This window comes from Leptodactylus fuscus, chromosome 5, assembly GCF_031893055.1.
Source record: "Leptodactylus fuscus isolate aLepFus1 chromosome 5, aLepFus1.hap2, whole genome shotgun sequence".
Lineage (NCBI taxonomy): Eukaryota > Metazoa > Chordata > Amphibia > Anura > Leptodactylidae > Leptodactylus > Leptodactylus fuscus.
In genome coordinates, this window is record NC_134269.1 from 167963277 (window position 1) to 168035365 (window position 72089).

The 72089-nt window shown below is 41.6% G+C and overlaps 2 protein-coding genes across 2 annotated transcripts; both read left to right on the forward strand.

The window, feature by feature from the left end:
* Positions 1 to 5481: 5481 nt before the first annotated feature.
* Positions 5482 to 40082, forward strand: CREBRF (CREB3 regulatory factor). Its single transcript, XM_075274721.1, has 10 exons — positions 5482 to 5625; positions 17430 to 17615; positions 18475 to 18600; positions 18900 to 19983; positions 23462 to 23656; positions 25744 to 25933; positions 30565 to 30638; positions 30765 to 30887; positions 34645 to 36886; positions 37050 to 40082. The coding sequence occupies exons 2-9, from the start codon at positions 17505 to 17507 to the stop codon at positions 34758 to 34760; spliced, it is 2019 nt and encodes a 672-aa protein (XP_075130822.1). The 5' UTR covers positions 5482 to 5625; positions 17430 to 17504; the 3' UTR covers positions 34761 to 36886; positions 37050 to 40082.
* Positions 40083 to 51790: 11708 nt separating this feature from the next.
* Positions 51791 to 59755, forward strand: BNIP1 (BCL2 interacting protein 1). The gene is made up of 6 exons (XM_075276363.1): positions 51791 to 51888; positions 53185 to 53277; positions 55477 to 55568; positions 55705 to 55806; positions 56154 to 56272; positions 57242 to 59755. The coding sequence occupies exons 1-6, from the start codon at positions 51805 to 51807 to the stop codon at positions 57433 to 57435; spliced, it is 684 nt and encodes a 227-aa protein (XP_075132464.1). The 5' UTR covers positions 51791 to 51804; the 3' UTR covers positions 57436 to 59755.
* The last annotated feature ends 12334 nt before the right edge of the window (positions 59756 to 72089 follow it).

Below are 72089 nucleotides of genomic sequence, written 5' to 3' on the forward strand. Positions count from 1 at the left end.
ATATGAGTCTAAAGCTGGGAGTGGTACCTCAACTGTGGAAAACATCTTGCCTGGTACCAGTCCCAAAGAAACACAACCCGATGGGCTACAATGACTACCGACCTGTAGCACTGACATCCCACCTGATGAAGATCCTATAGAGACTGGTCCTGACACACCTACGCCACCTAGTGAGCTCCGCTCTGGACCCCCTCCAGTTTGCCTATCGGCCAAGCATTGGGGTGGATGACGCCATCATCCACCTTCTTCATAGAGCTCTCTCTCACCTAGAGAAACCCGGGAACACTGTGAGAATAATGTTCTTTGATTTCTCCAGTGCGTTCAACACCATTCAGCCAGGGCTACTGAGGGAGAAGCTGAACCTTGGTGGTGTGGACCATCACCTGTCCAACTGGATACTAGACTACCTGACAAACCGCCCTCAGTATGTGAGAGCCCAAGACGGTGTGTCTGACACTGTGATCTGTAGTACGGGGGCACCACAAGGTACAGTTCTTGCCCCATTTCTCTTCACACTGTACACTGCTGACTTTAGGCACAACTCATCCAGCTGTTACTTACAGAAGTACTCCAATGACTCTGCTATAGTAGGTCTTATCACTGATGGCGACGATAGGGAATACAGAGACTTAAACCGGAATTTTGTTGAATGGTGCCAGCAGAACCAGCTCAGCATTAATGCTGGGAAGACCAAGGAGATGGTGGTGGACTTTAGCAAACGGAGAGGTGCTCCGACCCCAGTGGAGATCCAAGGAACATGTATTGAGATAGTCAGGACCTATAAGTATCTAGGCGTGATCCTCAACAATAAACTATACTGGGCTGATCACCTGGAGGCGCTGCACAGAAAGGGCCACAGCAGACTCTACCTGCTCAGGAGGCTGAGGGCCTTCGGAGTTCAGGGGACACTTCTTAGGGCCTTCTTCAACTCTGTGGTTGCCTCAGCCATCTTTTTCGGTGTGGCCTGCTGGGGGAGCAGTATATCAACCAGGGACAGAAATAGACTCGACAGACTGATCAGAAGGGCCAGCTCTGTCCTGGGGAGCCCCTTGGACCCAGTACAGGTGGTGGGTGACAGAAGGATACTGTCTGTGGTGACCTCCATGCGGGAGAACAAATCCCACCCCATGTATGGGACCCTGAAGGGACTTGGCAGCACTGTAAGTGACCGTCTGCTTCACCCCAAGTGTGAGAAGGAGCGCTATCGCAGGTCCTTCCTTCCAACCGCGACCAGGCTGTATAATCTACATCAGAACAAGCGAAGATCACTCCGCACAGATAACTAATGATTATGACGATGACCATGAGGTCTTCCTCTTTCTCTTCCGTTTTTTTCCTTAGCTGCTATGGACTCCTAGTATATCTTCTCTTCTCAGCTTATGTGTGTCTACGTCTGTAATATATTACTGTGTATTATCCTGTATCTGTATTACTATGCTGCTGTAACATGCTGAAATTTCCCCAATGTGGGACTATTAAAAGATTATCTTATCTTATCTTTATTACTTAAACATATATTCTTACATTATGGCATCTTCCGACAAGTTTCATAGTTCACAGAGAAGGTTCTAGGAAAAACTGGCATAGCATTACATCCCCCAGATGAAAAACACACAGTAAAAGCATCAGGGAGAGGACATCCTATCCTATCCTACTAATATTTATATTTATTTATTTATTTATATATATATTATTATTATAAATGTGAAAGTTTGTGTGTTTGTTACTCGATCACACAAAAATGGCTGAACGGATTTGGATGAAATTTGACACAAATAGTTTGTAGAGATGAGCGAACAGTAAAATGTTCGAGGTTCGATATTCGTTTCGAGTAGCCCCTCAATATTCGACTACTCGAATCGAATATCGAACCCTATTATTAGTCTATGGGGGGAAAATGCTCGTTTCAGGGGTAGGCAACATTCGATCAAATTATACTTACCAAGTCCACGAGTGAGGGTCGGGCTGGATCCTCCGAGAAGTCTTCTCCTTGCAGCGTCCCCACGGCATCTTCCGGCTCTGAATTCACTCTGCCAGGCATCGGGCCTGGGCAGAGCCGACTGCGCATGCCCGCACTACAAGCGGACATGTGCAGTCAGCTCTGCCCAGATCCGATGCCTGGCAGAGTGAATGAAGAGCCGGAAGACGCTGCGGGGATGATGCTGCACAGAGAAGACTTCTAAAGGTAGGAGAAGAACCAGCGTTGATTGGTCGACTGTATAGCATTCGGCCAATCAATGCTGGATCTGCATCAAACTTTTACATTTGAATAGCGAGTGGTACTCGATCGAGTACAAGTATTTCGAATACCGTAGTATTCGATCGAATACCTACTCAATCGAGTACTACTCGCTCATCTCTAATAGTTTGTAATCTCGACTAACACATAGGCTACTTTTTATCCCGGTAAAAGACATGGCTTCTCAATTGTTATGAATTTATGTTCATATACTATATTAGGGTGCATTCACACTACGGAACGCCAGCGTATATCACATCCGTACATGCTGGCGATTGGCTGTGCTGTGAAGAAGGACGTCTCTGGCTAAGTGTTAGAAACGCCCTTCTGACCATAGAAGAGCTATGGTACCGGGACCTTAAGCTCTTCACACCGGGCACAGATCGGGAAAGCCGACAGTGCGCTGAACTCAGCACACTGTCAGCTTTCCGGCAGTATATAGAACTGCCTGTGTGCAAAATGGTGAAAGGTCTTCTTTAAAGAGGCTATTATTTTTAAGGGGGAACTATTAATTGTAAGAGGAGTATTATTGTTAAGAGGGCTATAATTTATAATGTGGACTATTATTTATAAGGGGAACTATTATTTATGAGAGGGCTATTATTAACTAGCTTCTGCCCGCGACTTCGTCTGCAGGTTGTTGTTGGCAATGAGCCGCTTATAATTAGCCAAATGTGGTTGGCGGTGATCCACCTGCGTCCGCGTGTCGGCTCTGCTACACCTGTGCATATGCGCAGCAGCCCCAGCTGTATGCACATCTGTATGGAGAGCAGAGCAAGCTGAGGTACCGCGCTGCCTCAGCTTGGCTACATCAGGCAATTTGGATCACAGGGGTTATGCTGTCATAGTGTCCTAGCAGCGTCTGTGTAAACAGTGTATACAGTAGTATATAGTGGTATATAGAGTACATAGAGTGTATACAGTAGTAGATAGTGGTATATAGTAGTATATAGAGTACATACAGTGTATACAGCAGCATATCGTGGTATATAGAGTACATACAGTGTATACAGTAGTATATAGTGGTAAAGTACATACAGTGCATACAGTAGTATATAGTAGTATATAGAGTACATACAGTGTAAACAGCATCATATAGTGGTTTATAGAGTACATACAGTGTACACAGTAGTGTATAATGGTACATAGAGTATATACAGTGTATACAGTGGTATATAGAGTGCATAGAGTGTATACAGTAGTACATAGTGGTATATAGAGTACATAGTGTATACAGTAATACATAGTGGTATATAGAGTACATAGTGTATACAGTAGTATATAGTGGTATATAAAGTACATACAGAGTATACAGTAGTATATAGTGGTATATAGAGTACATACAGTGTATACAGTAGTGTATAGTGGTATATAGAGTACATACAGTGTATACAGTAGTATATAGTGGTATATAGAGTACATAGAGTGTATATAGTGGTATATAGAGTACATACAGTGTATATAGTAGTATATAGCGGTATACAGAGTACACACAGTGTATATAGTAGTATATAATGGTGTAGAATATAGACATATTACTTATTTTCTCTGTAATCGTATATTTATGCAATATTCAGCGATACTATTTATTCATTGTACTGTGGTATTATTTATGGACAGTATAGTGGTATTATTTATCTACTACCAATATTATCTATCTGCTCTATAATGGTATTATTTATGCTCAGTATAGTGTATAGTGGTATTATTTATCTACTACCAATATTATCTATCGGCTCTATAATGGTATTATTTATGCTCAGTATAGTGTATAGTGGTATTATTTATGCAGGCCTGTGATCGATATGCAATGTCCCTTTAAGAGTTATTATTGAAGTACTGTGTAGCAGTGCTAAGGGGTTAACCTAGCCTCTTTGATGCCTGAGATGAACTATAGAAAGGTGCCGCTGCCCCCACCCAAAAAAAAAATAAAAAAATTTAATTTACATAACAATACATAAAGTTATAAAACTGTTTTTAAGATTTCTTCTTACTGTATTACTTCAGTGTCAGATCAACAACACGGCATTAACAATGAAAATAACTTAACACATCTTCTACTTGGTGGATGTGATAGCTGAGTACTGGACTTCAACTATCTTTGGCACTCCCATCGAAGTGAATGAGAGCGCAGGTTCATCCATCCACCAAGCGACACGCCTATATTCAGCCTGGCTGCAGAAGTGACAGGGAAGTAACGTGGAAGGTACACTGGATGTAACATAGTAGGAAGTTACACTGGTAAACAAATGCAGAAGATACCATAGACACTCAAAACACTGCGAAAAGTATACGGGTGCACTTTTAACCCATTAATAACACTAACAGACCTTTTTAAAAAAAAAAAAAAAAAAAAATTGCCCAGAAAACCTTTAATATAAGAATGCACTTGGGAATATTATTCATTATGGAGCGGTTATATCATATATGTTTAATTGGGATAGCGGCATGCAGCGCTTTTCTCTCCGTATTTTTCACCCTTTTCGAGCATAAACCCTGCAGACCACATTATAGTCTAGGGGGTCTGCAGGTTTCCGCAGGTAACATCTATTTTAAGCAGATTACGTGTCCGTTCGGGAGGGGGGTCCCCAAGAATGGAAACCCTAATGCAGGTGTGAACCTAGCGTAAGAAGAATTCTTTAAAACTGTTTTGTAACTTTGTGTATGCGTTGTGTAACAATTGCAGCATGTGAACTCAATTTATTGTTAAGGGGGGGGCACCTTTCTATAGTCCGCCTGAGGCAGAAGAGACGCTAGGTTCACCCCTGTCTATAGCCTATGTCGATGAGAACGGCCACTACCTCGGCTGTCATCATATAATCCTAGCGCTTCTAGAGAAATCTTCCATTACCCAGAATGCAGCCCCCTCCTCGCTATGTAAATGAATGAATGGAGACCCCACCCATCGAGGGATTCCCCTCCACACACAGCCATAACACGAATGTCAATGCCACCATGCTGCAGATGACACCTCGCACATGACATGTTCTGTTTCACAAGAGCAGGGCACAGCGCCCCAGCCCCGAGCGCAGGCTGACACAGGACTTAGTGCACTGCTTGGTATCGGACGGGGCAGGGCTGCTACCCCGGGGGTCTCTGCTGCCCTCTCTTCCTGCTCAGGACTTAGCTTCACTTGCCCCCCACCATATTTCCACCCCTGACAGTTAGGTCGCTGATTGGCCAGACTCAGGTACCAGGCGGCGTTGATTGGCTCGCTCTATGGTCACGTGGGTGAGGAGTCACGCGCTTTCCGGGAACCCGTCAGGAAGGAAATAAACAAAACAAAGCAGAAAGCATGGACACCGTCCGAAGGGAAGAGCGGCGACGGCAGCAGAGAGGCAGCTGACAAGGCGCACCGAGCACGGCGTGACCACCTCTGGTGAAGGGTGAGGCTGTTGGGGTGCATGTGAAGGAGGTGGTAGCTACCTCCAGGGTACTAGGACAGGGACACACTTGTCAGTGTGCAGTGCAGGTAGTGGCAGTAGCAGGGCTGTATGTGGGCACACACTGGGCAGGAGTAGGAGTGAGATGGAGGGGGCGTGGTACCCCATTCACAGAGAACAGTAGCCCTGGCAGTGTGTGGGGACAGAGGTGCCTGTGTCCTCCCTGCATTCATTGCTGGCACTGCCTGGGCTGGTGACCTCTACACACTGGCTGTGTGCTGCTGAGTGTGGGACCTGACTCCTTTTGGAGCTGAGTGCAGAGCTCTCACACTTTACATGTAGAGGTAGCCTGGCAGGCTGCTCTGTGTCCCCAGGTGAGGACTCCTCCAGGCAGGCATGTTGTTGTGGCCGCCCGGCCTGTTGTTTACATGCAGTGATGGCTGTGCAGGGGGTGTGTTGCTGGGTAGAGGGCTCTGCATGTCCAGGGGGTGTGAGCTCCGGGGGGAGGAGCCTGGCGTTTTACATAACCATCCTCCGTTGCTAGCTCCTGTTCCTGGCCCCTTCTTAGCTATGATGCTGCGGGGGGGGAGGAGGCGGCAGGAGCAGCAGCAGCGGCTCTCCCTTCTCCCCTCTCCCTCCCGCCCCTTACATTGAATGGAGCAGGAGATTGTTTATGTGCAGCCTCACAGCAGCTTTGCTGTCAGGAAGAGGGCGGGAGCTTGGAGCTGAGTGACATCGAATACTGACCAATCAGAGCCCTTAGTGCAAATCTGGCGTCCAATCAGCTTCAGCATTGGCTATGACGCTTGGTTAGGCTGCGTCTTAGCTGGAGCTGTGGCCATGTTGGCTGTGTACACCAGAAAGGGGTGTGTATGCAGGCTTCTTGTTATGTGTGTGTCTCTGGGTCCAGGACAGCATTGCTGGCCTCCCTCTTGTCATTTACACTTCTTCTTTAACCCCCAGTCTGCTGGCTTACCCTTTCCTTGTGTATTATGTGTATAGTCTGCAATGGCAAACTTCTCATGTGGGTCCTGTCCTCCTGCAAGTGCTGCTGAGCCTATAGGGTATGTGCTGTGCTGTGTGCTGCGGGCCATTGTCACGGTAAAGGCAGGCTTACTTCTATAGGAAACATTGTAACTTCTCAGTGTTTATATGCTGGATGTTTTTCTATACTTTATTTGTTTCCTGCCAGTGTTTATGAGAACTAGAAGCCTATGTGTAATAAATATTGCTTTTTACATTTCTTCACATTTTTGCATGGTATTGTGTTGGAAAATATGCACAAATAAAGTATCCATAATAACAAGGTAAGACTACTTATAGCTATTATAGCCGTACTGTATGTATTAGGGCTAGGTAATTTTCTGCATGCCAGTTGTTGTAGAACTACAAGTCCCAGTGTATCACATTGCTCTGCTCTTCTCTGAGCTACCCGTAGAAAAGAGTGAAGCAAGCTGGGAGTTGTAGTTTTACAGCAGCCGGGTCCTGAAGGTCGCTGGTGTATAGCATTTTTTTGCCTGTGGTAAGCAGAAGTTGAATTATATTTGTAGGTAAAGGCCCATGCACCTGTACATACAGGCTCCTTGTACACAGGCAAATACTGTCCTGAAAAATCCAGATGTATATTGGCTGAATATCTCAGGTTTAATGTGGTCTGGAGACTGGGACTACTAGCGTCATAGTCATCTGAGATGCTAGGAGTCGCTGCTTCCTCAAGGCACCACTATCCCATAGCCTATAAAGTATGGGAACCAAGACTGTAGTCGGTATGCCCAACCACCAACTCCGCTACTTTTCTACAGTCTGACTTCTGCTCTTGACGCCTTCCTAAATAACTGATAGCTTTAGTCAGTCAGTAGCAGTAAAGATCCTCTAATTCATTAAAAGTCCAGTGACAGTAAGTATGCATCTAATTATACAATATTAATCATTGCATATTATAATTACGGTAATCATTTTATTCTAAAACTGGAGTCGATAGCTTTTTTTTTTTTCCAACTCTGACTCCACAACTCTGCATGGGACAGTGAAGTTTGGAGGTCACTGACACAAGAAGTCTCTGACTGGGTTCAGGACAGGAACTTCTGTGACTATAAAGACTGGATTTTTTGGCCTGTATTCACCAGTGCGCAGGAGGCCTTAAACTACTGACCCTTCTGTGGGGAATTTGTGTCTTCCCATAGATGTAATAGGGAAAATACCTGTGCAGTACCGCATGCATACAACATAGCATATTCTTCCCTCTATCTATTTATTTTCAATCCGTGAGAAAAACCTGTGATTCTCTCTATAAAGTTGAAGTAAGAATAAGATATGGTAACTCCAGTGGCCCCAAGCATTGGCACTGAAGCCACCTCTGTATTGGCACTTGCTACAATTTGCTATCAAGGGCAGCAATACTACAGGGATAGTCAGTATAATGAGTAATACTCGTGTGTCAAATTTCCAACTGAAATAATCATCTGCAGAATGAAACTTCTTGACTTTGTGTTTGTCTGTTTTGTAATGTGATCACTCTTTTGACTAATATTTGCTTCTCGACCATCTTGAGAAGTTGAGTGTGGCTTATTACATGTAAAACATTAAATCTCTGCTATAAGCCAAGAGCAAGGGTCATACTACGGGGATCTTTACAACCTAGATCCATAATGTGACAGTGTATGTGGGTCCTTGTTTTGTTTATTTTAATCAATCAAGCTGCAGGCGAAGCTTTTTTTTTAATTTTTTTTATAAAGTTTATTGTGGATTGAATGAATATAAAATGGTGTACATTACTATTAGCAAGTGTTCTCCATGCAGGGGGCTACTGGACAAAAAATCCTACTGATTTGTATGTCTTCATATTAAATGTAGTTTTAAGAATTTTTGAAATTTTAGAGAAATGTACCTAAAAAAACAAACAAAAACAAACACCCCCAAAAACCATGCCACAGAATGCACTTAAAAACAGCGGAGAAAAGAAATCCTACAAGGAGGACCTTTCTGTCCGCTGTTTCAGTATTTGTTAGAAATCTGGCAGACCTCATTATAGTCTATGGGGTCCAGGGGTTTCTGCTGGTAGCAGCTTTTTAAGCAGTCGGTATCTCTATCGGAAAGACGGAGACCCAAACACTAGTGTGAACATGGCTTCAGCCTGACATCTGCCCATTTTGTTAGTGTTTTCTTTGCAGCAATTATCGCCTTTAAATCCCATACAGGATTACAATAGAAGATAACACCTTCATAGATAACATAACTAAGCCATCATTGCTTCCACAACTGACATCTACTCCATCCCTGAACCGTGCATGTCAAGAAAACTCCTGCTTATGGTCAGCTATACTTCCAGAAGGAATACTTCTACATTGCAGTGTTCTTAATCTAGGCATGAATGTATCAGTGTAGACTCTGAGCACAAGCCATTATGAAAGGTTGTTACTTTTCAATAAGATATGCCACCATTTGATTAGTATCAGTATGATTTTGACTTCTGGGAGTTTGAAGGGGCTGCAGAGCTGTGTTCCCCTCAATGGTTTCAGTACAAGTAACAGAAGATGTAGAGTACTGGGAAACATGGTTGACATTGACCTTGGCATTTTCATAATGCCTTCAGAAACACATGTTCTGACTCATTCCATTTTTGTCCAGCACACCTTTGATCCAATAAAAACAGAGCGTTTATATGAGGTGATAAAAACAATGTACACACAGAAACAGTGATACATTTCGGGCAGATACTGCCCTTAGTATAGCATCATTGTTTCACTTTCTGCCGCCACTTCCTTGCACACCGAGCTCATCCTGCTTGGTTAAGACAACTGCTGCACATGGTGAGCTGGATAGGATTGGAGGCTCTATAGGTATTATAATCCAACAGTATGCATTTTTAAAGTTGTCCTTTGCTGTAAGCTATTTTTAGGTCTTAAAGAGGACCTTTCACCATTTTGCCCACAGGCAGTTCTATATACTGCCGGAAAGCTGACAGTGCGCTGAGTTCAGCGCACTGTCAGCTTTCCCGATCTGGGCCCGGTGTGAAGTGCTGACGGTCCCGGTACCGTAGCTCTTCTATGGTCAGAAGGGCGTTTCTGACAGTTAGCCAGAGACGTCCTTCTTCACAGCACAGCCAATCGCACTGTGCTGTGAGAGCCGGGAGGAACGCCCCCTCCCTCTGCTCGCAGTACTCGTCCATAGACGAGTATTATCAGGGAGGGAGGGGGGAGTTCCTCCCGGCTCTCACAGCACAGCGCGATTGGCTGTGCTGTGAAGAAGGACGTCTCTGGCTAACTGTCAGAAACGCCCTTCTGACCATAGAAGAGCTACGGTACCGGATCGTAAGCTCTTCACACTGGGCCCACATCGGGAAAGCCGACAGTGCGCTGAACTCAGCGCACTGTCAGCTTTCCGGCAGTATATAGAACTGCCTGTGTGCAAAATGGTGAAAAGTCCTCTTTAAAGAAGACTTTTCAGAACCTCAAATAAGCTCTTTACATCAACCACTAGACACTTGTGCACTAATTCTGGTACGGTTGGAATTTTTTCTCTAGCCCCCACCATTCCCAAATAATCAATGCTGTTAGTTTTTGTGCCTGTTATGCTATTTAGGCTCTGTAGTGTTAGTAGGGTGACAGGGGCAGGCAAGGAGTGTAGAACTGCCCCTGCTTGTTTTTTGGGAACACTGGGGGCTAGAGAAACAATTCCAACTGCACTGGAATCAACGGAGCTGCGCCTATTTACAGATGATAAGAACTTAATATCTTAATATCTTATGGTAGAGTTGGAAGGGACCTCAAGGGCCATCGGGTCCAACCCCCTGCGAGTGCAGGTTTTCCTAAATCATCCCAGCTATATGTTTATCCAGATTCCGCTTGAAGTTTTCAATTGATGGAGCGCCCACCACCTCCCGTGGCAGCCTATTCCACTCTCTCACTACCCTCACTGTCAGAAAGTTTTTCCTAATTTCTAATCTGTATCTCTTTCCCTTTAGTTTCATCCCATTGCTTCTTGTACTTCCTTGTGCTAATGAGAATAGGGTAGATCCCTCTGCACTGTGACTACCTTTCAGATATTTGTAGACTGCTATTAAATCTCCCCTCAGCCTTCTCTTCTGCAAACTAAACAATCCCAGTTCTTTTAGCCGCTCCTCATAGGACATGGTTTGCAGACCTTCCACCATTTTGGTTGCTCTTCTCTGGACTTGCTCCAATATATCGATGTTTTTCTTGAATTGAGGCGCCCAGAACTGTACACAGTATTCCAGGTGTGGTCTGACCAGGGAAGAGTACAGCGGAATAATGACCTCTCTTGATCTAGATTCAATGCTTGTCTTACTACATCCCAGAATTTTATTAGCCTTTTTTGCAGCAGCACCGCACTGTTGGCTCATGTTGAATTTGTGATCTACTATTATGCCCAAGTCCTTTTCCCCTATGCTATCACTTAGTTCTATTCCTCCCATACTATATATGTTTTTTACATTTCTGTTACCCAGATGTAGAACTTTGCATTTGTCCCTGTTAAATACCATTTTGTTCGCCTCAGCCCATTGTTCCAGTGTGTCTAAGTCCTTTTGAATACACTCTCTCTCCTCTCTAGTGTTGGCTATTCCTCCTATCTTCGTATCATCTGCAAATTTTATGAGTTCCCCAATAATTCCATCGTCCAGATCATTTATAAAGATATTAAAAAGTACTGGGCCCAGAACAGAGCCCTGCGGCACCCCGCTTTTGACTTTCTTCCAGTTCGATGTGTAGCCATTTAGTATTACTCGTTGTGCCCGATCATTAAGCCAGTTGTGAATCCACCTAACTGATTTTTTGTCAAAGCCATACTTAATCATTTTTTCAATAAGAAGGTTATGTGATACTTTATCAAATGCCTTACTGAAGTCAAGATATACTATGTCCACGGCATTCCCTTGGTCCAACCATTCAGTGATTTTGTTGTAGAAGGAAATCAGGTTAGTCTGACAAGATTTATTGGTCATAAAGCCGTGCTGGCTCTGGTTAATGCCTTCCCATCCAGGTACCGAAGTAAATGTTCCTTGACAATTTGCTCAAAGATTTTTCCTGCTATCGAGGTCAGACTTACCGGCCTGTAATTTCCTGGATCGTCCCTTGTCCCCTTTTTGTAGATGGGGACATTTACCCTTTTCCAATCTAAAGGGACCACACCTGTTTCCCATGACTTACCGAAGATTATAGCAAGGGGTTCTGTTATTTCCTCTGCTATCTCTTTCAGGACTCTAGGGTGTAAATCATCTGGTCCTGGGGACTTGGTTTCCTGTAACTTGGCTAAGTGCTCTCTTACCAGACCTTTGCTTATAGTCAGCTTGGAGTCCTCCTTCCCCTCATCTCCATCACCATTAATGTCGATATTTCCATTAGTTTCTTGGGAGAAGACGGATACAAAATATGAATTTAGTAGCTCCACCTGCTGTTCCACCATGTTAACTGTTTCTCCTTTGTCATTCTTCAGGACTCCAATGGTCTCCTTCACTTTTCTTTTGCTATTAACATATCCCCAAAATCCTTTTACCTTACTCTTTGCCTCTTTTGCAAGCTTCAATTCGTGTTCAGCCTTAGCTCCTTTGATGCTTGTCTTGCAGAGTCTGCAGACTGCTGTGTACTCTTCCTTAGGTATAGTTCCCATCTTCCACTTTTTGTATGTTTCCTTTTTCCTTTTTAGCAGGTTATGTAATTTTTTGGTCATCCATCCTGATATTTTTAGGTGCTTCCCATTTTTCTTCCTTCTAGGTATTGTTAGTTCCTGTGCTTTAATGATTTCCCTATGGAACATTTCCCACCCTTCATGTGCATTTTTGTGCTTAAGAATTTTGCACCATGGAATTCTGCTAACCCTTGCCTTCAGGCTCTTGAAGTCTGCCCTGCTAAAGTCGAGCCTTGAAGTCTGTGTCTTCTCAGGTCTTCTTCTTGCAACCCCAAACTCAAGTATAGCATGATCGCTGAATCCCAGTGTCCCTGCTACCCGTAGTCCCTTAACCATGTGCTCTTTGTTGGTGAGGACTAGGTCCAAAATGGATGTTCCTCTCGTGTTTTCTTCTACTAGCTGGGTAATGAAGTTGTCTGCTAGAGAGGATAAAAATTTGATGGAGGTAGTAAAAAAATCTTCTTTATTCTAGATTCACACCTGCGCCTGGATTCCATTTTCAAGCGGACCCAACTAACGGAAACACAAACGCAGATGTGAACCTAGTGTGAGAAAGCTTAACAGGCAAGCATTGTAGTATGCTGCCAGGAGTAGCAACGTTCATAAAGACCACCTTGGGTTGGCCGGCTGGGGCTGGTTTTACTGTAGCTTTCTGACCTGCTTGACCAAAGAGATGAACCAAATGGTATGTAGCTTCACCAACACATCTGCAAACCCGGTACTTCTTACAGAAAGAGGGGTGAACAGTCAAGAAGCTGGGTAGCCCTGCTTTCTGTAATATGGTTCATATTGGTTTGCCTAGTGCAAAGCTTGACTCTTTCCGTCACCCCATAAGCATTACATCGGATATAAGATGTGTGTAAAGCCATCACTTTATTCTAGTTCCTCCATTCTAGCGATCAGTGTAAGTCCCAGCAATGACACTTTTTCTGTATTTATTTACACCATTTTTAATAAGTTTGAATGGGTGGCTATGAAGTCCTTCTAGTTTGTCTAAGTAGGGACATCTTTAGGAATGCCTTGAATGACAGCAATGTGGCCAACTAATGTGACTGCAGCAACTTCTCTATTAAAGGAATTTTCTAGGCAAATAATATTGATCACCTATCTTCTTTCTGGAGCGTAATGTCTTAGAAAACTATGTTGTACAAATGTCCATTATTCTATCTATCTATAGATCGCACCGTTGCTGACGGGAATACATCCTATTGGCCATAAGAATGGTGATTTGCAATTGTTAGTGAATCTTTGTATTTCCAGGATGAGTAATAGAGGGCTGGCACAATGCAGAGTTCTTAGTAAAGAGGTCACATATTAGATAGTTTGTAGAGAATACAAGAATTTCCTAAAACAAACATGTCCTGGTAGCTGACGGGTTCTATGACCGTGGATGTATGCAGCCGTCTCTTGTCACATGACTTGATGTTGCAACATAGAAGTGTCAGCCTGGCTTTATCCATATTCACTAGTAAGTTTGAATCATGTGTATCAATGTTTGAAAGCAACCAATCCGATCCTAGCTTTCATTTTATTGTGTTAAAAATGAAAGTAGTGATCTGATTGGTTTCTCTAGGCAACGCTGTGGCTGCCCTGTGTGAGCCTGGCCTTGTTGCCTACTCTGTATTTCAGGTAGTACAGCGGTTGGCTAATAGGATGTTGGCCTCTCCTTGTGGAAGTTAATAAGGATTTCTCCAATAGATAGCCCTTTTCCTTCTCTTATTAGTCAGAAGATAGCTATGGCGGACATGGCCTAGCCACCTGTCATTAATATGAGAGGTCGCCATGTAATATGGCCAACATAAACTTCCCTTGGCCATATCAACTGGGCCCAAAATGCCCGGCATTCATGGTTTACTAGTCTAGCTTTATTTATTTTTTTGTAAATAAAGGAGAGGGATATTTTTTTGATCAGGGTAGGCAACTTTTGGCTCTCCGGCTGTTGTGGAACTACATTTCCCAGCATGCCAACTTGCTCTGCTTTTCCTGTAACTGTGGAAGTGAATGGAGAATTCTGGGAGTTGTAGTCCCAGAGCAGTTGGCATGCCAAAAGTTGCTGATCCCACCATGCTTAATAAAGACACCAACTGGGGGAGAATTATAAAAGCTGTCCATAGCAGCCAGTCAATGGGAAGCTTTCATTTATTATAGGGCCCTGGTAAAATGAATGCCATGCTGTGATTGGTTGCTATTGGCAATACAGTCCATTAATCTATGAGACTATTTTTTTCATAAACGTGCCCCCTTCTTTATGCTTTTTGCATTGTGTGCAACAAAGAAAGGTGACAGATGCTGTGTAAAGGATGGCTAAGAAAGTGTCATGTAAAAAGTCTATTGTATCAGGAGCTATTTGGCCAGTTGTTACAGAAACAAGACCACTTCTGCGTGTAGGCCATGTTGTGATTAGTCCTTAGTCCTATAAGGACACGGAGGAAAATGGTCAGGAATTTGGTGTGGAATTTCAGCACTGAAAAAAAAATCTCCCATTGACTTCAATGGGTTCCTTTTTCTGCTAGCATACTTAAAGAAGCCCCTTAAAGCAGCACTGGGAGTCATGGAAACAGTGTGAGGGGTATTCACATGGAGTAAAGTGGCGCTGATTCTGCCACGATAACTCGCGGCAGAATCAGCGCTGATAAAAAGACTCCCATTGTTTTCCACGCGGAACACATTGAAGTCAATGGGAGTCTTTTTATCAGCACTGATTCTGTCGCGAGTTATCGTAGCAGAATCAGCGCCCCCTCACACTTTTCCCATGACTCCATAGTATGTTAGGTGCGATGTTTCCGTAACGGTAAACTTACAGCAGTGGTGTAGCTCGGCTGTTCTACGCTTTTTCTGTAGTTTCCATGCTCCTTTTGGGAAGTTACATGAACAGAATAAAGTATCAGATGTTGTTCTCCTCTTGAAAGCAATTTGCTAAGATTGGAATAACCCTTTAAATTGTGCAGTTTTGTGTCCGTCACATGACCAGGATAGATATTTGTCCCTTTGAAGCAAACAATGAAGGTTCTTATTGAATGACAGCATTGTATAAAGAATAACATTTTCTTGGTAAAACTAGAATAACCCTCTAAGCTGACTGCTCACTTATCACTCCTATTTTATGGCGCCTTACTCTGATGTTTGTCACTACGAGAAAGTAGGATCTTTGTTCCTCCTACTGGTGTTACTAGCTGCTTACCTCGCAGCCGTGACTGGAATATACATGCATGCTCAGATATGTGTGTATGAGGACTATCATTACATTTCAGAATACCCTACAGAATGGATGGACACCGCACTTGTTAGGCTGATCTGTTAGTAGTAGTTCATCGTAGATCGCTTCCCAACTACTGCAGGGTAACAGTTTATAGGAATTCTCCAAGAACTAAAAGGGTTTTCTGAGCTTCTTATTATTTAGCTTCCTTATTCATGAATAGGCCTTCGCAATATAATGCTTAAAAACAATGCCTCCTATTTTTATAGCAATATGTTACATGCCTTCATATTCTTTGGCAATAAGAAATCCCAGGTAGTCCCTTTTGAAGGGATCTGAAATATTTGTATAGGACATGTACTGTATGTAGATATGCCATAAATATGCCTTTAAAGGTCAGAGAATCCCGCTAAATTTATAGTAATTTGCAACTTCACTTGCGTGAAGTCTTCACTTGACTTCACAGCCGTTCATGTATGTTTTAGGTCACTTGCACATGACATTGCTTTCGGTCAGTATTTGTAAGCCAGATTCGGGAGTGGAGAAGAAACAGGCTGATATTGGTTTCTTATATGTTTGTACATATGTTGTTGCAGAGATTGTGTTCCTTACGTAAAGCTCTGTGTTGTCATTCGTGCCTATAGATTTTGCGTTTACACTAACAAAATTTGTCATGCTGGCAGTGACAAATGTGCTATGCCTAAAATGTCTTATTCATAACTTCTAAATGTGTCAGGAGCCTGAAAGGTTGGGTAAGAAAGAGGAAAGGTTTTGCAAAAGCTGTTTGACTGTGTTACAAAAGTGACTTGGTTTCATGAATACTGCTTGTCTAGTTACAGTATGTTAGTGTTCTAGGGAAAATAGGACCTGCACAGTGTATGGCAGGGCTTAGCAGCACCTCCGCTGATCAGCTACTTGAGGATGGGACTAGAGTGCTCATCCAAGTGCTGCAAGTCTAAGAAACCAAGTACACATTTGACATCAGTGCTGGTGGTGGGGGTGGGTAAGCATACTTCACATGTGTGATGGCTGCTTATATCTTCTATAGGCTGCTGTCTGCCATCACTAAAAACAGATTGCAACAATGAATTGAGCAGTTTAGGAGGTGGGAAGAGGGCCGAAGTCTGAGGAGTGGAGAAAGAAGCATATTTCTGTAATAAGATATATTGCAGAGTTTCGATTTTTGTTCAGAAACCAATAATACCTTAGTTACTTTTTACAGGGGTGGGCTGCTTTACAATGAGTTATGAGTGCCTTTCTATAATAGCATTATGTCACTTGCTAGCTGGGTTGTGGACTTGGTAGCCCAGATCATTGACTCCAACTCTCTATTTTTCCACTTCATGAATGGCTGACATCCATTGTCAGTTAGCAGTAAAAATCCTCTAATCCATCAAAAAGCCAGTATTTGAATTCCTATAATTTTTAATTCATGCTATATTAAAAAAAAGTAATTAATCATTTTATTTTGAAGCCAGAGTTGATGATTCTTTTCCGAGTCCATCCAAACTGGTCTTGGTCCTGCATCAGACTCCACAGCCCTGCTTGCTAGAAGATGCTACTTGTACCTCTGCAGTGTTTGATTTCATAAGCAGCACCCCCTGCAGTTTTGCTGGCCCCATTTCTTCTGTACGGAGCTCATGTTCATAACAGGGCACCAGGTGGAGGCACATGTGACCACTATGTTATTCAGCCTCCACAGTGAGTTTGTATGGAATAGGGTGAGTGACGTAATGGTCACATTTCCATCCACCTGGTGAATGTTATGAACGGGGGCTTCGTACTGATGAGAGAGGGCTTATGATACAGTATATTAAAAACACTGTAGATGTGCCAGAAGCCTCTACTGTTAATTGACATATTGAAAGGCACTTACATAAACTTCTTTTAAAGTGGCCAACCCCTTTAAGAATATATGACTGCACTCTAAAATGTATACCTTGTTCATTTTGTCCCCGTCTCTCAGGATCTGTACGTGAAACAGGCTCTGAAGTGCCTGCAAATCCCTCATCTTCTCTTGTGAATCGCTACCCTTCGATGTATGTATACTTTTCGTGATACTAAAAAAGAAAAGCTGGTTAGAAGGTCTTTGGAGAATAAAAACACACATTTAGGATTGGGTCTGGAAGAGCTTGACTTTGAAATGCCTCAGGTCAGTTTTTCTTTCTGTATATACTCGTAAGAAGTTTTAAAGCTCTTTAAGTACAATTAATTTGTCTTTGAGTCCATTAACTTGTTTATCCACTTCCTATATTTGCAAAACACAGTATAATCATAGCATTTTGTGAAAATTGCAGCAGAGACGTGATAAGAATGTGTAGTTACAGTGTTAAAGAGGACCTGTCACCACCTCCAGCTCTTTGCATCCTTCAATACATGCAACCCCACTGGAGAAGATCCAAGCTGCCCACCTGACAGAGAGCCTAATGAGTATGTTGGGTGCTGAATAGAGATGAGTGAACACTATTCGAAACAGCCGTTTCGAATAGCACGCTTCCATAGAAATGAATGGACGTTTCCATTCATTTTTACGGGAGCGTGCTATTCGAAACTGCTGTTTCGAATAGTGTTTACTCATCTCTAGTGCTGAAACTATCATCACCAATTGCTCAGGAACGGTGGGGGCTGTAGGAAAAATTCTAAGTGCCGCAGAATCAGTGGAGCAAAGGGGTGGAGATGGCGAAAGGTCCTCTTTAAGAGTTTTCCAGAAGAGCCAAAGGAACAAAGCATCCGAGCTCACCAGGACGTCTTCAAACCATGACCTTTATTAATGTAATTACTGCCATACACAACGTGTTTCAGGCCTCAGACGCCTGATATAGAACTCTTTAAAGTGAACATATAACATTTTGGTAGAATTGTGTGCAAGTCTCTTGTGCATTTACTCACTTGCTTGCTCTCCCTGTTGTGTGCTTGCTCATTTTTTCTTCCTCCTTGTCGTGCGCTTGCTCTCACGTTTGGCTTGCTTGTGTTATTGACCTTTTTATACTCTCTTTGTGTTGCTCTTATAGCCAAGTGTTAGTGGAATGGATCCTCCTTTTGGGGACGCTTTTCGCAGTCCAGCATTTGCTGAGCAGACTTTAATGAGCACAGAACTTCTGGCCAGCAGCTCAGACCCAGACTTCATGTATGAATTGGTAAGCTATAGTCCCTATAACAAGCTACTAAAGTTTGTTGGGTAAGAATGCCATAACAGATGACCAGTGCTAGGTGAAAGGTAGAATTGTACAGATGTATAGATTAAATGGAATGTCTTGCATAACAAAGTTACTAAAGTTGTAATGTACACAATTTTACCTAGACATCAACAATGAAACAATTTTTGTAATTCTGATGGCCGTCTATTAAATGTTTCAATATGGTTAGCGACCGCTGATGTTATTGGATAAGTTGAAGATGTATTCTCATAGGTCCGTTTCTTATATTTTCTTCTTAGGATCGAGAGTTGGGTTACCAGCAAAGCCCTACGGATAACTTTCTAATGCTGGAAGAATGCAAAGACCTTGAATCTTTGGACTCATTTGCTGACATCCTGGGAAGCAGTCCATCCCTAACATCTCACTGGGAGCAGTGGGACACTTATTGCGAGGATCTAACCAAGTATACAAAACTTACAAGTTATGATATATGGGGAACCAAGGAAGTGGATTATCTTGGCCTAGATGACTTTTCAAGTCCTTATCAAGATGAGGAGGTCATCAGTAAAACACCCACACTTGCACAGCTTAACAGTGAGGATTCCCAGTCGGTGGTTGACTCTCTTTGTTACCCAGAAGGCTTGCTAGGAGCCAAAGCTACATTTCTTCCAGGAAAGAAAATGTCTTCTGGAAGAGTTACTGCTCCAGTTAGCGCATCTAAGACTTCTTCACCTGACATGCCATCTGCTGATTGCTCCTTAAAGGCTGCCAAGGCAACTGCAAGTACACAAATGGCAGCAAAGACTAATATTTCTTGTGAGGAGAAGATCAATATTCATGTGGAATGCAAGGACTATGTAAAAAAGGCCAAGGTAAAGATCAGCACGGTACTTCCCACGCGACCAACAAGCACAGTGGTTGCGCTAGACGCAGCCAAAGAGAACACATGTTTTTGTGGAGCAATGGCCAAAAAGCAGGAAAGGACAATTGGTGAGACTTCATTAGGCCGGAAAAGCTGTGCCATCTTGCCTTTCAGAGAGACTCAAAAGCTATTTTGCCCACCTCAGAATGTGGTAACAATTGGTGCAGTGGAAGGGAATGTTACTGTAGCAGCTTCTGTGTCCGACCCCTCTCAAAAGAAAGAGGAGCACAACTATTCACTTTTTGTCTCAGAGGGACTTACAGAGTCGGTCAAGAGTGATGGACCACGGGAAGAGGAAGAAGAGGAAGAGGAGGAGGTTGATTTGGACGAAGAAGATCATGATGAAGGTTTTGGTAGTGAGCATGAACTCTCTGAAAATGAAGAGGAAGAGGAGGAAGAAGAAGAGGAAGAAGACTTTGAGGATGATAAAGATGACATCAGTGACACTTTCTCTGAACCAGGTAATAGTCTGCATAAATACAAGTGAGATATTACAGTAAGCCTATAATATTGTATAGCTTAAAGGGGTATTCCCATGTCCCTTGCTCACCAGTCTTAGCTGCTCTAAAGACTTCTTTCTTCCTGGTTTTCGACGTCAATTGGTAGGCGGGGTTTCATATGCAAAGCCATACTGTCCAACTACCTCTAGTTTAGCTCCGCCCCCAAATTAGTGTAGCCCCGCCCACCACGTAGCGTGATCCTAAGGGATGACTTAAGGGCCTGTGATGTCATCAAAGGTCCTATAACACTTGGATTAGAGCCGGCTAAATCCTAGTGGGCTAAGGGACCAGGTCCTTCTGCCCACTAGCTTTTAGCCTGCTCTATATAAGAAAGCTAAATCCTAGTGAGCAGCAGAGGGATCAGGTCCTTTAGCCCACTAGGATTTAGACTGTTTTATATAAGAAAACAGCACTCATTTCCCCCCCTCCTTTATCTGAGAGCAGGAAGCTAGGTCACGTGTGGTGCAGACACAGGAACAGCTACAGACACAGGCTCGCTCCCGTGCACTTAGCTCCTCCTCCCTCCCCCCTGAGAGCAGGCAGCTACTCACTTGGGAAATGAGCAGATAATCCCAAGGGCCATAGAAACGCAGTGTCAAGGATGAAGTGAATAAATTAAGATAGTGGACAAACAAAGCAGTTTTGCTGAAGCAGTGTATTTAGGAAAAGTCTTAAATCCATGTTAACAAGCAGTATAGATAGGATCCTTGTTATGGGACAACCCCTTTAAGGCATCAAACTTTTCCAAATACAATACTTGTGATTGAGCAGTAGTACCCTAGAGGGTATATTTCAGTAGTAGCCTAAAGCGTAACTAAACTTTTGGACAACTTTTGGTATTTGTGTCATAAATAAATTTTGTAATTTACTTTATTAACAAATTTTGGATCCTTTATGTGAAATCCTGCATTTTTTTTTTCTTTTTACTCTTTCCCTTGTTTTTGTATTAAGAGCGGTCTCTGCCTCTCACTGAATGTTACCCTTCGTTCACATCTGTGTTCGGTATTCTATTCGGAATGAGGACCCCCCCCTCCAACAGAATACCGAACGCAACTGCAAGCGCTGTGCCGTGAAAGCACTCGGACCCCATAGACTATAATGGAGTCCATGTGCTTGCTGCGCGCTGCCCGCACCAATAATGTGGACACGAAAGTAGATAGTGAATGACTTTCCTGTCCACATGATCCCTGCGGAGATGTGGCGGCAAGCACACGGACCCCCAGATGTGAACGAGGCCTTACTGTGTACAGAGTAAGGGGCTGTGAAAGATGTAGAGAAAATGAGGGAGGGAAGGGGTCACTTCAAACAGTTATGTCTTGGATATTATAAAACGTACAAACTTGCTTTTGGTGTCATATGAAATGCTAAATAAATTACTTCCAGAAATATCACCGGTTGAAAACACAATTGGGATTAGGATTAATATATTGTGTATATTATACAGCTGCATATAAATGGCCTTTCCACAAAGTTACTCAATTTTTAATGTCCTACTGAATGTATTGCAAATGATAAAAATAAAAAGTGATGCTTATTGCTTATATCTCCTGACTTCCCCTGTTCACCGAACTATGGTTATGCAAAACAAACTTACAAGGTAGTTACGCTGGGTTCACACCAGCGTCTGGACTCCGTTCTCAGGTTTCCGTCTTCTGCATGCATGTCCGACTCTGTGTCCGGTTAAAAAAAAAAACTGTTTAGCCGCGGAGAACATAAAACGGTCACGGGCGCTCATGGCTGGACACTTTTCAATCCCATTCAAATGAATGGCATTGAAACATGCCGGCAGGTTTCCGACTCCTGCCCAGTTTTGTGCAGGAAACGGAAACCTGCAGAACGAAGTGCTGGGCGCAGATGTGAACGAGCCCTGAGTGACATATCCTTCAGCCAATGGCAGGATGGTATAAAATGGCGGCGATGAAAAATAATTGATGTGAGCAAATTCACGACTACTAGTTGACTTTCGATCGTCTCTACCTAGGAGAGACAGTGCAAGTCCTGCAGATCCCACACACTGACGTTGGCAGCCTTCTGTGTAAATCCATTGATACAGGGAAAATTATGTGGGAGTCTAAGGCTTCATGTCCATGACTGTACAGCCGACGCTCTTCTGATATTTTTTAGGAGCTGCTCTATAAATAACAGAATGGACCTCTGGTTGTGCTCACCCTGCACACTTCGGTCGTATGCATGAGGCCTTAATGTGCAGTCCTGTTACTGTTCTGTGTTTTATGCCGAAATCCAAGTTTAAATGACATATACATATATATCACAGGACATTTATCTCTCTATGTTATCCTGCTCCCTGGTAGGGCAACATAAATAACCGGACAGATTTAAGTTAAAGCAATTATCCAGCTTTTTGATATTGTTTGCTGTTACTCTGTCCACAGCTGTCACTGGCACCTGAACTACACAATAGATAGTAGCTGAGCTGCAGTCACCCTACACAACCACTATCAATGGACAGAGCATTCAGACTCTCTAGTCCACTGTGTAGTTTTTGTGCTGGCGACTTCTATAAGCAATTGATTGAAAGGAATACTGGTGGTTGATGTCCGATATATTAATGAACTATCTCGGGGATAAGTCATTAGTGGAGATGAGCGAGTACTGTTCGGATCAGCGGATCTGAACAGCACGCATGCATTGAAATGAATGGACGTAGCCAGCACGCGGGGGGTTAAGCGGCCGGCCGGCGTCAAAGTGGAAGTACCAGGTGCTTCCATTCATTTCAATGCGTGCGTGCTGTTTGGATCGGCTGATCCGAACAGTACTCGCTCATCTCTAGTCATTAGTATCAAATACCCCTTTATGCTAAGGCCCCACATAGTGAGCTGCAGACAAAAAGTGCTGTGGAAACTAGTGTTCCCCTGCAGACCTTCTGTCCCTATTATACCTATAGGAAAACCACCAGCATTTTCATAGGTATAATTCACAGGCTGTGATTTACAAAAACGCAATCTTTTTCTGCAATGTGCGGATGGGATTAGCCAGAATCCCATCCACTTTGCAGGTAATGTTATACACAGCATTTTTTGCCAGGACACCACGTATTCACAACGTAAGGCCCCGGCTTCAAGGATACATAGGATCCTAGTTCCCTGGCTCAATGTGTGACCATCCATTTTGTTATGAGACTGCTGGAGATAGTGGATCATTGACCTCTGCTCTTTTCAAACAGGAACTTGGGGACCCCCATTCTGTTGATCGATTGGGGTACCAGTGTTCAGGCACCTGTGGATAAGGAATAAATGTAATGTTCGGTAGAACCCCTTTAATGCCCAGGATATATAACGCGATCCTAGTAGGCCCATTTTATTCATTAGAATTCTATTCTTGGAGTTTATTGTAGCTGTGAAAGGGAACCGCTAACATTTACCTCCTCTTAGGTTACACTTTCTACTATTTCTAGTATAATGTTGAGTTTTTATTTTAGGTTATGAAAATGATTCAGTGGATGACTTAAAAGGGATAACTGCTGTGTCCTCGAGGAAACGTGGAAAGCGGCGGTACTTCTGGGAGTACAGTGAGCAGCTAATGCCTTCTCAACAAGAAACAATGCTGAGACCATCTGAGTGGAACAGAGACACTCTGCCCAGTAATATGTACCAGAAGAATGGCCTGCATCATGGTACGTATTGTTTCAGCAATGTAGTGCATTGTAGTATCATCTGGTTTAGTCATATGTTGGGTTATGTAATTCTAATTTGCTTTCGGTGGTGGATTCTTAGAATACTTATCTGAAAGTGATTTCTAGAAGGTAGTGACCGGTACTGTAGTAATTGTAAGCTTGAATAATCTGTAGCAAGTTCCTGCAGATGACTGTGTTTGAGAACCATTGCAGAGAGTACCAGTGTTCCAAAGCATTAAAGGGATTTTCTGTACCCAAATAGAGTTTTCATACTGATGATCTATCTTATGTGAATTGTCGGGGTCTGACACCTGGACCCTGCACAGATCATCTGTTCTAAAAAGCATCGCTCCTATTCAAGTAAACTGCCTAGTGGTGGTTCCAATGAACTGCAGCATGCACCACCCATCCACTAGTAGATCACATAATTCTGACTTATCCTGTGGAATCAGGGCCGGCGTCAGCGCACGGCATAGTCGGGCAAGTGCTGATGAAGTCCAAAGAGACAGAAACGGTGGCGTCCGTAGCTGAGAAATTGATTTGGTTGTAACCTCGCATCATGCAGTGAAGGCTTCTGGGAAGTCGGGCATGTTGTTCAGGGTTGCTTGCTATAGAGGGCAGCATAACAGAGGCACTGTCTCCCTGTTTACATCTTGGGAGACAGATTTGCATATTTTTCCCATGTTCCCTTGCAGTGGAGCAACTATGGCTGTATAAGTCTCCACACACCTGAGAAGGTGGTCTCTCCCTAAGGATAGACGTTATCCCCACAATCTGCGCTTTTCATAGAAAGTCCGTCAAGGTTTTCTCTGTGGACTTTCTGATTTAATTAAACCTCTAGAGAAACTGCCAGCGTTTCTGTAGGTGCAATTGACATGCTGCGATCTCCAAAACCGCAACGGTTTTGGAAATCGGAGTGTGTCCACTGCGCGTATTTTTCCCGCAGTGTATGCATGGGATTCGTTAGAATTCCATCCATTTTACAGGGACTGCAAAATGTCACTTTTTTTTTTTTCAGTTTTTTTAAGTTCACGCAGAGTTTTTTTTGTTTTGTTTTGTTTTTTTTTTTTAACTTTTGCAAAAATCACGTCAAAAAACTGCTAGGGTTTCTTTTTTTTTTCTACCTCTCATTCATTTACGGTAAGTTCAGACAGGGTTTTTTTGGACCGGAACCTGAGGCAGAGGATGTCTCAGGTTCCAGTCCAAAAGCTGGGTAGCTGCGACTGAAAGCCGATGTACTGCATTGCAATGAATGGGCCTAGTCCGGAGAAGGGAGTGTCTTCAGGCTCAATCACGAGGCGAAATGGCCTGAAGAATGAGCACCTGGCTCCTTTTTTCCGGGAGACGAAGTAAATGACTCCCGGAAAAAATCTTCTGAGCGGCTCCTATTGATTTTAATGGGAGCCGTCTTTTTGGTCAGGATTTTGAGTTGGATACGGCCTCAAAATCCTGACCAAAAATCTCTGTGTGAACTTACCCTTAAACAGGATTTGCAAGACAGAATCCACCTGAAGAGGAATCCTGAAGCTTATTTTTCTCCTCTATCTGAACAAATAGCTTGAAGGAAAAAATGTGTTCCTGACTCCCATTGAAATAAATGGGAAGTTGGGAGGCGCCTTCTGAGTCAGATTTTGATTCTGGCATAAATGTCTACCTTCAAAGAAAACTCTGTGTGAACTTACCCTAAGTTATCTATCCACAGGATACGTGGTTATTATCCGATCAATGGTGGCCTGACTGCAGGATTCTTGAATGGAGCAATGGCCACTCATGTATGCTGTGACTCCACTCAAAATCTGAAGGTTGCCAAATGCTGTGCTTGGTTTCTTCTTCAGTCCCATGGAGATTGAATGGAGCAAGAACGTATGTTTGTGTGTTCAATGCTCCATTCAGTCTGGGAAAACAGAACCGCCCTTTTCATGAGGTGTGGGGATCTTAGTAATGGAAGGTTCTCGCCTGTGTCACTGTATAGCCAAACTGTACCATACACTATACTGACTCAACTCCTCTTATAATATGTGTTACTGTATATTTACTGACTAAAATACTAGTATTCTATCAAGTGACAGTGTGTGTGGTGTTAACAGGCAAATACACTGTGAAGAAGTCTCGCAGAACAGATGTGGAAGACTTAACGCCCAATCCTAAGAAACTTCTACAGATTGGAGGAGAGTTGCGTAAACTGAACAAAGTGATCAGTGACCTGACGCCTGTATCTGAGCTTCCTGTAACTGCCAGGCCTCGCTCTCGAAAAGAAAAAAACAAGCTGGCTTCCAGGTAACATACGCAATATTGTGCAATGACTGTTCCTCATGTTGCCAAATATAAACCTGGTATGGAACTTTAAAGGGAATCTGTCAGCAGGGAAGTCGTAGTCAAGGTAATGCCAGTACATTATAGGGCTCTTTCCAAAATTGCAGCTCCGTTATTGAGAAAAATCACTGTTTTATTCATATGCAAATTTGGTTAAAAGAGATTTTGGGGCATTTCTTATTTTTTCTTGGTGCCCTGTGTTGTAGATTACACTCACCGGCCACTTTATTAGGTACACCTGTCCAACTGCTCGTTAACACTTAATTTCTAATCAGCCAATCACATGGCGGCAACTCAGTGCATTTAGGCATGTAGACATGGTCAAGACAATCTCCTGCAGTTCAAACCGAGCATCAGTATGGGGAAGAAAGGTGATTTGGGTGCCTTTGAACGTGGCATGGTTGTTGGTGCCAGAAGGGCTGGTCTGAGTATTTCAGAAACTGCTGATCTACTGGGATTTTCACGCACAACCATCTCTAGGGTTTACAGAGAATGGTCCGAAAAAGAAAAAACATCCAGTGAGCGGCAGTTCTGTGGGCGGAAATGCGTTGTTGATGCCAGAGGTCAGAGGAGAATGGCCAGACTGGTTCGAGCTGATAGAAAGGCAACAGTGACTCAAATAGCCACCCGTTACAACCAAGGTAGCCAGAAGAGCATCTCTGAACGCACAGTACGTCGAACTTTGAGGCAGATGGGCTACAGCAGCAGAAGACCACACCGGGTGCCACTCCTTTCAGCTAAGAATAGGAAACTGAGGCTACAATTTGCACAAGCTAATCGAAATTGGACAATTGAAGATTGGAAAAACGTTGCCTGGTCTGATGAGTCTCGATTTCTGCTGCGACATTCGGATGGTAGGGTCAGAATTTGGCGTCAACAACATGAAAGCATGGATCCATCCTGCCTTGTATCAACGGTTCACGCTGGTGGTGGTGGTGTCATGGTGTGGGGAATATTTTCTTGGCACTCTTTGGGCCCCTTGGTACCAATTGAGCATCGTTGCAACGCCAAAGCCTACCTGAGTATTGTTGCTGACCATGTCCATCCCTTTATGACCACAATGTACCCAACATCTGATGGCTACTTTCAGCAGGAGAATGCGCCATGTCATAAAGCTGGAATCATCTCAGACTGGTTTCTTGAACATGACAATGAGTTCACTGTACTCCAATGGCCTCCACAGTCACCAGATCTCAATCCAATAGAGCATCTTTGGGATGTGGTGGAACGGGAGATTCGCATCATGGATGTGCAGCCGACAAATCTGCGGCAACTGTGTGATGCCATCATGTCAATATGGACCAAAATCTCTGAGGAATGCTTCCAGCACCTTGTTGAATCTCTGCCACGAAGAATTGAGGCAGTTCTGAAGGCAAAAGGGGGTCCAACCCGTTACTAGCATGGTGTACCTAATAAAGTGGCCGGTGAGTGTACTTTCCCATTGTGTTTTCTTGGAATTTAGGAAAGTTAAAGCATTGTATGCCATACTCGATAGGGTAGGAAATAATGAAATGATGTGAAAACATAGTTCTTGAATGGTCTGCTTTTTCTTTTGAACACAATAGTGCATCATGCATCATATAAACTTAAATGGGTTACCGTGAATTGAAACCATAAAAACGAAATTCTAGAGTGATGTATATGTATATTATATTAACGCTAACAATGCAAAAAGATCTGCGTGATCTGTGTCATTTTCAGTTTTTTCATCCCTCTACAGTTTGGGTCCTTTCATTTTTGTGGACAGGGACATACCTGTACCATGAGACAGGCTGAGTTCACACAGGGTTTTTTGGTCAGGATTTTGAGGCCGTATCTGCCTCAAAATCCTGACCAAAAGGACAGCTCCCATTGAAATCAATGGGAGCGGGTCAGTTCTTTTTTCCGGGAGCCGTTTGTTCCGGCTCCCGGAAAAAAGAAGCAACATGCTCATTCTTCATGGCCAGCTTAGGCTAGGTTCACACTAGCGTTCTCCTGTCCGTTCTGAGCTTTCCGTCTTCTGCATGGCAGAAGTCGGAAAGCTCAGACTGGGTCCGGCCGTGCGCGGCGGTGAGCGTTTTAGGCTCTCCGCTGCGAAACCAGATTTTTTTATCCGGACACAGAGTACTGCATGTCCGACTCTGTGTCCGGATTATAAAACCCGGTTTCGCAGCGGAGAGCCTAAAACGCTCACCGCCGCTCACGGCCGGACATCTCTCTCACCCATTCAAATGAATGGGTGAGAGAGACTCCTGCAGATTTCCGTATCCTGCCTCTGTTTTAGGCAGGAAACGGAAACATGCAGAACGGAGTTCACAACGCTGATGTGAACGAGCCGTTAGTTCACACTGTCAGTGTTTGGTCATTGATTTGCATCAGTGATTGCGTGCCAAAGCCAGGTGAGGGTTGACAACACAGAATTGGAGCCAATATTTCCATTATGCCTTACCTCTATGTAGTCTCCTCTCCTGGTTTTGGCTCACAATCTCTGTTGCACATCACTGACGTGTGAATAAGGCCTTAGTGTAATTAGCTGAGTTAAACAACATGACTCAGACTAACGCTGCGCAGAGACTTATGTCATTTCTAAATTACTTTTGACTTCCATCCATTACTGCTAGTTTCCATTTATCAGCTTTTTTACCCCTTCAGTATAGTAGTGAAATGCTGGTAGAAAACTAATTACGGAACTATTCCCATTGTTTTTCTTGGGCCAGTTTCTGGTATCCAATACATCAGTTGGCATGCTGGATTTCTCACAGTGATGAATAGAAGAACTCAGTGTTTTTCTGTCTGGCTATGGAAATTAACCAGTGCACAGAAACATCTCACATGTGTTTGGCTGAGGCGTGAAAGAAAGGGCTGAACACTATTGATATACAGAACCAGTCAAACATTTGGACACACCACAGTTATACAGTTTTTTTTTTTTCTTTTTTTTTCTTTTTTTGTTCAATTTTAATCTGCAATACAGAAAATTGAAGACATATGGAATTAAGTAGTAAACAAAAAAGTGTTAAATAAACCAGAATATGTTCTATATTTTATATTCTTCAAAGTAGCCCCTTTTGCTTTGATGACATGTTGTCACGCTGTTGGCATTCTCTCAGCTTTATGAGGTAGTCACCTGGAACGGTTTCCAATTAGCAGGCATGTCTTGTTAAGATATAATTTGTGGAACTTCTTGTTTTCATAATTGTGCTTGAGACCGTCATATGAGTTGTGCATACATGATTGGTATAATGTGTATGGTCAGCTATTCAACTATTGTTCTAATCCACATTATGGCAAGAAGCATTCAAAAAAAAAGTAAAGAAAAATGAAATTCCATAATTTCTTTAAGAAATTTTTTTAAAAATGTGATTTAATTGAAGGTATCCCTAAGTGTATTGATGAAAATGACCCCAGAAAAGAAAAACAAGAGTTATCTCTGCAACAGAGCACAAGTTCGTTAGAGTTACCAATCTTGGAAATTGAGAGCACCTCATGTTAGAGCCTCCATAAATGCTTCCCAAAGATTAAGTATCAGACACATCTCAAAATCAACTATTCAGAGGAGACTGTGGGAATCAGTCCTATGGTTGAATTGCTGCAAGGAAGCCGCTACTGAGGAAAAAGAAGAAGAGAATTGTTTCACCAAGAAAGAAAACTAGTGGATATTAGACCACGAGGGATCTGTACTTTGGCTGGCTTAGTCAAAATTAGAAATTTTTGGTTCCAACTGTCATGTTGCGGGAGGCAGAAATAGTGAATGGACAGGTTCCATATTTGGGGTTCCTACCGTGAAGTGGGTAGGAGAGGGTGTGATGGTGCGGGACGCTTTGCTGGTGACACGGTTAGTGATTTATTCAAGCTTTAAGGCCCACTTAACCAGCATTCGGCAGCCACGTTTTATCCTGTCTGGTTTGCATTTGGTGGACCCATTTGTTTTTCAGCTGGGCATTGATCGCAAATATCCCCTCTTTCCATGTAAGTGATATTTGATCAAGAAGAGGACTGAGGAAGTAGTCCATCAGATGATATGTTATCCACAATTGCCTGACCTAAATCCAATTGAGATGGTTTGGAATGAGCTGGATCACAGAGTAAAGGCAAAGCAGCCAATGAGTGCTCTGCTTTTCTGAGAACTCCTTTAAGACTGCTGGAAAACCATACCAGGTGGCTACATTATGAAGGTGATTGAGAGCATACCTATTGCAAAGTTGTCATTAAAGCAAAAGGAGGCTACTTTCAAGAATCTAACATAGACCAGAAAATGTTTTATAACATATTTATTTGTTTACTGCGTTTCTTCATAGCTTACAAGTCTCCAAATATAAATCTGTAACGCAGAAATAGATGGAATAAAAAGGTGCATCCAAACCCTGTAGGTAAGCTAGGTAAAACATGAAGGCATATAAACAGATGGTTCTCCCTATACCCCCACATGATAGCTGTGTATTTGCTTTTGCATCTGCTTTCTTGGCGTTTAGGAAGCACGGTACAGAATGTACACTATGTTGCAATGTTCTCACAGTGTGGAGCATTCTTTTCTGACCTTTCTGACATCCCTTGAATTCATTTGCGATAAGACTGAGAATTTTCTTGACAGACTTTTGCTTATCTTTCTAATGCAGAGCTTGTCGGCTAAAGAAAAAGGCACAATACGAAGCCAATAAAGTGAAGCTATGGGGCCTGAACACAGAATACAGTAAGATCTCGATTACGTTCTGTATAATACCTGTGCTTGCGTCAAAATCAGAGTATATGTCGAACAGTAAAAATAATATAGAGTAGGACAGATCTCATATATTTCTTAATATATTCCATTTCACAGATAACTTGCTCTTTGTGATCAATTCAATCAAGCAAGAGATCATGTCTCGTATGCAAATTCCATGGGAGGAATGGTCCGCAAGCATGGAACAGAAACTGGATAACCTTATCAAGGATACACTTGGTATATGTCTTATTTTTTTTATATTTCACAGCAATTGTTTACACATAGGGATTTGCACGTGAATATGCCACATGTGGGGGAATATTCACGGAGCATTGTGGTTTAACCCTAGTTTGTAACATATATTATTATTGTTGTTCTAGTTTAGCTTTTTACTTCTGTGAATATAAATTGTTGAATTTGGTGGACATCTCCAGCAGAAGCTGCAACTAAGGCCTCGTTCACATCTGCATTGGTATTCTGTTCGGGGAAGACCACATGAAGACCCCCCACCAAATGGAATATCAAACGCAATTGTAAACGCTGTGCAGTAAAAGCACATGGACCCCATAGACTATAATGGGGTCCGTGTGCTGGCCGCTAGATCTCTGCAGGGAACATGCAGCCAGGAAAGTAGTTCACAATCTATTTTCCTGTCCGTATGATTTGCACAGGCAGCACGCAGCAAGCACACAGACCCCATTATAGTCTATGGGATCCGTGTGCTTTTACTGCACAGCGCTTGCAATTGTGTTTGGTTTTCCCCACGCGGACTCCCCCGGACGTAATACCAATGCAGATGTGAACCAAGCATAAGACTGTTCCTTTTCAGCAAAAGGTTCCAGCCCAATGGTGTTTCAGTATGCACAGAATGTTATCTTTTCATTTTAAAGGGGAACTTGTCAGGTCAATTTTGGATGCTAAACCACTCACAGGTCCCTATTGGCTGGTGGTAGTCAGGTGTCCAATATAGCCTACTAACTAGGACTGTAGTGGCTGCTATGGAAGAAATGAATGCTATTGTCCTACTCAAAACTGTCTAATTCTAATGTGAGTAAAGTCGTCTACCACCAGCAGAATCTCTTCTATACCACTTGTATGCTGCTGTGGGGAGTGTAGTGGCGTAGTGAACATACCTTTGCTGTGTCAAAGTGTGTGGCAGACACGACCCAAGTGCACTGAGCAGATCATTTTCATACGGATGAAAAGTTAATTTTCTCAACAATAAGATTTCACTTTGACAAAAAAAAAAGTTCACTATGCCACTAAATGTTCTAACAAAATATATGTGCTGTAGAAGTGATTTTGGTGGTGGTAGTCTTTTTCTTTAATATTTGGGACAAATTTATACTTAACACTGTATACAAGTGCTGTCTCTAACATTCCCTTATGTATGCTGAGTCCTAGCTGGCATTGAAATTTGCTGTGCCTAAATGTCCTGTACATCTATATAACATTCACATCAGTTTGGACATGATGCCTTTTTTCCATTCATTTTAGTGGCAGCTTTTGGCAAACATTCTTTGCTCAGTATGTTTTGGTGTTTGTTTTTTGTTGTTGTTGTTTTTTTTTTTTTTTTTTTTAGCCCATTTCCCTAACTTGTGTATATTTTGGTTTTTCTTTGTATCTAACTTAAAGGGGTTGTCTAGTATTAAATACTCATTTTCAGTTGGAATCATTAAAAAACAAATCCTCATGTCTAGATATTGCAGTTCTACTTGTTAAATCACTTTATATTCCATCTTAGAACATCCTCCTAATGTATCTGGTGCTCAGGCCCACACAGGCTTTGCACTTTGTCAAGCTCCGTATTTCAACCTGATACTCTTCAGGTCATACACTAAGAATCCGCTCACCATATTCGATCAGTAAACAATCCTCTTAAAGCAGTGATTAAAGGTTTTACAATGTAACTGCGTAAAGTATAACTAAACTTTTAGACAACTTTTGATTTTCTGCCAGTGTTTGTGTCATTAATAAATTGTGTAATTTACTTTACTAACAAATCTTGACTCCTTTCTGTGAAATTCTGTACTTCTTTCTCTTGCTTCTGTATTGCGAGCTGTTCCTGCCTTTCACTGTATGTTACTGTGTACAGGAGTACAGGCTGTGCAACATGTAGAGAAAATAAGTGTAGTAGATGTTATAAGGCTTGAGTTCACACGGGGTATTTTGGTCAGGAGTTTGAGGCTGTATCTGGCTCAAAATCCTGACCAAAAAGACAGCTTCCATTGAAATCAATGAGAGCTGGTCAGTTCTTTTTTTTCAGGAGCCGTTTGTTCCGGCTCCCAGAAAATAGAAAGGACATGCTCATTCTCCAGGCGGAGTCACCTCGCGAATCCGCCTGAAGACACTCCCTCCTCCTGACTAGGCCTATTCATTGGGCCTAATCCAGAGCGAACTGCGCGACTGGATGCCGGTATACTGCACCAGCATCCAGTCGCAGCTACCCATTTTTTGGTCCGGAAACTGAAGCAGACTCCACCTCAGTTTCCGGACCAAAAAACCCTTGTGAACCTGACCTTAAATGTACAAACTTTTGGTATCATATGAAAGAGAAAAGATTTCAGTGTAATCAATATTATTTCCAGAAATGTCACTGGTTGAAAACATAGAACTATTCCTATCATAAATATTATTCAGCTGCATATAAATATCCTACCGTATTTTGCGGACTATAAGGCGCACCGGACTATAAGGCGCATTACCCATGAGCGCCTTATAGTCCTGCCTAGGTCCATATATAAGGCGCACCGGACTACAAGGCGCAGCGCTGTCCGGTGCGCCTTATATGATTGAAAGCGGCGGCCGGCAGACTTTGCCGGCGGCCGCTTAACCCCCCGCGTGCCAGCCGCTTCTATTCATTTCAATGGTACGCTTCCATTGAAATGAATGGAAGCGCTCGGCACACGAGGAGTTAAAGAACTTCCTTCTTGATCACGTCGGAATAATCTCCTTACCTTTTTACCATAGCCAGCGCCGCCTTCTTCCGCAGCTCCGTCTCTGTCTTCTTTGGGCCTCATGGATGACGCATGCGCAGTCGGCTCTAACAGGCTCTCGCAGCCAGAGCCGACTGCGCATGCGTCATCCATGAGGCCCAAAGAAGACGACACGGAAGGCGCGAACACAGCTCAGGGAGAAGGCGGCGCTGGCTATGGGAAAGGTAAGAGACGAATAGTCTTTTAAGGCTATTCCGACGTGGTTAGGGGGAAGAGGTTCTTTTAATGGTAGAATCTAGAGTTGAGCGAGTACTGTTCGGATCGGCTGATCCGAACAGTACTCGCTCATCTCTAGTAGAATCTCTTTAAGCAGCGGCCGCCGGCAAAGTCTGCATGCCGCTTCCATACATTACAATGAGAGCGCGCTATTCAAATAATTAGAGATGAACGAATACTATTTGAATAGCGCGCTCCCATTGCAATGTATGGAAGCGGCATGCAGACTTTGCCGGCGGCCGCCGCTTAACTCCTCGCGTGCCGCCGCTTAACTCCTCGCGTGCCGCCGCTTCAAGCCTTATATAAGGCGCACCAGACTATAAGGCGCACTTTCGATTTCTGAGGAAATCGAAGTATTTTATGTGCGCCTTATAGTCCGGAAAATACGGTAATCCTAACTGTGTTTTGAACCAGTGATATCTCTGGAAATAATTTAGGTAGCACTGCAACTGAATCTCCTCTTTCATATGACAGCAAGGAACCGTTGAAGTGTATATAACGGTTTGAAGTCCCCTACCCTTATTTTCTCTACATGTTACACAGCGCCATACACAGTAACATTCAGTGAGAGGCAGAAACAGCTCTTAATACAAAAGCAAAGGGGATAGTAAAGAGATTTGGGATTTCACAGAAAGGAGCCAAAATTTGTTAATAAAGTATATTACAAAATTTAGTAATGACGAATACTACAAGAACGTCAAAAGTCATTAGAAAGTTTAGTTACTCTTTAAAACTGAGTTTGTACTAATGTCGTCATTTTTTTTTTTTTTTTTTTTTTCCAGGGTCATCAGTAGCAGGCCAGACATCCGAGTTTGTAAATCAGGTTTTGGAAAAAACTTCAGAGGGAGATCCCACTGGTGGCCTAGTGGGACTTCGTATACCCACTTCAAAGGTGTGACGCCTTCTCCTCACATCCAGTGCTGATGCGTCATCATCCCATGTCTTCTCCCAAGTCTGCACTAAAATCTCCATTCGATTTTGCATGTGTATCCTCTCACCATCTGTTATGATTATATTTAGCAGGTTTGTTGGGTGGAATAAGCAAACTGACATGCTGACAAGTGCGAGTACCCATTGCATGGAACTCTGTTATCACAATGTCTGGTTGTTAGTGGCTATTTGTTCATAGAGTACTATTGGCAGCAATTCTATCATTGCCATAGAGTATATATATTCAATTTAAATGTGCAAAAACAAATAGGCAACATGTATTGTATTTGTAGTGTTTGTCTTAGAGTCAGAAACAGATTTTATTTTTCTTTTTAGGTTCACATAGTTTTGAGCTAATGCCAAAATTAGCTGGAATAAGCTTCAGACACAAGTGATAATAAGCCACTATCTGAAATGGGAGTTGAAGACATAATTCCTGTTCTAAATGCAGAACTTGGATGCAAGTTCACTGCACGACATGATGCAGTAGCAGTGCAAATGTCAAAAAGTGGCTTTCTATAAAATGCGTATTTGCTGATAAAATAACATTGCGATAGCCGATAGTTTGTCGCAAGTGGAACTATGATCTTAAGAGACTTATCTTTGTGCCTTGTAATTTGCGGAGTGAAAAAGACTCTTCTTCAGCTTAAAGCCGTTAAGGATTTTTTGTATGCTTTAAAAGTTCTAAGATATTTTAAACCTTGTAGTGTAGTGGCCTAAGATGCATAGTTTGGTGCATATTTATCGGGTTAAGCTTAAATGTTTAAAAGAAAAAAAAAAAATCCTTGTGACTTCCTATTTTTTCCGAATGTACATAGGAACATGTTGAAAATGTAGATATGTGCCACAGAGTCTGTGAATTGTAATAGAAACATAAAAAAAGGAAAAAAAAACAAAACATAAAAAGCAACAAAAGAGTAAAAAACAGAAAAAGGTGGCTCTTGAACTATAAGCCGCACTTTTTTTTTTTCCTTGTTTGTTCTTTTTCTTCTCTTTGGTACTTTTACTTGGAAAAGAGAGAAACAAAAATTGCACATTACTTTGATTGTTTTCTTTTTTGTTTTGTACCAAAGAAAAACACATTGAGGTGGCAGACTGCCAGTCAAAGTAAAGATTTGCACAGCTTATAAGATACTGTAATGAATGTAAAAAAAAAATAAAAAATATAAATATATATATATATAAATATAAAACTGAGGTCAGCGGAATTCTGGGATAGCTAGGGAATTTCATAAACTGTGAATTTTTTTTTTTTTTTTCGTAGTGGTCCAATTTTCCAAGTATCAATACGTACATTTGGAGGGTGCATTCACAGTCTTGTGTCTACATTCGAGAGACTGATTTTCCCTTTGTAGATAAGAAAAGACTATATTATTTTTATTACTATATTGAATTTTCAGATTTTTGGAGGAAAGGCGGAGCTGCTATATTTCTTTTTATCTAGTTCAACTTCCAGAATCTGATATTTCCCATCCTAGCCAGGTGGTATGAAACATGTAGGCCCATTGGCATTGTAAAAGAGAATAAATATATATATATAAATAAATATATCTATTTTTGCTATTTTAACATGCACCTGAATATATTAATCTTCAGACCGAAGGGGAGAGAGAAAGTAAAAAAAAAATAATTTTAGATATTGTAATATTTGCCAATATTCTTTTTCTTAATGTTCTTGATCATTCAGAGCATGACCTGATATGAAAGATTAAAAATGTTTAAGATGTTAAAAAAAAAAAAAAAAAAAAAATAAAAATAAAAACAAAAAAATTAAAAAATAATAGATTTTATATTTTTGTACTAGTACTGCAGGAATTGCTTCTTTGGATGTTAGGGACTTGAATTTATTTCATGTTTGTAAATGTGTATTTGTTTTATCCTGCATGTAGTAGTTTTGCTGATGCATGGAGTGTAGTAATGCTCCTATCTTAGTAAAGAAGGTTACAGCAGGGGAATGGTTCATGAAACTTTGTAAAAGCTTTGAAGTCGGTGAGTCTACATAGATATATGTTCTGGCTCAGCCCCGAGCAGTCTATTGTTAGCTCACTAGCTCTAGCAGTTTTCTTCATTTGGATCAATCTCTGCCCTTTAAGGGTCCATTCACACGGAGGAATTTGGCGTGGAATTTCAGCGTTGAGAAAAAAGCCTCTCATTGACTTCAATGAACCCATTGAAGTCAATAGGAGGCTTTTTTTTCAGCACTGAAATTCCACACCAAATTCCTCACCATTTTCCTCCGTGTGAACGGACCCTAAAGCAAAAGGCAGTGCTTGAGCTTTCACTTCCAACCTAAGTATCCATAGTATCTGTTCCCATTTATTCATCCAAATTCTTGAAGTATATGCCATAAAAGTTAAATGTGGATTGTGGGATTGTGTTTTTTTTTTTTGTTTGGTTTTTTTTTTGTGTATGATGTCCTGTGGTACTGTGGTAGTTGTAATGCCAAAAAGAGAGATGGATCCCTAAAGATGTGCCTTACATATTTTGTAAATTTGGGGATGTTTCTGTTTGAGGTCTTAATGAATTCTTAACCATTTAACAATAGGCGTGATGCAGCTCTATTCATCACATTTTCCTTAAATGTTATTTTCCTTGTAAACATCAGGTAAGTAGAATGCAAGAGTAGTATATGATATGACAGTGCTAGTATCGATAAGTTAACGTTCAGTATTCGGGTACATAAGGATTGGTGGTTGTAGTTCAATACCTCGGTTTTTGGTCAGTAAATGGTGGCTTTGGTAGTTTTGGACCTTACTAGAGTGATATCTTTTTTGGTGTGAACTTTTGTGCCGCTGAAATCTAGCCATATAGCCATTGCAAGTTGTATGTGGGGTCAAGTTGCCTGTTGTGAGGCTAATGTTCACAAGGTTCAGGGGAACTTCGTATGGTTAATAAATCATTTTTGAGTCCTACTTGGAGTTAATATTTTGCAGCATTATTTTTGGTCTGTGTGATGCTTCGTTCACCTCCACATCCTGGAAAACCTCCTGACATATGCAACTATATACCATACAGTCACCAGTTGACACATTGATAACTTTTCCCCATAGCATTCCTTTTGTATTTAGTATAGTCACAGGAAGAGAGAAATCAATTCTGACACATAGCACCCAGTATGTAGTACCCTCACTTAGTATGTGGGTAGAAGTCTTGAGCTGTGTTTGCACAACAATGTACAACACATTTTGGTACACAAAACACTTGTATTGCCTGCAACATAGACATCAAGTATGCTTTAAGCATAAGCATTTGGTTTTTTTTCACTGAAATGAAGGAATATACACTCCAAATTCACTCCTTTTGCTATTTGGTGTGTGTATTGTTTGCTTTATAGGCACTTACGTTGCTGAAAATACCCACACCCAAAAAAGTGCCTAGATATCAGAAGCTGATTTCTCTTGAAATTGGAGACCTGTATTTTTTTTGGCCAGTAACGCTAGGCTCACACTAGTGTTTGCATTTCCATTCTTTGGGTACACTTGAGGAATGGAAACCCTATCTGTTTAAAAAGCTGTTACCTGCAGAAACCCGTGGACCCCATAGACTATAATGGAGTCCGCCGGGTTTCCGCCTGGTTTCCCACAATTTTATATTGGAATAGGGGACGGAGTCCCCAAACTCTAGTGTGAACCCTAAAATATGCCATGTGAATATGCCCTAAAGAGGTGATACGCTTTAGAGTACTAGCCAAACATCTAAGCTTTTTTCAACATGCCCAGTTCTCAAGGAAGATAAGTTGCTACCAATGAGAACACATGCATATTCAGCCTAGCCCAGTATATGAGTGGGGAATATTAGCTGTCCACCAAATACACATTTGCCTGAACACTGTCTAAGGTGTATGGCCACCTTAAGATTATATTTGTTGCATACATTGGGAACATTTCCTGGCATATTTGCCACATGGTGATTGTAACGAAACTTTTCCTGAAATTTTATAGTTCTATGAAAACTGGGTTTGATCCTAGAAAGGGGAGAGATGGACCCCCACTTATAACGCAGACCTGAAATAAGACTGTGCAAAAAGCCTTTAAAACCCTTTGCAGGCATCGGTCAGTGAACATGCCATACTAACTTGTGCAACCAGTTTTGGTGGGGAAGTCCAGTCATATTGACCTTCAGTATGTGTTTGATACATGTGAGACCCACCACTGATTTCCAAAATAAAAGGGCTCTGTGGAACCTTTTGGTATTGTTCAGAGATCTAGGTTACTTGAGGAAGAATTGATCCTCTGTGACAATGTCCTTAGGTTAAGAGTTCTTTTATTCTGAAAATGAGCCATACTCTGTATTCCCAGGGTTTCCCATGCGGATGACCTCGCATGTATCTGTGGCTGGATTTCCTCTTTACTCATGGTGAGAATAGATACACTGAGGTTCTCTTCTATAACTGAGACCTCGGCCATGTGCCATGTTGTGTCCACTACAGTAGTTGATGGCATGAACATCTCCTAACCTATTGATACCAAACCTACTGCACTTTCTATTCAAGTATTTATTCTTCTTTTACAGAGCCTGTTGTTTTTGAGATTTACGATGTTACAAATTTCTGACTCCTACCCCCCGAGAGTACGCCGAGCTAGCTAGATGCAGGATAAAAGTTGTTGGCGATGTGAGGATAGTGCAGAGAGGGATAGCTGGCCATACACAATGCAGTTTTTCTTATGATTTGATACCACCATAACAACAGACATTGTGCATTATAAAACTGCGCAAATGATTGTTTCGCAAGAGCAGAATAGCATATATTTCTTGAAACAATTTTCCAGCGCAATATCAATGCAAACAATCATGTTCCATTGCAGGCAGTGGGCATTGTAACTATCTTTTCTACATATACACAAGCAAGTGGTAACATAAATAAGTAGCTATAAAAGCTACCAAGTTTATTGTGCAGAAGCAACACCGCATGTGATAGGCTCATCTGTAGCAAGATATTAAATCTTTGCTAAATTGTCATGATAAAAAACACACAGTGTATGACCAGACTAAAGCGGATCTGCCAAGTCTTCTATGATGCGCTACTTTGATGGTAGGACAGGATAGAGGAGGAGAGGCTGGGCTCGGGGATATATGTGTTGTGTATGTGCTTTCTGTGTGCGCCCTGGCAGCAATTGAACAGCTTTTATTCAGAAATACTGAATCAAATAATAGAAAGCTATATATCCTGATATATAACTAACTACAGATAGCTCTGCCTCTCAGCCTCTATCCTGTACTACCAGATAGATGACTTAGCAGAGCCCTGTAAGCGACTACCTGATGTCAGGTCTATTGTATAAACAGGGCTCGCTTATTATTCAGTGTTGTATCCTGTTATAAAATTTAAATATATATATATATATATATATATATATATATATATATATATATATATATATATAATATGGTTTCCTTTACTTACTTCCAGTTTCCCTCTGGGAGAACCCCTTTAATTCACTACTCTCGTCCCATACTACAGAATAGATAGGTCTCAGCTCTGATTTTAATGGGGGCGGGTGGGGGAATGGGCATGCACAGCCTTCATCTCCAGGAGCTATGGAAATTTGTTGGAGCGCATGTTGAGTATAGTAACGGTATGGACATCTTTCCATCTCTCCATTAAAAATGGTAGAAAAAATGGCTTCTCTTCAGGAAATTAAGTACTTTGTGCGTTGTAGACATTGCACTGCGTTTCCCATTGATGTAAGCAGCAAGCATAGAAAGCCCCAGCCAGTTGAACTATCACATGTTATATAATAGGTGTGTGCCTCTTGGCCCACAGACTGAAGAAGCCATCTTCAGTAGCTGCTACATTGATGCCCAACCGTGTTTTGGGAGGTGCTCCTATTCTTTTGCACTTTGTTGTCCGATAGAAGGCCAGATCCTTCCTCACGACATTTCTGTTTTAACTTATTGGTGATAACATTTGGGAAGAGGTGGACATTTTGGAGTGCCTTATAACCAACTGGTGTTGCTTCCTGGTTTGCTTCCTCAAAGTCTGTTTTTGAGGGGGGAAAAAGGGGTTTCCTTGGTAACATACAGATTTCTTCAGTATATGTTCGCTCGGATATTCTTCTTTTTAGCCGCAGGCTTTTTTTCATATCCTTCTTGACACAGAGGGCAAATAGCTTGACATCCGTCAGCTGATGTTTGTCAGCGCAGCGCACAGTTATAATGCCAAAACCCTTTACCATGTGTAAGTGCTAGAGGGTATTTTAATGTACTGTATATTTCAGCCCTTTACTGCTGTAATAACACCCCAAGCCATTTCAATAGTCAACGGTAACTTCAAAACACATCACAGCTTCCACAGATCCTATACTTTGGGTTTTGCATTTGCTTTATGACAAACACAGGGCTATGTAAGAAATAAAAAACACTCCAACCATCTGACAGATGAATCTTACTACCTGCGCTTGTGTCCACACAAATAAACCCGCTCTGGTGTCCTTAAAAGCACAAATGACTCAGGAAACGCTAATACAATTCAATATTTTGTGGGCTCTTCTCACTAGGTATGATGTTTGTCACATATATATTGTTTAAGGGAAACCTGTAGAGCTTGATGTTCTTCTAAACCGTACGACACGTAATATATCCTAGATTGCTGTTGGACTGAATGATTGCAGTTCCCTTTGTTGATGGGCCATCTGTTTGTGTGTACAGGGCGCTAGTGTCTAAGATGGTGTTGGTAGGATTTATGTTTGCAGTGCTTGTTTTTTGGGGGGATGGGGTTGCCTTGTAGAGATTCTTGGACTTATTTATGCTTTACATAGAAAGTGTTGAAGAGGATTTTGAGTAAGAAACTCGTATTGCTTTCTCATTGTGCATTAGTGTATGCTGTATGGGATTTGTACCAGAACCTTTAACAATACAGGTGTTCTCATGTATCAGCATTGTTATTTCACACACACATTTTTAGAAAACACCATTATGGTTTTTTTTCTAGTAGTGGATACAATAAGAAGTCTTATTCCTTCCATTTTCTTCCCCATTACTTTTAGACCCTTTTTGGCTTTGACTTTAAAAAAATTTGTGCATATTTTTTTTTTTTTTTTAAAGAAAAAAAAACCCTTCTTTTTTCATTTAACACTATGGCAGACTGACTAATTCCATTTTTAGATAGTGCGGACTTAGACTAGACAGTTCTAAACTGTGCCCATTTCTGTCCGTGACTATGCTGAATTAATCATCTGGAACAGTGTAAGGGCCCCTTCACACGGCGTAAGCGCGTCGCTTATTTAGACACGTATACACGTGTGCGAGCACGGCGCTTCAAAACAGAGCCCATTGATTTCAATAGGAAGCGCGCATATATCGGCATATACGCGCGCTTCCCATTGAAATCAATGGGCTCTGTTTTGAAGCGCCGCGCTCTGACAAGTGTATACGTGTGTAAATGAGTGGTTTATGCCGTGTGAAGGGGCCCTTAGACTGTCTAGTTTAGGGGAACCAGTCACTAGGAAAACACCGTGCTATCTGTAGGCAGCATGTTATAGAGCAGATTGTCATATAGACTTGTGGGAAAAGATCCAGTGTACTATCTATCAGTAAGTGACAGCCTTCTCCCTTTAAGGATAAGTTCATATGGGGTTTTCTGGTCAGGATTTTGAGGCCGCATCCGCCTCAAAATCCTGACCAAAAAGACGGGAAACGGTCAGTTCTTTTTTTTCCGGGAGCTACATGCTCATTCTTTCAGGTGGATTTGCCTTGTGACATCCGTCTGAAGACATTCCCTCCCGACTAGGCGCATTCATTGGGCCTAATCCGGAGCGGAGTGTGTGACTGGATGCCGGTGCACTGCAAAAAATCCCATGTGAACTTACCCTACCTGCATACAGAGGCAGCTGTCAGTGATAAGACCTCATCCTTGAGTTTATAGCTAAGAAAGCGTAAAGATTTCAATGGATGAATCTTTTCAGCTCCTTCTGCTCTATAACATGATGCCTGCTGATAACACTGTCGATCCCTGGTGTCAGGTTCACTTTAAGTGTAAACTATTTATGAATTGGCTTAGTTTCTGAGATGTGCCAAAATTTTGGTGCATTTTTGCCGCAAGGTCGCATATTAAGCCCCTTTTGCAATAAACCATTGCTTTGTGTTGTACAAGGCACAGAAAGACTTCTGAAAGTATCTAAATCTGTTGATAAATGAGGCATAATGTACAAACAACAGATTTTTTTGCAACAATTTGCACCAAGATTCTGGTGCGTTTTCTGTAGTAAATTTCTCCTCAATCTGTGTGTGTGAAAACTCTCAAAACCGGCCGTGGTTCACTTCTCCAGAGCAGTCTAAAAAGATAGAACCAGAACTCTGGTTGCTGTTGAGAACCGCGTTTTAGCAAAAATTTTAGACTTGACTATTTATCAAAACTGAACCTAAAATTGGCCTTGTTGTTCGTAGTAACCAATTACACTACAGCTTTCCTTTGTTGAACTCCCCTGGAAAAAGGAAAGCTGGCTACTACAGGCAACAAGTTACTGTTAGGGTGAGTTCACACTGCTTCATTTAGAACTGTTTTGGGGGCTTTTCTGCCTACAGAAACAACTTCAAAAGCAGCTTGAAAAGCCTGAAAATCCTCCCCTGCATTTCACTGGGAGTCAGCAGCACCATTGTTTGTCAGCCAACTGAAAAAAACAAACACCCTGCCTGTTATCATGTAGAAAAAGTGCTCTAAAGCCCATAGAAATCAATGGAACACTTGGAAAAAACGCACCAAGAAATGTGCCGAAATTTAAAACTGCTGCTTGACAAAAAAAAAAAAATGCATTGTGGACTCACCCATAGGCAGTTTTGATATACAAGGTCATAGAAGTGTGTATGCATTTAACATGATATAGCACATTTAAAGGGATTGTCGAGTTTCAGCAAATACATGTTACTGTTTATATAATGAAAAGTTCTACAGTTTTCCAATAAATTTGATAAATCTTTGTGGTTTTCTAGATCTCTGCTTGCTGTCATTGTTTGTTTACTTTCAATGGATAGAAATCAGTCCATGGTCATGTGATGGACAGTCCATGGTCATGTGATGGACACATAGGTGCACAGCGCGTTACAAGACATAGCTCTGGATACTGTTCTGTGACTGAAACAAGCTGTGCAGCTGTGTGTCCATCACATGACCATGGACTGTATATTACATGACCATGGACTGATTTCGGTCTACTAGAAGAAAACCATGAATGACAACAAACAGATCTAGAAGACAACGAGAAAATGGAAACTGTATACTTTTCAGTGTAACAAACGATAGTATTTATTTGAAACTGGACTTCCTCTTTAATCTTAATGTGTGACCCACTTGGTTTGTCCAAAGGGAACGTATGTACCACAGCTAAAAATCACCTAGTGCATAGTAAGGGAGCCTGCACACGGAGTTTACGCTCACTCATTCTGAACGTAAAACTTGTTCAGAGTGAGCGGTGCAAAAAACAGATCCCATTGACTTGAATGGGTGCCGGCATACACGCACTACCCATTGGAATCAATGGGAGGCTTTTTTTTTTTACCTATTGCTTTCAAAGTGATACGCGCATATGCTGGCACCTATTCAAGTCAATGGGATCTGTTTTTTACGCCGCTCACTCCGAACGAGTTTTACGTTCAGAATGAACAAGCGTAAACTCCGTGTGCAGGCTCCCTTACTGGGGATATTCAACCTTTGCATTAAGTAGGTGAAATCTGCATTGAGAATCCCCAGTGTAATTTCTGCAGATATATGATCCACATTATATGCCAATTTACCCTGGACGTACCCTGTGCTTACACAAATAAAGAATTTGCTGTCTTTAATTGTGCAAGTCCTTTTGCAAGCAGTAAAGAGAAGGAAAGAACGGCCACAGTCTAGGGAGAGAAAATGCATTAGTTATGTCTTTGTGTAGCTAAAACCATGTACTCTATATTAGTGTGACCTGGGCCTTGTTTTCCTGCAGGTGTGTGTCTTTTTCCTATTGGTTAAATAATGGCAGTCATTTGGCCATATAACAGCAGAGGGGTTTACTTTTTGGCCAGAACCTTGAACCTGCTCTGGTTTCTTACCTGCTATGTAATCCCCATCTTCCTCACCCTCTGGGTATTCACCAGATACATTTCGCGTCGTTTCTCCTGCCCCTGGATGGCCATGCAGTGTTATCGCCAGCTTTTACAAGATTTTAGACTGTAGGTTTGTGTTTTTTTTTCCAACTGACACTTTATTTTGTAAGTATTTATGTGTATATCAGAAAAGCACTTTGTTTCAAAGGAAATCGATTTGTTTTACATGAGTATATATTCAGATATCTATATCTATCTATATATATATATATATATAGTTTCCTGCCATTTGCTGCTAACTCTGGACTGCTCTGTATGCTGCAGCAATACTTGATATAAGATATATGCCGCTGGCAGTGGAGATACAGAGGGATGTTACGCCTCAGGTTAGGTTGAAATCACACGGTTGTCTATTTGACTTTGTCATCAGGGACATGATCAGACAGTCCCGAATTTTGATATTACTACTTTCCAGGTCCTGAATGATGTGGTATTAACCCCTTAAGCGTCTCTGTTATTGTGCATGAGATTTTTTTTTAAGTATAATGTGCAATCTTTGATCGTTGCTAGTGAGTAGGTTGCATGGCAGATTACTTGAAGCCTATGTTTCCCTTTATTTTACAGTATATTGTATATAGGTATACTGCACAGGTAAAGGTGAGTGACTTGTATAAATCCATTGCATTATTTTTCTTGCTGTTACTACTTAAATTCATTGAAAGAAGACACATTAGCTGCATACCTGTATAGAATTAGAATAGTTTATCTATTGAAAATCACCATAATAATCTATGTATAGGGACTGTGGGTCTGAACAAACAATGGTGTACCACTATGTGATGTGCTTATTCCCTAGTACAACCCCCAGGGGACTACGGTATTTAGTAATTCAGCTACCATGCCTCCTTTTACTGAACCAAATGAACATTTTTTGGCATATGAGGTGAGGACTGTCTCGTATGTGACATTCGTGATGAATTACATTTCACCAGATATACAACCCCTATTGAGTCTATTAAGAAACTTTTGAAGAACTTGCAGAATTGTGAGTACAGCTCTGTAGTACAGTGCAGGCTATAGAGTTTAGCACAAGGTATGTAATGCAATGTATTTACCAAGTTACCCAAGGTGAACATAAGCTTTGAGAGAAGGTACAATAAAGGACTTTATTATGATCCTTTCCATAAACCGCATATGAGTAACTTTATTTTCTCGGAAGCTCTTATCACTAAATTCTAGGTATTAAATCCAAGATGTCGTTGGAATTGTCCGATCATATAGAAGCGCTCTCGAAGAAACGTCGGCGTCCTTTTTCTCAGGCCTAGTATAAGAGAATGACCCAATCTTTGTAACCCAGGACCAATGACTATAAAACCTTTTAAGTAGTAGACTGTCTGAGCCTGGCCCAGCCCACCAGGAGCCACCATGCACCCTCCACAAAATGACACAGTTTTATAGGAAAGCTGTGCGGCTTTACACATTAACCAGGAGACTCTGTGGTATTTAAAAACAGTCTAGATATGGTTGTACTTTGATGCCAGTAATATTCTGCTTCCTCTATTGTCATAAAACATATATACATATATTATATTGTCAATCTTCTAGTGTACTTAATGCTGTCATGAAAAAAAAAAAAATCAATGTAAAACAACAATATATATATGTTGATTTCTGCATTTTGTGTACATTACTTTGGGGATAGCCAGATTCCAGCTACGTAAGGTGGCATAGGTGAAGATTCAGCTTGGATTTGAGTATCCTATATATCTCACCTCTGTGTGTTGTTAACATGTAAAAACTCAATGTTCCATTGTGCGCAGCATGCACACGTCACGCAAGGCTGAGGTATTTCACTAGAAGGAGCCTTACTGGATATCATAGCTAGGGATTTTATCTCTAGGGATCATGAGGGCAGTTGTGGGTCTAGGAATGTCCCTATACAGGAGGGAAATCCTGAATTGTAGAAACTTGTCACTTTAGAGATGGCCACCATACAGTTTTTAGTTATCTTATGGTACGTGCCCATGGTGCATTTAATATGGTGGTCTCTCCCTACTTTCCAAATTGTGCTCTGAATGCCTAATTCTGTAGCCAACAACCAAACAAGGTTATTGGGCACAAACTCTATTCCAGTATTACTGTATTTTCTTTCAGTACTTCTTGAGTGTCTGCTGCGGTAGACCCTGAAGGTCTCAGAACGGTGTACCTTTTTTGTTTGGGTGGTTATGTACAGCACTTAGTAAGGAGACCTAGGTCTTGTTTGTTACCCTTGCCTGTCGTGCGTGTGATGTGGCTTTAATAACTGTGCCTTACTTGTACATTCAGAACAGAAGTGGGGCTTGTCCTAGGCCCTTGTTGACTTGGACCATTGAAGACAAAAATTTCACATTATGTGTGTTATGGACTATGAAAAAACTGTATATTTGAGTGCCTCTCTCCTGTCATGGGCAATGCTTGCAAACAATCTCAGCGATCGCATAATGTGCAGGATAAGGTGTGACGTTGTATACCAGGTTCCGTTTTACTTCATTCAATGTGCTATGGGCATATACATTTATGTTCAATCTCTCACCTTTCCGTTGTTAATAAACATGATGTTTATGATGTATGCAATGTTGAAGGAAGGAGTATATATATATATATATATATATACTGAGTGGTTGGCTGAAGTCTGAAAATGCTGGTGACCTCACTATCACTGATATATGTACTTACATTTATCCAGCCCAACTATTACAGTTTGTTTAGTTTTAGTTTTTTTTGCTTTATGCTTTCCCCCCCTATTTTTAACTACGGTAATTTCATCACCAGATATTATAAAACTATATTTTCATTTATAATAAAACTACAGCTATTGTGTGTGTCTTGTATTATGGGTAGTTCCATAATATTTTACCACAGTCAAATAAAAAATGGAGTCCTACTAACCCCGCAGGGCTGTGGGAATATCTATATTTCTGCGGCTCGTCTGTAGCCAGATGTTGGAAGAGGTTTTATACATATGAATGGAACCTGCACAGAAAACACTGGGTATATGACGCGTCTTAATATCTGGGTCTCTGAATATTAGGCAATTACTCATAATGCAATTCCCTAATGTAAGACTAAATGGCTCAGAATTTGAGCTGCTTGCTAAGTCAATCCAAGTAAGAACTAACATGGTTCTGGTGAATAGAGTATGGCAGTAGCTCCACATGTGATAGTACTTTCTGCACTTTTGGTTTTTGTGCCTATTCCCCACTCCGTTTGTTTTTTAAAACATCACCTTTTTAGTTTAAAGCTTTTTTTTTGTTCCAAAAACTGGGATTTTTCTTAAATCTTTGAGAACTCGGTCTCCTTTCCCTGGCCTGGACATACTCTGGAAGCTCTGCTTGATGCTGCTACAAGTCATTCTACAGACACGTATGACAGAATAACCTTACCCCACATTCGTAGGTCTCCATATTAATTTTGCACGTGATTTAGCAGATGGCACTTTAAAATGTTAGACATATGTTTATTGCTGATTCATTCTATTGGGCTTGACCCATAAATTAACTCTCAACTATTTGTTATTGCTGTAATGGTTATTAACAGGCTGCTAAATGGTGTCCATAATTTTTAGCTGTGTTGCGCTTCACCTGGCAGAAATTCAGTCATCTCCTCCCAGCGAGTGTTACTAAAGTCCTATGAGAAAGGCATTGGTTGGTTTGTTGCACTTGGCCTTTGCATACTTTTCTTTGCTTGATATAGCAGCCTTCCATTCCACAGTAGGTAAAGTATTCATATAGACAGACTGGCTCCATGTCGTTTAATGTGCGTATGTCACCACTGTACCACTCACTGTAGGACTTTACCCCAAGGACTATAAACACACAGGAGGACGATGTGTAGCTGGAACAGAATCTGGAGTTTGTAATACAAAAGTTAAGATACTGTAAAAAAAAAAAAAAAAAAAAAAAAATATTGGTATTTAAGTTTATTTTTTCTGTCTGTTATCTTCTGTTTGCCTTTTATTTAATAAAGCTGTTTGTCTTCACAGACAATTGTGTGTGCGCTTTTATTATTTCCGCCTTCATGTATTTCTTAACCAGTTTTTACCCGTTTGCAGAATAAAACCCAAGGTCCTACTGAACACTCTGAAACAAAGCAGTGCTCAGTGGTTAGCACTGTAGCCTTGTAGCACTGGAGTCCTTGGTTCAAATCCTGCCGAGGACAAAATCTGCAAGGAGTTTGTGTGTTCTCACGTTCTCTCGAGTCTGTGTGGATTTCCTCCCACACTCTAAAGACATACTGATATGGGCTCACAATCTACATAAAAAATGTGTGTGTGTGTGTGTGTATGTATATATATATATATATATATATATATATATATATACACACACACACTCATTCATTTATTTATTATCTCTATCATGGAGTGCATGTGAGATATCCATAATAATTCGTACAGTGGACTCGTACCCATCTGCATTTCACCAAATCAGCCTTGCCAAAGAACCGGATAATAATAGAGTATCAGTACAAGATACGAGACATGAAAATGACCTAGCAATGTGGGGAGTACTGAATGGAGCTTACCACTTGTGTTTCGGGGTGCCAGTAACTGCTATAAGCTCCTACATCAGAACTGATGGAACTATTCCTTATGCTTGTAAGGATGGCACTTGTCAATGTTCAGAGGAAGAAAGCCGCAGTGGTAAGTAATGAATGCAGCCTACTACTCGCTCCTTAAAGGGGTTGTCCAATAGGACCGATATTAGGTGCCAAATGTTATTGTTTGTATAATAAAAAGTTGAACAATGTTCAAATACTCTTTCTGTATCAAATCCTCAGTTTTCTAGATCTTTTCTTGCTGTCATTCATTCTGCTTGTTTCCAGTGGGTAGTAATCAGTCCATGGTCATGTGATATACAGCGCATGGTCATGTGATGGGCACAGATGGACAGCTCAGTAATCAGACATCTGCCTGGTAACGCACTGTGCACCTCTGTGTCCATCACATGATCATGGACTGATTACTACCCACTGGTTGTAAGCAGAATGAATGACAGCAAGCAGAGATGTAGAAAAGACTGTGAGGAATTCATAATAAAAATGTTGGAATATTGCAGAACTTTCCATTATACAAACAATAACATTTGTCTATTAATATTGCTCTGAAAATAGACAACCACTATAAGCATCACCGAGTGTGGGGGCTATTTTATTAATATGTGGGGGAACTTTGGAGGCCATTATATTATATTTGGAGCACTGTGAGGGCCATTATATTACACGTGAAGGCACCGTGGCGGTCATTATATTACAAGTGGCGCAATGTATTACAGAACATGTGAGGGTACTGAGGGGGGCATTACATAACTGTCGATAGATGCTCCAAACAAAGCCATATAATAAGAGATCACTACTTTGTGATTTTTTTTCTCACTGGGGATAGCTTCAAAGGGTTGCTAAACAATGCTCTCTTCCAGTTTTCTGGTGGACAGGGATAATGTTGTGGTGCACATTTTGTGCAAGGCCCTTTGCTTGTGCCACACATCTGCCACAAACCTTGTTCCTCTCTACGCTCGCCATATTGTTTAAATGGGGGTGGAGAAGAGCAGGAACGCCTAAGCCCAACATATTCATTCTAATGCACATCAGTTTTCATAACCTAGAAACAAAGGACATCTGGCTAATAGAGAGGCCCTTAGAGTGAGGGGCACTTGTTTTTACAGAACCTTGATAGACTTGAATCTATTGAAGTGTCCATAAAAACAGGCAAAAATATGACGCCCTATTTACCGGTCTTTTAGAATGGACCATCAATACATTGGTCATGTGAATAGCTCATTTCATATGAAATGATATTTAATGCAGTTTTGTGACAGATCATTTACCTGTCCTGGGTGACCTCTCACTGTATAGGGCACTACAATAAGTAATAGGACCAGGGTGATCTAGGGTCATCTGAAAATATCTGTGATTGCCAATTGTGTTTAATGTTGGGGTGGCGGTATGGTTTTTGGTGAAAAATATACAGCATAATTGTTGCAGGTATGACACAGATTTCACCTTATGCATTGCACCCAATGAATTCTGTACAGGAAAGTATGTTGCTGGGGCAGGGACTCCCAGCATCATAGATAACTATTATTCTAGTAATCCCGTTCCCAGCATGAAGGTCATACTGGTAAATCATGCATGAAACTTTGTCACTTTAAAAAAAAACAGACTGACTTCCATTGTTCTAAAAACAGATAATGGGGCCTGACCCTTGGTTCACATCTGTGTTTGGTAATCTGTTCGGGGAGTCCGCATGGGGATCCGCGAATGGACCACCGAACGCACTTCCAAGTGGTGTACAGTGAAAGCACATGGACCCCATAGACTATAATGGGGTCCGTGTGCTTGCTGTGCACTGCTCGCATGAATCATGCGGATAGGAAAGTAGACTGTGAAGTACTTTCCTGTCTGCATGTTCCGTGCAGAGATCTCGTGGCAAGCACATGGACCCCATTATAGTCTATGGGATCCGTGTGCTTTCACTGAACACCACTTGCAAATGTGTTCGGTAGTCCATTCGGGGGAGGGAGGGTCCTCATGCGGACTTCCCCAAACGGATTACCGACACAGATGTGAACGAGGCCTTAGTAATTCTACCATGTCGTGCACTTGTCAGAGAATGGATCGAGTTGCTTAAGAATCCACACTCTTAATAAATCCTCTCCCCTGTAGTGCCAGTTGCAGTATTACAGCACAGCTTGCTTTTAGATGAATGGAATCTGAGCTGTAATAGCGGTGCCCAGCCACTGCACATTATACAGGTATCGGACTTCCACCAACCTGAAATTAATGATAGGTGCAGACAAAGCTTCTCACAATGGACATTCAGGCCTCTTAAAATGTGCACCTGCACCTGATGCGATCACACACTAGATGGCGATAGAGCACAAAGCTGGAAATATACTGAACGCGTTTTCTTGTCTTTGTGCCACATCGCGCTCCGTAGGCCGCATAACATCAGCAATATGGCGACGACCCGTGATGTCCACGTCGAAATCTGTCACCAGGAAATTGTGAAGTATGATCTGGAGATCAAAGCTCTGATCCAGGTAGAGAGCCGGCTCGGGGGCTTGTAGCTGCAGTGTGGGGCTGTGCTAGGCTGCCAGGCCTCTAGTGTTATACATGCGGCAGCTGTCACCCTGGGGTCCTGATCTGCTGTACAAGCTCCTGCCAGTGTAATGAATGGAAGCTGATGCTGAGATACACCCAGTATCCAACTCTCGTTCTCGTCATCTGATGCTTAGATACACCTATTGTCCAAATCACTTCAGCTGATGCTGAGATACACCCAGAATCTAACTCTCTTCAGCCTATGCTGAGATACACCCAGTGTCCAACTATCTTCATCTGATGCTGAGATACACCCAGTGTCCAATTATCTTCTTCTGATGCTGAGATACACCCAGTATCCAACTCTGTTCACTTCTTGCAGGTCATGAGAGTCTTCAGGCAGTTTGTTCCAATGTCTCCCACTATTCCTTTGTTATATTTGCCGGGAATGTTAGGCGCAATTCAGCTTACATGTCATCTTCACTGCCACATTGGTTGGAGTCTATTCTAGACTCCTGGAAAGCCAACCTGCCTAGTATTGTGCTAAGGATCAGGACACTGTGGAGTTATTTCTAAGTCTCTGTTCACATTGCGTTTGAGCCCTACATTTGCTGTACACACCAGAGCTCCTGGTGAATTACCCTGATGAATTCATAAGGGTCTATTAACTTCACACAAGTCAAAACAGTATCCATATGCCCTCTGGTTAGATTAGTATGCATGAAATCTACTCAGTATGTCTACAGAATGGCATAAATCGGACCATCCTCCCTCATATACGTCTGACGGAAGTCAAATATGGCCCACCATTTTTCCTGTAGTGAATTTATATAAGCTCATTGCTTGCCTAAACTGTTTATTTCACAACCCCCTGCTGCCTATGAAAGCACTCTCATCCATAGGAGCTAATATGGCAGACATCACATTACAATTACATCATGTAACCACTTTCACAATACACATAGTGGATCTTTGCTGCCTGAACGGCGCTCTAAAAAAAAAAAAAAAACATACCTAGGAACCATTGATACACAAACTGAAAAATGTAGGAGCTAAATACAGTTTTTAGTTGCCAAATTTATGTATATCTCTATCTATCTATCTATCTACACTGTATGATGAATTTTAATAAAATAAAGACCGGGCTCCTGTAAGACATTGCAGCCCAGGGAATATCTGGTCCTCTGCATTGGCTTGAATTCCAACTTGAACCCAGGCAAGAGGCCCCGAGAATTTACATATTGAGATTCAGATTTGTTTCTAATGGGGATTTTGGTCATTTCTGCTGTTTACAGGATATCCGGGAATGTACAGGTCCGATAACTACACTGAACGATCTTAATGCACAAGTCAAAGACAAGTTCCGTCTGCTGAGGTTAAGAATTCAGGTAGGATGAGAATCAGTTATCATCCATCCAAGCAAAACCTGGAAGATGATAGTATGGTGTGACCGCTGCCTTACTGTGCCATGAGAACACGGACTATCCAACGAAGCCATTTTTTACTGACTGGTTCTTACCTTTTCCAGTCCATTACCTGACAACCACAACCTCTGTAGAGGAGTTGTCATGCCGCAATTTCCAAAACTGGCACGGTTTTGGAAATTGCAGCATGTCAGTTATACCTACAGAAACACTGGAGGTTTCCCCATTGGTAATTGTAACAGAACTTCAGTGGAGGAAAACTCTGCAAACTTTGTCTAAAGCACTGCGACGGTTTTTCCTGTAGCACTTTTTTGCTGCGGGACATCTTGTCGGGCCTAAAGCTAAGGCTCCATGGAATGTCCTGCAGAGTAAACAAGCAGGAAAAACAGCGTCAGCAACAAATCGCAGTTCTTCCCGCAGCGCTTTAGACAGAAAGTTTGCAGAGTTTTCCTCTGCGGACTTTCTGCTACAATTACCTATGGGGAAACTGCGGTGTTTCAGTAGGTACAATTGACATCCTGTGATTTCCAAAACTGCAAATTGCGTCGATTCCATCTCGTGGGGCCCTGGCTTAAAAGGGATTTTGCCATCATATGATACATGTCACAATGATATGCCATCACTTTTGGTGGGGATCCAACTTCTTGGATCTCCAGTAATCATAAGAATGAAGGAAACACAGTGCTGGTTTAGTTCGGTCTCCCCTTCTAATTTTGATCATGGAAAGGAGTGGCCCAGCCATTTTCAAGATGGTGGAGATCCCAGAGTTTGGATGTCCACTGATTATAAAGTGGTGGGATAGCCTAGCAAGACGCCTTTACTTTATAGGATTTGATAGTGCATGAGATGAAGAACTCTATGGAGTTCCATCAATGTAACTACTAGAGATGAGTGAATAGTATTTGAAACTATTCGTCTACCTCGCTCCCATAGGAATGCATGTACCGTATTTTTCGGACTATAAGACGCACTTTTTTTCCCCAAAATTTGGGGGGAAAAGAAGGGTGCGTCTTATAGTCTGAATGTGGCGCCTGGCATCCGCTGTACTAGAGAGACGGATGCCGGTAAGGGATAGATGCAGGTGCCGGGGCCTGATCGCTGCGCTCTTCTGCCCTGCATGAAGCCAGCAGCGGAAGGAGTGATGCTATTCCGCTTCTCCGTCCCCCTGCCGTTTGCTTCATGCAGGGCAGAGGAGCGCAGCGATGTCTCAGGCCCCGGCACCTGTGATGGCTTCTATCCCTCCCCGGCATCCGCCTCTAGTACAGTGGATGCCGGGTCAGTATCGGTGGCCCCTTCTCCCCCGGGGCCGGTCCCCACCGGCCCCGTACCTGTGACGTTGCAGGCCGGCTCCTGCGCGGCGATATCGCAGGAGCCGACCTGTTCGGGTGGCAGCCAGGAGCCTAATGAGGCTCCCCGGCCTGTCACTGCTGTATTAGTATTGTGGCTGGGTCTATGACCAGCCGTAATACTAATAGACAGAATGTCCCATAGACGGCAATACAGTTGTATTGCCGTCTATGGGACTTGCAATCAAGTGACCGCAGGTTCAAGCCCTCGGGGGGGAATAAAATAGTAAAAAAAACAAAAAAAAAAAAAACCAGCTTTAAAAATATATAATAAAAATATAAAATAAAGTTCTAAATCACCTCCTGTTTTTTTTTCAATACAAGGTGATCTAAGAAATAGACATTCCCCAAAATGGTATAACTAAAAAGTACATCTGGCCCCGCAAAAAAAAAAACGCCCTATACATCCCCGTACAGCTGCAGGGTCACCTGTCAATGTGGCCTTGCAGCTGTTGCAAAACTACAACTCCCATATATTAAATATTTTACCAGTTTTTGCTTCAAAATTTTTTTTCCCCTATTTTCCTCCTCTAAAACCTAGGTGCGTCTTGTAGTCCGAAAAATACGGTAAGTGGCCGAACACCAAGGGGTTAAGCACTGTGAATCTTTGCCGGCTGCTAACACGCATTCCTATGGGAGCGAGGTATTCAAATCTACTATTCGCTCATCACTAGTAACTACCACTGGCTCCTGGATTTGACGGTCAATATGATTGGACTAGATAGGTGCAGGTTACAGGACCTATGTCTGTCAGACATTTATGGTATACACAAATAAGTCAATGAGTAAATGTATTGGTTTGTATATTTCCTAAAAGGATCTGGAGCAAATGGCCAAAGAACAGGACAAGGAGTCTGACAAACAAGCATTATTGAAGGAGATGGAGTGTCACAAGAAGCAGATGCTCAGGTTTGTATTATTATTATTACAATTTCCATCTTTTATTAACTAGTGCTAGACTGGGCGATTACGATTAGACACATGGAAAATGTAATGCCCACAATGTGCCCTGTGATAAATCCCTTTTACAACATCTTCTTTCTAGCAATCAGACTGTGTGGAGAAAAGCAAATCTTTCTTGTAAGCTGGCAATAGACAACTCTGAAAAGGATGAACTTCTTGACGGAGGTGATACTACAAGGCAAAGGTATGCTTTCTTTAGTTTGATGACAAAGAGAAGGTTAAAATATATAAGATAGCCACATCAAACATTACTCCCCAGCCTGAAATCATTGAGGTTGTGCTCATACGATAGCCAATGTGATCTTACTTTATTCACCTAAAATGATGTTTGTTTGATGTGTTTTGTTTTTTTTTTTGTTTTTTTTTACTGCCCCCAACCAATTTAAAAACTAATTTTTGTGTCTATTTTTGCCTGGACAACCACTTTAAGGTCTAGTTTAGGCATAATGGAATTGTGTCAGATTTTTGATTCTCGTTCTGTGATAGACAATATATTCAATGTATTTTTCCACCTTTTTTATATCCTAATAGAAAAGTAACAAAAGAAAACCTGACTCAGTCTGCAAGTGGCATTACGGAGAGTCTGATGAGTATCAGTCGGATGATGTCCCAGCAGGTTCAGCAGAGTGAAGTAACCATGCATACTCTAGGTACGACCAAGTAGCTGGCGCTATTGTTAGGGTATATTCAGAAACAACACGAGTATGTGGCTTTGATGTAGAATTCGGTGGGTTTTCATTTTTACACATTAAACATGTATAGATATCATAGTGGGGGACCCAGCTTGTGACACTTCTAAATAAGTCAGAGTCTGTCCTAAAAGGCTGTAATACTATATGTTCATCTGCAACTTTCCTTACATTAATAGCAGAGTATTGGGGGTTTAGGAGCAGGCCCACAGCTAATCACAGAAACGGCTTATTCTGAATTGTGGTTCATGTATTGAGACATTTTAAGGGCATAACTTTTATGTCACGCCAGTATTGTTACTTATATGTCATGCAAGTATTTTAGCAGTTTTTAATAACCACACTATACAGTATATAAAAAGTACACGGACACCCTGCTGACTTAGGGTTCGCTCACACTTGCACTCGGTGTCCGGTGTGTGCATTTCACCAGGTTTCCATCTTCAGCCCTGGTAAAACTGGATGGGGACGGAAACCCGGCAGTCCTCTTTAAAACTCATTCACTTGAATGGGTTTGTAAAAGTGCCTGTCCGCAGGAAAGCTATTTTTTTTTTTAGCTGGACACAAAGTCGGACATGCAGGATTGTTATTCCTTTTAGAAATGTATGAATAAATTGACATGGGGGTGGTACCAGTTGGGGGTATACCCTATGTCCCTACAGCCTCTCACACTGTCCAGTTAGTGCTAACAGAGTCAGAATGCAGGGCCACACCCCTTTGACTAGGAAAATTGTAACACCCAGCTGTCAGTTTATTCATAAATGTCTAACAGGATTGGCACAATGCAGAATTTGAAGAATACTTCTGAGAAATACAAGTATTTAATAAAACAGGCAAGTCAGCAGAATTGACAAGTAGGCCCACTTTAAGGCTTTCTGTACCCTACAGTGCTACATTGGGCTTAATACATTGCTTGTTCTTCTTTATCAGCTACCTCATCTAGAACTATCCAAGAAGCCAATGAGGAGTTCAAATCCATGTCTGGAACAATTCAGCTCGGGCGGAAACTCATCACCAAGTATAATCGTCGTGAACTGACGGACAAGCTGCTCATTTTTCTAGCACTTGCCTTGTTCCTAGCCACTGTACTTTATATCCTGAAGAAAAGGCTTTTTCCTTTCTAGCAGCCGCCATGTGCTCACTCACGTCCAGGACCTTATATGAGGATGGCAGAGGAGATCTGCTTAGGAGGAGATGACGCACAGAAGATGAGTCGGCGTCTCTACCATTGCTCCTTCATGTCGTGTTTAGAGACACATGCACACTATGTGGCAGCACAGAAACCTCAAGTCACACAATCTGGGGGTTTTCCAAAACGGCAAAAATTTTGAAAATTTTAAGAGATCGCTATGGAAAAAGTAAACTTCTAGATTGTCATAGACAAGCTTTATATTTTCAATTAATAATACTTTTGTCTCCCCGTGTTTACAGACCTTGTTGGTTACTTTTATGGATGTCTTAATAGGACACTAAACCTAGAAATGGATAAGAAAGTGAAAGATAACAATTTAATATTGTATGCTAATTTCTGCAAGAGACCTGGTAGAGAAAACAAAGTCCCTCCATCAGCTCTGTCTTTGGCTGGTGGCAGGGTTTATATACATAGCAGGAGTGGATGGTTTCTGCTGCAGCAAGCTGCCTCCAAACTATGGAGTGAGGAACCTAAGTCACTCCATCTTAACCTAGCTAGAACCCGAGTCACATAATAGATACCTCTTATGTACCATAATGAATGTGCAATTTGGATCCTTTAATCCTTATTATTGGCTAGCATAGGAGGAAATATGGATTATAATAATGTCATAGAAGTGTAATACACAAAAGAGAAGTCTGAAGTATGTTAAATATCTTCCTTTTTTTGATTTTCCTTTGTACAATACTCTTCTGCTGGGTTATGTTCTGCTTCTGGTCTTTAGTAATTTTAAAAAAGGTTTATTTTAATGATATTTTGTTGCCTGTTGTCATTTTATGGCCATATATGTAGGATCTCCCATAAATATCTGAAAGATGCTGGTCCCACCTCTGGGTACTGCGTCTACTTGACAACAGGGCCCCATTTGTGTCCATAAGTAATTGGAAGAGAGGATGTGGATCAACTCATTTTGTAAGTCCCGTAGAAGTGAATGAAGAGATGTTCATGTACATGGCCCTCTAAATTCGCTTGTGTGCAGATGGGATCCATTCGCAATAGAAATAGGAATACCACTTATATCATTTATACGATACGTACTGTATAGCCACTTTGGTTTGAAGGGAGTCTGTCACAAAGATGGAATATTATGTGCTGTAGCAGAAATATGAATCCCTACTATTGTGGTGGATGTTGGGGTGTTAAATATGGCACTTACTCAGTGGAGTTCTGGTGGCAGGATCCATGAACAGAGTCCTCAGATGCTTTGGTCGTATCTGCTTCCATGACACCCTGGAGCCTATTGAAGCCTCTTAGGCCTGTCATAGGCCATACTATGGATGGGTCACACTTTTATTACAGGCTGCCATAGACATGGTACAGAAACGTGTTACTTTTAGAACTTTATTCTTTAAATTCAGACAATTTATTCAAAGGCATGGTAGCAGAGAGATTAAATGATGCTAAATATGCTCAGGCCCATTTGGGGTCAAAAAAATACTTTACGGGTTTCCTTTACCATTGGAAATAGGGTCGAAGACCAAACTCTGAACAGATTGATACAATTATTTTGTCATGGTTGTATTTGCAAGAACAGCGCCCCACCTATCCATGGGTTGTGTCAGTTATTACAACAGAGCTCCATTGAACAGACCAATTAAATTTGTCACTGTTTCTAGAAGCCATTGGCTAAGTACCATTTCCTGTGTGTAGGCGGGGGGCCCGGGAGTAGTGGGGGGATCAATAATGTGAGTATGACTCTTCAATTTGATTATTATGGGTCTGGTAAGACTTATAATGCTGGTGCACAACTGATCTAACATTAGATTTACACACCATGTTGGTTTTTCCTTTTTTTGATCTTTTTTCCAAATACAGTATTAGAATACAGCTAAGGAATGAAAACTGGAAAAAGAATACGTGACATAGTGATCTGTAAAGCGAATAGTCTGGAGCTTCTGCTTTTTAAGGATTATACAGTCCAACCTTTTACAAAGCTTCCATGGGACAGTAGTAAAGTTGGAGTTAAAAGAAGAAAATTAGATTCCTATGGCAAATTCTCCTTATGATGGAACTACATACTAGTGCGGCTTCCGGTTAAAAACAAGATGTGAATCGTGTATTCATCTCATTCATCTGGCAGAAAGCATTTGTCTTGATTTCAGCTTTCCTTTGCTGACCATTTATTTATGATCTAGAAAAGCTGTTCTATATATATGAATTCACACATAATATTCCAGCATCAATCCAATGGAAGGACATGGGGTCAGACTTCCTGTGACCAAAGGACCGGTTATTTCTACTTAGAACTTAGTTTCCTGACTCTCAAGAAATCATTTAGAGCGTAATTTTTGTCATGCTGACTACTGTACCTAATAAATGATATTGACTATGTGTGTCTTCTGAGTTGATACCTTATTTTATTGTCTCCATTACGACCTCCAGCCCCATAGATCTACTGAAACTAGGATTACCATAGAACCCTACAGTGATCGGAGTTCCGTTCTTTAGGACTTATGGAGATCCATTTGTTCTGATCAGGTTCCAGGTGCAATATGTTCATATTACAGATCAGCAGCTGAACACGTACTGTATTTTTCAGACAATAAGACACACAAGAAAAATTGGGAAAAAATATTTCCAAATGTGGCAATTAGAGTTGAGCGAGTACTGCAATCCGAACAGCACGCACGCATTGAAATGAATGGAAGCACCTGGTGCTTCCGGTTTGACAGCAGCCGGCCGCTTAACCCGCCGCGTGCCAGCTGCGTGCATTGATTTCAATGCGCGCGTGCTGTTCGGATCGGCTGATCCGAACAGTACTCGCACAACTCTAGTGGCAATATACTGTGCGATGTACATTATACAGAGCGTGGGGGCACTAAAGATTATTACTCAGTAGGTTTCTGAAGGTTTCTCCTGGCCACTATCCTAATGAAAGAGCTGGGAGGCAGGGATCCAGACAGCAGGCAGTCCAAATTTAGACAGCGGTCCTGACTTATAACTAGAGAGGAGTGAATTTTTCCTGAAATTAATTTAATTGAATTGACCAGTTGCCCTAAAAAGTTATTTATTAGACAATTTTGTGCTAAAGTGCAGTCTTATTGCTGAGAAAATCAGCTTTTAATTGATATGTAAATTAGAAGTTTGTTGTGCCCAGAGCCAAGCCACGCCTGCTAAAGCCCCTGTATTCATCCATATTGCTACTTCATGCTGCCCCCTGACATAAATATTGATCGGTCCCAATCTGTATTTACCACAGGCAATAATGGGTGCCTCGACCAAAGCAGCCATGCCCTGGCTGCACCAATTAGCATATTTGCATATGGATTAAAAATTGATTTTCTCAACAGCAAGGTTACACTTTGCCACTAAATGCTCTTACATCAGCATGTAAGTAGGTTAGAAGGGATTTTGGTGGTTGGAACCTGTCTTAGTGATCTATATAAGGGTGGGTTCACAATACAGTTATTTAATGTCCAGATTTTGCATTAAGGCCATGTTCACACAGTATTTTAGGTTTCTCATAAACATGCATTTCAACTCATCAAGTAAAAAGAGAAATTATTTTACACTTGTTGCTCAGATTAAACTTTTTTTTTTTTTTTTTTTTATAATGTAGATTGTGAGCCCCACATAGAGCTCACAATGTACATTTTTCCCTATCAGTATGTCTTTTTGGAATATGGGATGGAGATCCATGCAAACACGGGGAGAACATACAAACTCCTTGCAGATGGTTTTCTGCCCTTGGCGGGATTTGAACACCAGGACTCCAGCGCTGCAAGGCTGCAGTGCTAACCACTGAGCCACCGTGTGGCCCCAGATTAAACTATTTTCACAACGGTTTTGGTCTCCTCGCTGGCGTCCTTTGATGTTACTGCTGACTTTTTATCAGATATTAAGGTGTATGAAAGAGTGACTGAATGGCGGAGATATACAAGGAGCCCGCAGTAGGCCTGGCATTGCTCCAGCACCCGCTACAAACAAGGACATGAAAGACTGGCAGTCACCATACTGTTTGCTGATACAGATGTGCTACAGTCAGGAATATTAATATACTGAAAGCCTCCACAATATCAAAGACGTAGATTATAAGTGTCATGTCTGATTTTGTCATCACTTAAAACTTTTTTTTACCACAAATGTCCAATGTGACCCACCCTGACATTTTTATTTTATTTTTTTTTTACAGTCTCTTAAGTCTGTGTTTAAACTGCATTATAATGGAGGTATTCTAAGGCTGTGTTCACACTACTGTTAGTGGCTCAGTACTGTCAGATTACATCAGATTGTTGCACTATTCTTCCCATCAAAGTAATGGATTCCAATAAGGGTCAGTGGGGTCTGTTGGCTGCCATGGGTACCATCAGGATGCCGCTTTTATTTTCCAAGTAGCTTCTGAGAAATGGGATTTTGGTTGTTTGATATCGGCAACTTTTACCTATGTCTATAAATCTTCCCACTGTGTTCATGTCCTTGTCCCAGCCATACTAGGTCTTTAAGTTCTGGTATGTTTAGTTTGGGTATTTTTTTTACTTAAATGGGGAAAGATTGTAATAAGGAATAATGGTGTCTGTCTCACAGCCCAATGTTGTTCAAAGGCCTTCTGATGGTTTGTGTCTACAATTTTTGCCACCCTAGGCTTGGGTTGTGACATTTCGCTTGCAATAGATCCGTCCATGCAGAGGATGACCTCCGTGCAGCTTTTGCTGTCCTTCCAGTTCGTTGTCATTCTCCCAATCACTAGCACATACAACGTTGAACAGTACTGACACCTTGGCCTGGGTACATATTGATCTGCCACAGAGATTAACCAAGGCCTCTCAGTTTGGCTGATACACCTCTGAACAGGAGGCATCGCACACTCATCCCATGCCACTTGATTTTATTTTTGAGGTTTTAATCTGGCTTTTATGTCCTTCCCACATAACACATATGAGCTAGGTGCTTCAAAAGTTTATCATTTGCAAATCTTTAGTAGATCATTTAGTAGATCTACTTAGTTTGATGTTGTTATAAGTTATTTCTCCTAGGAAACCATGATAAATATCTGTGGGCTGCGTCACTGTGAGACTTCTATTAAAGTACTATGAACTGAGAAATTTATATTAGGAAAAGAGGAAATAAAACAGCAGGAATTCAATGTCTATCCTCTTGCACTAACCATAGTAGTGTATCATGTAATTGACTTTACTAATGCTGTACCCTGATTATATTAAATGTAGACTAAATCAATGGACACACTTACATTAAATCAATGCAGTGGCGTAACTAACCGTGGTAGCAGTGGTAGTGGCTGCCACAGGGCCCGGGACATTAGGGGGCCCGGTGACAGCTGCTTCCACTGCAGGGTTTTTTTTTTTTTTGTTTTTTTTTTTTTAAATAAGCCGTTATGGGCCCTATTTACTTACTGATCCTAATATATTGTGTAGAGTTACTGTAATACATTGTGTACAGTTAGTGTAATATATTGTGTACAGTTACTCTAATGCATTGTGTACAGTTACTCTTATACATTGTGTACAGTTACTCTATTATTTTCTGTACAGTTACTCTAATACATTGTGTACAGTTAGTGTAATACATTGTGTACAGTTACTCTAATACATTGTGTACAGTTAGTGTAATATATTGTATACAGTTACTCTAATACATTGTGTACACTGTAAGCCGATGGCTGGTCAGGTAATGGAGGGGTGTACGTCTCACCCAGACTACTAAGGTGGGTGAGATGAGAAAACTCCAGAAAGAATGTTTCTCAGCAGATAACTATTGTCTGCTGAGGGTTATTACAGAGTTTCGGTTACTGGGCTGGATTTTTAGGAATGTCAGGTAGGATGGCAGTGGGACCTGTCATTCCACCCCCCTCCATTACACACTTTGGGGATGTTCCGGCAGTGACTCAGCTGCAGAGAGTCGCTTCGTCAAGGAAGTTTAAGAAGTTGTTCCAGCAGCAACACTTTGGGCAGAGCTTGGCTGGAGAGCAAACAGAGAGGTCATATTTTTGGAGCTGTGTCCTAAATGATTCTACTGGCTTTTGATTTCTGTTATTCTAGGTGAGGTAACCTATTCTATGTTTAGTTAGAGCCTAGCCGGGCAGGTATTTATTTTTGTATTGTTTCCTTTTGTTGCTGCACTACCTTTTTGGGTGAAAATAAACCTTTGTTGTGGACTAAAGAAACTGGACTTTTGTGTCAATGCCACCCCACCTAGCAACCCCAGACCCTGACAACAGTTAGTCTAATACAGTGTACAGTCAGTCTAATATATTGTGTACAGTTACTCTAATACATTGTGTATTGTTACTGTAATACATTGTGTAGTTACTCTAATACATTGTGTATTGTTACTGTAATACATTGTGTAGTTACTCTAATACATTGTGTATTGTTACTGTAATACATTGTGTAGTTACTCTAATACAGTGTGTATTGTTACTGTAATACATTGTGTAAAGTTGCTCTAATACATTGCGTACAGTTACTGTTTTATTTTGTGTACAGTTACTCTAATACATTGTGTACAGTTGCTCTAATACATTGTGTACAGTTACTCTAATACATTGTGTGCAGTTGTTCTAATACATTGTGTACAGTTACTGTATTATTTTCTTATTTATGTATTTTATTTTCTTATTAGTAAGAAATTACTACCTATCTAAAGGATAGGTGGTAACTTGCTGATCGATGGGGTGTGAGGCTGCCATGGATCACAAGACATGGGGTAGTTTGCACCACAGTTGGAATGGAGATACAGGTCAGGCAATAATTTCTTGATATCAGAAAACCCCTCAGCCCTTGGTTGGTCTTACTGTACAAAAGCAGGATCATCTGAACTGAACTCAACATGTCAGTTTAGTTCAGCTGAGCTGAGTCCAGCCCAGTAAATCTGGCCAATACAGTTGGCTGCGTGAAACCAACAATAATTCAAGTACTGTTTTTCTACACCAATGAAAATGACTGTCATTGATCAAAAACGTAGTATACATGTGGGGCATTCACACTACCGTTGGTGTCCGTTATGAAGGTGTCCGTTTAAAAGAAAAAAAACGGACACCTATCATAACAGACATTAACTGACACTAACTGATGCTAACTGATGTTAATGTGTCCGTTTTTTTAATTGATCCATTTAATTGATCAGTTTAAAAAAACGGACGCATTAGTTTCAGTTATGCTAGGTTCACACTAGCGTTCTCCTGTCCGATCTGTGGTTTCCGTCTTCTGCATGCCAGAAGACGGAAACCACAGACCGGGTCCGGCCGTGCGCGGCGGTGAGCGTTTTAGGCTCTCCGCCGCGAAACCGGATTTTTTTATCCGGACACAGAGTACTGCATGTCCGACTCTGTGTCCGGATTATAAAACCCGGTTTCGCGGCGGAGAGCATAAAACGCTCACCGCCGCTCACGGCCGGACATCTCTCTCACCCATTCAAATGAATGGGTGAGAGAGACTCCTGCAGGTTTCCGTATGCTGCCTCTGTTTTAGGCAGGAAACGGAAACCTGGAGAACGGAGTTCACAACGCTGATGTGAACGAGCCGTTAGCATCAGTTAGTGTCTGTTTTTTCTACTGTCCGTTTTTCTTTTTTGCTGTTTATGCTTTCTGAGCATGTGCAGAAAATAATGGACTGTAACTGATGGCCATCAGTTACTGTCCGTTATATGTCCGTTGCCCATAGACCTCAATGTTAAAAAAAACCAGACACATTCTGTCCGTTTTTTCAAACGGACAAAAAAATCCTGCATGTGTGATTTCTCTGTCCGCTTGAAAAAACGGACATGGTTGTTAACGGACCCTTAAGGACACAAACAGACAGCAAATGAAATCCCATTGAAATGAATGGAAATTGTAACGGACACAGCTAGTGTCCGTTGCTAAAATCTTGAACGGACAGTAGCAACGGACACTGCAATCGGACACCAACGGTACTGTGAACGCCCCCTTAGTAAATACTCAGGTATATCATGAGAATTGATGGTGGAATAACAATAGGTGCACAGTCATGTCCTGATGGTCATATCCGAACAGACATTCCCTCCAGCTGCTTATATTATGTATGCATTCCCAGTCTATGGATTTTGGAAAGTTCTTTCAACAGGTCACTCACATTTCATAGAAGGGTTTCCTGCTGCAGACATCTATGAGAATGTTGTACTACATGGCTGACTTTGATGGTAAAGGAACAGCTGCAGTGTCCAGATCTTAAGTATTTGTGGCAAAGGATTAATTGCAATTAGCTCTTCAATTAGAGACTCGAGACCACATGAAAACTGTTCACAGTAGGTCATTCTAAATCACAGGAGCCATGGGATGGATAAGGCGAAACACTGACAAAATAGTCTGGCAGTCTGAAGACAAAGCGTCCTCTAGGGACTGATCCATCACACATTTGACATGTTATATTGTGTGCTAGAGACGGACAAGTAATCTTCACAGGAACCCCGGAAAGATCTCTCATTCCCAGTCTGCTGGTCCTAAATAGAGAACACTGGAGATAGTAATAGAAAAGAACTCCAAACTATTGCCCTAAGAGGCTGATGGGAAGTCACAGCGATCTTCATGTCTGGGATAGGAATCTTCTCTAGGATATTCTCTCACGTTCGGGCCCCACGTAACATCCCAAAGCAAAACAGAAAGCTGTGGGAAAAACCACGGTGGCAACAGATCACGGTTTTTCACAGCATTTCTGTAGGTATAATTGACATGCTGACGTTTCCAAAACCGCAATGGTTTTCACAATCGCAGCGTATCTGATGCGCGTATTTTCTAGAATCCCATCCACTACACAGTCACTGTAAAATGCTATGGTTTTTTCCCTTGATGTTTCCGCTACGTGAAGCCCCTGCCTAACAGACCATAGATGTACAGACATTTCAGCTGCTTTTTCCAATATCATGGTATACCATGACATATCTTGCAGTAGCTTTCTCCTCTGCCCTGTTGATGACGCATGCACCTATATGTGTATGAGTAGCGTAACTTTGTAAACAATTTACAACGCTGCATTTCTGTAGACTGGAGGGGTTATACATCTACCGTAGTAATGCTATCAACTAATGGTATCTGCACACATAAGTACTAATAAATAGGTCAAGGGGTTCTAATGGTGACATTGACGTTATTTAATGCCCGTTGCTCTTATCCATCACAGGATGAGAACAACAGACAATAAAAAACAGCTGCCAATGGACTCCATTGAGTGTCCATCTGCATCCCTCCACATGTAAAAACATGATGTAATCTTTCTTCCGCCCTGATTTTTTTACTGTTGTAATGGAAGAAAATGTCCTTTATTTAAGACTTTATATTCTGTTGCAACAGTAAACAAACATGACAGAAGAAAGTGTCCATTATGATTTTTTTTTATATTATAGTCAATGGAAAAGGACACAGATGCAGGGACGATTGCTATAGGACATGTCCTATAAAAGAATGGTCACGTTAATATGCCTTCAGAATTGCATTGATTTTAGTGATGGTTGTTAAAAAATGATCATCACATAAAGATCTGTGGGGGACCGAAACCAGGGCCTCCTACTGATCAGCTGTGTGAGGGGGCCGCAGCACTCGTGTAAGCGCTATGACCTCTTCACCGCATTTACATCGCACATCATAGTGGTACCGAGACCACCAGAGATGGGTCAAATGAAACTCATCAAATTCATATCTAGCTAGGTGTATATGGTCAGAATAGAGTTAGAATAGGGCTGTATGGGACACTAAGCAACTGGTCCATAAGGGTCTGTAGGTGGTTTAGTTCTCTAAACAGACCTGGTGGCTTCCCTTTAAGGCAATGGAATAGAGAAATATTTTATAGCAGATCAATAATAATAGTAATCATTATTTATATTGTACTAACATACTATGGAGGACTTTACAAATGAGGAGGTAACACATAGGTAAAACCAGTCCTCTACCCATAGGAGCTACAATCTAAATGCAGTGGGATAAATGACATAATAGGTACAGTGAAACAGAAGACCACCTCTTTGAGAAGACTACAGTCATTGAGAAGATCACCCATCTAGAAGAACAATTTTTCACAGTATTTGGTGCTAATTGTAGCCAGGGAACCAACCCCTTGTCTTGGCATAGGAGTTATAAATGAAGCTGCATGAACCCATCACAGTCAGTATCTTAACAGTCAGGTATAAAGTGCAAAGAGAAGTAGCCAGTTGAGGACAGGATGGTGAGATATTTGTGACCAGGTCCGGTTGAGTACAGGCCATAAACTGTTGTTATGTGAGAAGTCTCCAGATCAGCCCTCCATTTACACTACAGTACGAGGTATGGCACATACATGAAAGACCTCAGTCCTCTGCCAGTAGACTTGACTTGCATATAGATAGCCTTAGGTTTTCCAGTTATGATTTGTGGCTTGTTAACAACTGACAGACGCGTCTCAGCTGCTGCTCACATCCAATACTTCACAGGCTGTAGATGTTCATTAAGACATCCTCATTTACATCATCATCCTTACACCGGTGGACATATTGTTATATATAGGGCAGCACAGGAAATTGGGCAGCTGTGCCCAGTGTTCTTCAGAGCAAGCCGCCCAGTAATGGAAGAACCATTAGTACCAATGAAGATGTATGGACATGTGCATGTAGCATTATAAATCAGATTTTACAGACATGGGAAATCCGCCCTGTCACGCAACTTGTGGCTTTACTGTTACTTAAAGGAGGAAGGTGTTGGGTCAGAGGATACAGCCAAGCATTTTAGAAGATGAGAATGGTCTGCTTGTCAAAAAATATTATCGCGAGTCCTTTCAGAGCATTATGGGCTCTTCAGCCGGTCTGCGGCTTCAAGTCTGAGGAAAGATCGCAACGGTTTTGTACTGGAAGAATAGAATCTGCGCTTTTCTGCAGAATAAAATGCTCCAATGATAACCTCTCAAGGAATATTAAAGGGAACTTCTTAGAAGACTGAACCTTATCATACTATAAAGCAACTAGATACCCAGAAGCAAAGCTTCATGTTCAATTTTGGTCCATTTTGTGGTCCACAGGGTACCATTGAAGTCTATGGGCCTATTACATACATACATTTGTTGTTTTTCATAGATTCGAAGACAGAAAAAAATAGGAAATAAAGTTGATCTGTTTTTCAAAGGATATAACATGACCTGAAAATATGCAGGGTCGTCCGCTGTCTATGGTTAGCCGGGACATCACATACATGCAAAATGTGGACATGTCAATAAGACCTTATTCACATCAAAGTGACATTTATTTCTTTATCAGCCATCAGGCAGCCATTTTAAAACCCATGAAAGTCTATGGGGCAGACTTATGAAACTATCTGAAATAAAGAAATTTAGTTGCCTATAACTACCAATTACAAGGCAGCTTTCATTTTGTAAAAGCAGTATATGAAATAAAAGCTGTGCTGTGATTGGTTGCTATAAGTTGTTGTTTTAGACAGTTTCATTAATGGGCCCCTATTTGTGTATTCACGTTGTTTTCTTTAAGTGTGAATAGAGACGCATCCAGAAACAGGCGCTACTTTCTTAGGGCAGGTTCACATCTGCGCTGCGGGTTTCCATTTTCTGCCCGAGAAACCGGACAGGAGACGGAAACCCGGCAGTCAGTCTTCAATCCTATTCACTAGAATGTGTTTGCAAAGTGACTGCCCGTGAGCATCTTGTGCCTCTCCGCGGCGAAACAGTTTTTTTAACTGGGCACAAAGTCGGACATGCAGGACTTTGTGTCCGATTAAAAAAAAAAAAAAAAAAAAAACAGTTTAGCCGCGGAGAGGCAGAAGACGCTCACAGCCGGTAACTTTGTAAACCCATTCAAGTGAATGGGTTTGAAGACTGACTGCCGCATTTCCGTCTCCTGTCCAGTTTCTCGAGCAGAAGACTGAAACCCGCAAATCGGAGACCGGGCACTGGTGTGAACCCGCCCTTATATGCACACTTCCTAAGTAAAATATTTGGGCTGTTCAGGACAGTAGTTTAGCACCCATAAAAGTCAATAGTGCTATACTGTGCCTCCTTATGTAGTACAGAGCTGCAGTGACTCTGTGTGCCTCATAATAGACCATATAAAACAGAAAGAATAAACAAACAGGATAAAATGAACACTAATAATATGTAAGAAATAATAAAAATTATAGTGATGACATTTGCAACAGCTTTTCACCTAAAGAATGTAGCTTGGTATCTCAGCACATGTCAACGTTGCTGCCCATACAAATGCCTAGCTGTAGATTCCCTATAACTCAGTGTGACTGGCATGACCCAGATATATTACAATAATGTGAGCGTGACTGGGGCAGCAGAGAGATACAGCCCTGGCTGTGGAATGCCTTGTCTGTAAATGACATGGAGGTGGCTGTGATTGCAACATGCATGCTATTCCGGGCAGGTACCAATCTGGCGGCAGGACAGGCTGGATCTGAGTGATACTTGGCTTCTGTGATCCACAGCCTGTGATAATGCTGCATACGTCTCTCTGTTCCCCAGATAAAAAGGCGAAGGGCAGGCTGGTTGGAAAGGGCGCCTTTGTTGGGATCAGCACACACTAGGCGAAGGAGATAGAATATCTTCTATGTATGTGACACGGCGGAAAGTGTTTGGATGTCTTCCTTTTTTTAGTGGTGTGATATTGCTGCATCATACACGGGGACCTATTTGATTTCTCTTGACCTTAGTAGAGAGTTTCTTTCTCATGTGCGAAATGCAGAGAGTAGATCAATGGGATTTTTATCCTGCTTCAAAGTCACTGGGTTACAGAACAGACACATTTGTCAGCTTTTCTCCGTTGCAGTTACTATGAAGCCATCAAAACTCCATCAATGTAACATTTGCTGTGACCTAAGTGATAAAATTCTATGGGCAGAGGGATAATAATCTATTGTCTATGGCCGGTTTTACACTAACATTGTAATATCTGTTCTGATCTGTCATAGAACGGATATTAAAACTGCCAGAATGACAGATACAAAATGAACAGCTTCCTTCAGTATCCGATATCATAAACAGCAATGATAATGAAAATGGAGGACGCTTTCCTTTGTCTTGTTACCACTATGTTTACTGGATCAACACCATTACAACACTGCTTGTATAGTGCCTGCATATTCAGAAGGGCCGCACATAGGTTGTTCTGCTAAGGGCGGGTTTACATCTGCACCCGGTCTCCGGTTTAGCCAGTCCAGCCACTTTCCGTTTTCTGCCCAAAACTGGACAGGAGACAGAAACCCGGCAGTCAGTTTTCAAACCCATTTACTTGAATGAGTTTGTAAAGATGACCGCCCATGTGCGTCTTCTGCCTGTCCACGGGTCTGTTTTTTTTAACCAGGCACAAAGTCCTGCACCCTATTTCTCAGTTCTCCACACCCCAAGACCCATTGATTCCTTTTTTGATTGTTTATTAATGTTAATTGTTATCGATACAGTCGTAATAAGTGCCACACTTGTGTATGGGTTGTGTTTAGTATTCGCACAAATGCTTTTTGTGACATATGAACACAGTCATTCTAGAATAGGAAATCTTGTAGAAAGTCTTTCTAGAAGCGTGAAAGTCTATTATGGTTAAAAAGGAAGCCCAATTCTGTATTAATGGTCAAGTTTATGAAATGAGGTGACCAACAATTTCTTATAGGAGTGATGATCAGGTGCCCACATACATTAACCCATATAATGTATGTGCAATATAATTGTCTATCTTACAGTTTTTGCGTAGGTACACAGGAGCTTTAAGCTACAGTGAAGGAAATAATTATTTGATCCCTTGCGGATTTTGTAAGTTTGCCACCTGACAAAGACATGAACAGTCTATAATTTTTGTCTCCTCTGACCACAGCACCTTCTCCCAATCACTCTCAGAATCATCCATATTGGTCAGATGAGACAAAAATTGAACTGTTTGGCATTAACTCAATTGGCCATGTTTGGAGGAAGAGAAATGCTGCCCATGACCCAAAGAACACCATCCTCACTGCCAAGCATGGAGGTGGAAACATTATGTTTTGGGGATGTTTCTCTACTAAGGGCACCGGACTACTTCACCATATCAATGAGAGAATGGATGGAATCATGTACTGTAAAATCCTCAGTGACAACCTCCTTCCCCCCACCAGGACATTAAAAATGGGTCATAGTTGGTTCTTCCAGCAGGAAAATGACCCAAAACATACAGCCAAGGCAACAAAGAAGAGGCTCAAAAAGAAGCACAATAAGGTCATGGAGTGGCCTAGTCAGTCTCCAGACCTTAATCCCATAGAAAACATATGGAGGGAGCTGAAGCTCTGAGTTACCAAGCGACAGCCTCAAAATCTTAATGATTTAGAGATGATCTGCAAAGAGGAGTGGACCAAAATTCCTCCTGACATGTGCGCAAATCTCATCATCAACTACAAAAAACGTCTGACTGCTTTGCGCGCCAACAACGGTTTTACCACCAAGTATTAAGTCTTGTTTGCCAGAGGGATCAAATAATTATTTATCTATGCAAAATGCAAATACATTTATAAAATGTATACAATGTGATTTTCTGGATTTTATTTTTGATACACACACCTGCCTGAAACTTTTGCACAGTACTGTAGTTACTATGGGTATAGACTAACTCATCCTTCATTATTGTTACCAGCTTTCAGGATGAATTTTCATTATACACACATGTTCTGAATGC

Excerpts from the sequence above, each read along its gene's own strand:
- CREBRF (XM_075274721.1), top strand. The coding sequence starts at position 17,505 with ATGTATACTTTTCGTGATACTAAAAAAGAAAAGCTGGTTAGAAGGTCT. Across the intron at positions 17,616-18,474 it reads TTGACTTTGAAATGCCTCAG|CCAAGTGTTAGTGGAATGGA; the intron begins GTCAGTTTTTCT and ends TTGCTCTTATAG. Across the intron at positions 19,984-23,461 it reads TGACACTTTCTCTGAACCAG|GTTATGAAAATGATTCAGTG; the intron begins GTAATAGTCTGC and ends TTTTTATTTTAG.
- BNIP1 (XM_075276363.1), top strand. The coding sequence starts at position 51,805 with ATGGCGACGACCCGTGATGTCCACGTCGAAATCTGTCACCAGGAAATT. Across the intron at positions 53,278-55,476 it reads TGCTGAGGTTAAGAATTCAG|GATCTGGAGCAAATGGCCAA; the intron begins GTAGGATGAGAA and ends ATTTCCTAAAAG. Across the intron at positions 55,807-56,153 it reads GGTGATACTACAAGGCAAAG|AAAAGTAACAAAAGAAAACC; the intron begins GTATGCTTTCTT and ends ATATCCTAATAG.